General features: G+C 31.2%; 1 protein-coding gene across 1 annotated transcript; it reads left to right on the top strand.

Annotated features, from left to right (window-relative positions):
• Positions 1 to 23821: 23821 nt before the first annotated feature.
• LOC130445034 (protein Wnt-5b-like) lies at positions 23822 to 51853 on the top strand. Its single transcript, XM_056780510.1, has 7 exons — positions 23822 to 23967; positions 35607 to 35848; positions 43577 to 43757; positions 45046 to 45157; positions 45237 to 45339; positions 50565 to 50777; positions 50860 to 51853. Exons 1-7 carry the CDS (start codon positions 23873 to 23875, stop codon positions 51000 to 51002), a joined length of 1089 nt encoding a protein of 362 aa, XP_056636488.1. The 5' UTR covers positions 23822 to 23872; the 3' UTR covers positions 51003 to 51853.
• Positions 51854 to 54404: the final 2551 nt, after the last annotated feature.

Below are 54404 nucleotides of genomic sequence, written 5' to 3'. Positions count from 1 at the left end.
ACTGCAATTAAAGTAGTCAAAGATTGACAAAATTAGTTTTAGAAATGTCAATTTTTGATTAAAATTACATCGTAGCCATTTTTTGACAAAATCAGGCTGAAAATAGGCCGTTTTTGAAAAAATAATTTCGTGAAAGCACATTTTTCATAAAATTTGAACCAAAACATATTTTTTCCTACAAATAAATCTTAAAAAAACAATTTTATAGCAAAATAATCAACGCGGAAAAGTCAATGTTTAACCAATTTAAATTTAGACATTTTCGATCGAAATAAATACTGAAAAAGCGATTTTTCTATTAATTTTTACTACAAAATAACTTTTATGACAAAATTAAACTCAAACTGATTTCAGAATGGCTAAATTATTCTCAAAAACCCAAAAAAACAGTGTTTTTGACAAAATTCGACCGAGGAAAGTCTATTTCTTACAAAATCGGACACGAAAAAGATTTTTTTCACTAAATCAAGTTAGAAAAGCCTTTAAATAACCAAAACTGCAATTAAAGTAGTCAAGATTGACAAAATTAGTTTTAGAAATGTCAATTCTTGATTAAATTACATCGGAGCCATTTTTTTGACAAAATCATGCTGAAAATAGGCCGTTTTTGAAAAAAATAATTTCGTGAAAGCACATTTTTCATAAAATTTGAACCAAAACATATTTTTTCCTACAAATAAATCTTAAAAAAACAATTTTATAGCAAAATAATCAACGCGGAAAAGTCAATGTTTAACCAATTTAAATTTAGACAATTTTCGATCGAAATAAATACTGAAAAAGCGATTTTTCTATTAATTTTTACTACAAAAATAACTTTTATGACAAAATTAAACTCAAACTGATTTCAGAATGGCTAAATTATTCTCAAAAACCCAAAAAACAGTGTTTTTTGACAAAATTCGACCGAGGAAAGTCTATTTCTTACAAAATCGGACACGAAAAAGATTTTTTTCTCACTAAATGAGGTTTAGAAAAGCCTTTAAATAACCAAAACTGCAATTAAAGTAGTCAAAGATTGACAAAATTAGTTTTTAGAAATGTCAATTTTTTGATTAAATTACATCGTAGCCATTTTTGACAAAATCAGGCTGAAAATAGGCCGTTTTTGAAAAAAATAATTTCGTGAAAGCACATTTTTCATAAAATTTGAACCAAAACATATTTTTTCCTACAAATAAATCTTAAAAAAACAATTTTATAGCAAAATAATCAACGCGGAAAAGTCAATGTTTAACCAATTTAAATTTAGACAATTTTCGATCGACAATAATACTGAAAAAGCGATTTTTCTATTAATTTTTACTACAATAACTTTTATGACAAAATTAAACTCAAACTGATTTCAGAATGGCTAAATTATTCTCAAAAACCCAAAAAACAGTGTTTTTGACAAAATTCGACCGAGGAAAGTCTATTTCTTACAAAATCGGACACGAAAAAGATTTTTTTCACTAAATGAGGTTTAGAAAAGCCTTTAAATAACCAAAACTGCAATTAAAGTAGTCAAAGATTGACAAAATTAGTTTTAGAAATGTCAATTCTTGATTAAATTACATCGGAGCCATTTTTTGACAAAATCATGCTGAAAATAGGCCGTTTTTGAAAAAAATAATTTCGTGAAAGCACATTTTTCATAAAATTTGAACCAAAACATATTTTTTCCTACAAATAAATCTTAAAAAAACAATTTTATAGCAAAATAATCAACGCGGAAAAGTCAATGTTTAACCAATTTAAATTTAGACAATTTTCGATCGAAATAAATACTGAAAAAGCGATTTTTCTATTAATTTTTACTACAAAATAACTTTTATGACAAAATTAAACTCAAACTGATTTCAGAATGGCTAAATTATTCTCAAAAACCCAAAAAAACAGTGTTTTTGACAAAATTCGACCGAGGAAAGTCTATTTCTTACAAAATCGGACACGAAAAAGATTTTTTTCACTAAATGAGGTTTAGAAAAGCCTTTAAATAACCAAAACTGCAATTAAAGTAGTCAAAGATTGACAAAATTAGTTTTAGAAATGTCAATTTTTGATTAAATTACATCGTAGCCATTTTTTGACAAAATCAGGCTGAAAATAGGCCGTTTTTGAAAAAAATAATTTCGTGAAAGCACATTTTTCATAAAATTTGAACCAAAACATATTTTTTCCTACAAATAAATCTTAAAAAAACAATTTTATAGCAAAATAATCAACGCGGAAAAGTCAATGTTTAACCAATTTAAATTTAGACAATTTTCGATCGAAATAAATACTGAAAAAGCGATTTTTCTATTAATTTTTACTACAAAATAACTTTTATGACAAAATTAAACTCAAACTGATTTCAGAATGGCTAAATTATTCTCAAAAACCCAAAAAACAGTGTTTTTGACAAAATTCGACCGAGGAAAGTCTATTTCTTACAAAATCGGACACGAAAAAGATTTTTTTCACTAAATGAGGTTTAGAAAAGCCTTTAAATAACCAAAACTGCAATTAAAGTAGTCAAAGATTGACAAAATTAGTTTTAGAAATGTCAATTTTTGATTAAATTACATCGTAGCCATTTTTTGACAAAATCAGGCTGAAAATAGGCCGTTTTTGAAAAAAATAATTTCGTGAAAGCACATTTTTCATAAAATTTGAACCAAAACATATTTTTTCCTACAAATAAATCTTAAAAAAACAATTTTATAGCAAAATAATCAACGCGGAAAAGTCAATGTTTAACCAATTTAAATTTAGACAATTTTCGATCGAAATAAATACTGAAAAAGCGATTTTTCTATTAATTTTTACTACAAAATAACTTTTATGACAAAATTAAACTCAAACTGATTTCAGAATGGCTAAATTATTCTCAAAAACCCAAAAAACAGTGTTTTTGACAAAATTCGACCGAGGAAAGTCTATTTCTTACAAAATCGGACACGAAAAAGATTTTTTTCACTAAATGAGGTTTAGAAAAGCCTTTAAATAACCAAAACTGCAATTAAAGTAGTCAAAGATTGACAAAATTAGTTTTAGAAATGTCAATTCTTGATTAAATTACATCGGAGCCATTTTTTGACAAAATCATGCTGAAAATAGGCCGTTTTTGAAAAAAATAATTTCGGGAAAGCACATTTTTCATAAAATTTGAACCAAAACATATTTTTTCCCACAAATAAATTTTAAAAAAACAATTTTATAGCAAAATAATCAACGTGGAAAAGTCAATGTTTAACCAATTTAAATTTAGACAATTTTAGATCGAAATAAATACTGAAAAAACAATTTTTCTATCAAGTTTTATTACAAAATAACTTTTTTATGGCAAAATTAAACTCAAACTGATTTCAGAATGGCTAAATTATTCTCAAAAACCCAAAAAACAGTGTTTTTGACAAAATTCGACCGAGGAAAGTCTATTTCTTACAAAATCGGACACGAAAAAGATTTTTTTCACTAAATGAGGTTTAGAAAAGCCTTTAAATAACCAAAACTGCAATTAAAGTAGTCAAAGATTGACAAAATTAGTTTTAGAAATGTCAATTTTTGATTAAATTACATCGTAGCCATTTTTTGACAAAATCAGGCTGAAAATAGGCCGTTTTTGAAAAAAATAATTTCGTGAAAGCACATTTTTCATAAAATTTGAACCAAAACATATTTTTTCCTACAAATAAATCTTAAAAAAACAATTTTATAGCAAAATAATCAACGCGGAAAAGTCAATGTTTAACCAATTTAAATTTAGACAATTTTCGATCGAAATAAATACTGAAAAAGCGATTTTTCTATTAATTTTTACTACAAAATAACTTTTATGACAAAATTAAACTCAAACTGATTTCAGAATGGCTAAATTATTCTCAAAAACCCAAAAAACAGTGTTTTTGACAAAATTCGACCGAGGAAAGTCTATTTCTTACAAAATCGGACACGAAAAAGATTTTTTTCACTAAATGAGGTTTAGAAAAGCCTTTAAATAACCAAAACTGCAATTAAAGTAGTCAAAGATTGACAAAATTAGTTTTAGAAATGTCAATTCTTGATTAAATTACATCGGAGCCATTTTTTGACAAAATCATGCTGAAAATAGGCCGTTTTTGAAAAAAATAATTTCGGGAAAGCACATTTTTCATAAAATTTGAACCAAAACATATTTTTTCCCACAAATAAATTTTAAAAAAACAATTTTATAGCAAAATAATCAACGTGGAAAAGTCAATGTTTAACCAATTTAAATTTAGACAATTTTAGATCGAAATAAATACTGAAAAAACAATTTTTCTATCAAGTTTTATTACAAAATAACTTTTTTATGGCAAAATTAAACTCAAACTGATTTCAGAATGGCTAAATTATTCTCAAAAACCCAAAAAACAGTGTTTTTGACAAAATTCGACCGAGGAAAGTCTATTTCTTACAAAATCGGACACGAAAAAGATTTTTTTCACTAAATGAGGTTTAGAAAAGCCTTTAAATAACCAAAACTGCAATTAAAGTAGTCAAAGATTGACAAAATTAGTTTTAGAAATGTCAATTTTTGATTAAATTACATCGGAGCCATTTTTTGACAAAATCAGGCTGAAAATAGGCCGTTTTTGAAAAAAATAATTTCGTGAAAGCACATTTTTCATAAAATTTGAACCAAAACATATTTTTTCCTACAAATAAATCTTAAAAAAACAATTTTATAGCAAAATAATCAACGTGGAAAAGTCAATGTTTAACCAATTTAAATTTAGACAATTTTCGATCGAAATAAATACTGAAAAAGCGATTTTTCTATTAATTTTTACTACAAAATAACTTTTATGACAAAATTAAACTCAAACTGATTTCAGAAAGGCTAAATTACTCTCAAAAACCCAAAAAACAGTGTTTTTGACAAAATTCGACCGAGGAAAGTCTATTTCTTACAAAATCGGACACGAGAAAAATTTTTTTCACTAAATCAAGTTTAGAAAAGCCTTTAAATAACCAAAACTGCAATTAAAGTAGTCAAAGATTGACAAAATTAGTTTTAGAAATGTCAATTTTTGATTAAATTACATCGGAGCCATTTTTTGACAAAATCAGGCTGAAAATAGGCCGTTTTTGAAAAAAATAATTTCGTGAAAGCACATTTTTCATAAAATTTGAACCAAAACATATTTTTTCCTACAAATAAATCTTAAAAAAACAATTTTATAGCAAAATAATCAACGTGGAAAAGTCAATGTTTAACCAATTTAAATTTAGACAATTTTCGATCGAAATAAATACTGAAATAACGATTTTTCTATTAATTTTTACTACAAAATAACTTTTATGACAAAATTAAACTCAAACTGATTTCAGAATGGCTAAATTATTCTCAAAAACCCAAAAAACAGTGTTTTTGACAAAATTCGACCGAGGAAAGTCTATTTCTTACAAAATCGGACACGAAAAAGATTTTTTTCACTAAATGAGGTTTAGAAAAGCCTTTAAATAACCAAAACTGCAATTAAAGTAGTCAAAGATTGACAAAATTAGTTTTAGAAATGTCAATTCTTGATTAAATTACATCGGAGCCATTTTTTGACAAAATCATGCTGAAAATAGGCCGTTTTTGAAAAAAATAATTTCGGGAAAGCACATTTTTCATAAAATTTGAACCAAAACATATTTTTTCCCACAAATAAATCTTAAAAAAACAATTTTATAGCAAAATAATCAACGCGGAAAAGTCAATGTTTAACCAATTTAAATTTAGACAATTTTCGATCGAAATAAATACTGAAAAAGCGATTTTTCTATTAATTTTTACTACAAAATAACTTTTATGACAAAATTAAACTCAAACTGATTTCAGAATGGCTAAATTATTCTCAAAAACCCAAAAAACAGTGTTTTTGACAAAATTCGACCGAGGAAAGTCTATTTCTTACAAAATCGGACACGAAAAAGATTTTTTTCACTAAATGAGGTTTAGAAAAGCCTTTAAATAACCAAAACTGCAATTAAAGTAGTCAAAGATTGACAAAATTAGTTTTAGAAATGTCAATTTTTGATTAAATTACATCGTAGCCATTTTTTGACAAAATCAGGCTGAAAATAGGCCGTTTTTGAAAAAAATAATTTCGTGAAAGCACATTTTTCATAAAATTTGAACCAAAACATATTTTTTCCTACAAATAAATCTTAAAAAAACAATTTTATAGCAAAATAATCAACGCGGAAAAGTCAATGTTTAACCAATTTAAATTTAGACAATTTTCGATCGAAATAAATACTGAAAAAGCGATTTTTCTATTAATTTTTACTACAAAATAACTTTTATGACAAAATTAAACTCAAACTGATTTCAGAATGGCTAAATTATTCTCAAAAACCCAAAAAACAGTGTTTTTGACAAAATTCGACCGAGGAAAGTCTATTTCTTACAAAATCGGACACGAAAAAGATTTTTTTCACTAAATGAGGTTTAGAAAAGCCTTTAAATAACCAAAACTGCAATTAAAGTAGTCAAAGATTGACAAAATTAGTTTTAGAAATGTCAATTCTTGATTAAATTACATCGGAGCCATTTTTTGACAAAATCATGCTGAAAATAGGCCGTTTTTGAAAAAAATAATTTCGGGAAAGCACATTTTTCATAAAATTTGAACCAAAACATATTTTTTCCCACAAATAAATTTTAAAAAAACAATTTTATAGCAAAATAATCAACGTGGAAAAGTCAATGTTTAACCAATTTAAATTTAGACAATTTTAGATCGAAATAAATACTGAAAAAACAATTTTTCTATCAAGTTTTTTTACAAAATAACTTTTTTATGGCAAAATTAAACTCAAACTGATTTCAGAATGGCTAAATTATTCTCAAAAACCCAAAAAACAGTGTTTTTGACAAAATTCGACCGAGGAAAGTCTATTTCTTACAAAATCGGACACGAAAAAGATTTTTTTCACTAAATGAGGTTTAGAAAAGCCTTTAAATAACCAAAACTGCAATTAAAGTAGTCAAAGATTGACAAAATTAGTTTTAGAAATGTCAATTTTTGATTAAATTACATCGGAGCCATTTTTTGACAAAATCAGGCTGAAAATAGGCCGTTTTTGAAAAAAATAATTTCGTGAAAGCACATTTTTCATAAAATTTGAACCAAAACATATTTTTTCCTACAAATAAATCTTAAAAAAACAATTTTATAGCAAAATAATCAACGTGGAAAAGTCAATGTTTAACCAATTTAAATTTAGACAATTTTCGATCGAAATAAATACTGAAAAAGCGATTTTTCTATTAATTTTTACTACAAAATAACTTTTATGACAAAATTAAACTCAAACTGATTTCAGAAAGGCTAAATTACTCTCAAAAACCCAAAAAACAGTGTTTTTGACAAAATTCGACCGAGGAAAGTCTATTTCTTACAAAATCGGACACGAGAAAAATTTTTTTCACTAAATCAAGTTTAGAAAAGCCTTTAAATAACCAAAACTGCAATTAAAGTAGTCAAAGATTGACAAAATTAGTTTTAGAAATGTCAATTTTTGATTAAATTACATCGGAGCCATTTTTTGACAAAATCAGGCTGAAAATAGGCCGTTTTTGAAAAAAATAATTTCGTGAAAGCACATTTTTCATAAAATTTGAACCAAAACATATTTTTTCCTACAAATAAATCTTAAAAAAACAATTTTATAGCAAAATAATCAACGTGGAAAAGTCAATGTTTAACCAATTTAAATTTAGACAATTTTCGATCGAAATAAATACTGAAATAACGATTTTTCTATTAATTTTTACTACAAAATAACTTTTATGACAAAATTAAACTCAAACTGATTTCAGAAAGGCTAAATTACTCTCAAAAACCCAAAAAACAGTGTTTTTGACAAAATTCGACCGAGGAAAGTCTATTTCTTACAAAATCGGACACGAGAAAAATTTTTTTCACTAAATCAAGTTTAGAAAAGCCTTTAAATAACCTAAACTGCAATTAAAGTAGTCAAAGATTGACAAAATTAGTTTTAGAAATGTCAATTTTTGATTAAATTACATCGGAGCCATTTTTTGACAAAATCATGCTGAAAATAGGCCGTTTTTGAAAAAAATAATTTCGTGAAAGCACATTTTTCATAAAATTTGAACCAAAACATATTTTTTCCTACAAATAAATCTTAAAAAAACAATTTTATAGCAAAATAATCAACGTGGAAAAGTCAATGTTTAACCAATTTAAATTTAGACAATTTTAGATCGAAATAAATACTGAAAAAACAATTTTTCTATCAAGTTTTATTACAAAATAACTTTTTTATGGCAAAATTGAACTCAAACTGATTTCAGAATGGCTAAATTATTCTCAAAAACCCAAAAAAGAGTGTTTTTGACAAAATTCGACCGAGGAAAGCCTATTTCTTACAAAATCGGACACGAGAAAAATTTTTTTCACTAAATCAAGTTTAGAAAAGCCTTTAAATAACCTAAACTGCAATTAAAGTAGTCAAAGATTGACAAAATTAGTTTTAGAAATGTCAATTCTTGATTAAATTACATCGGAGCCATTTTTTGACAAAATCATGCTGAAAATAGGCCGTTTTTGAAAAAAATAATTTCGGGAAAGCACATTTTTCATAAAATTTGAACCAAAACATATTTTTTCCCACAAATAAATTTTAAAAAAACAATTTTATAGCAAAATAATCAACGTGGAAAAGTCAATGTTTAACCAATTTAAATTTAGACAATTTTAGATCGAAATAAATACTGAAAAAACAATTTTTCTATCAAGTTTTATTACAAAATAACTTTTTTATGGCAAAATTGAACTCAAACTGATTTCAGAATGGCTAAATTATTCTCAAAAACCCAAAAAAGAGTGTTTTTGACAAAATTCGACCGAGGAAAGCCTATTTCTTACAAAATCGGACACGAGAAAAATTTTTTTCACTAAATCAAGTTTAGAAAAGCCTTTAAATAACCAAAACTGCAATTAAAGTAGTCAAAGATTGACAAAATTAGTTTTAGAAATGTCAATTCTTGATTAAATTACATCGGAGCCATTTTTTGACAAAATCATGCTGAAAATAGGCCGTTTTTGAAAAAAATAATTTCGGGAAAGCACATTTTTCATAAAATTTGAACCAAAACATATTTTTTCCCACAAATAAATTTTAAAAAAACAATTTTATAGCAAAATAATCAACGTGGAAAAGTCAATGTTTAACCAATTTAAATTTAGACAATTTTAGATCGAAATAAATACTGAAAAAACAATTTTTCTATCAAGTTTTATTACAAAATAACTTTTTTATGGCAAAATTGAACTCAAACTGATTTCAGAATGGCTAAATTATTCTCAAAAACCCAAAAAAGAGTGTTTTTGACAAAATTCGACCGAGGAAAGCCTATTTCTTACAAAATCGGACACGAGAAAAATTTTTTTCACTAAATCAAGTTTAGAAAAGCCTTTAAATAACCAAAACTGCAATTAAAGTAGTCAAAGATTGACAAAATTAGTTTTAGAAATGTCAATTCTTGATTAAATTACATCGGAGCCATTTTTTGACAAAATCATGCTGAAAATAGGCCGTTTTTGATAAAATTAATTTCGGAAAAGCACATTTTTGACAAAATTTAAAGTGCGATTCTCAATTTTCAAAAATAACTCAAACAATCGCTTCCCAACCATCCCCAAATCTACTTCGTCATTTCGATTTTTGCTTCAAGGGGCTCCATATCTTTTAAACGATGAACACGTCTGCTTCAGTGCTGAAAATCTCAAAAAAATCACTGTTATAATTATCGGACACCATTTTTAGTACCCGTGAACAAAATTCAATACGAAAACAGGCGCGTACGTTACGAAAAAGTCACTGGGGTATAGATCCGGTCAATACGATCAATATACAACCAATTCCGAGTGAAATATTTTGTTTCGAGTGTTTTTTGGTTTCGAAAATGCGATTAAGGACTAGATTTCATCTATATGACGATGCAATAAGGTACGATTTATATTTCTTCAAGCGGAAAAATAAGAAACGCGTTTCGTGTGATGCAACGTTCAAAACTATGGGAATAAAAACCTTCAATACAAAGTACAGTTACGTAAAATAACATATTGACGAAGTGGACGCCTACTAGTATAAGTTTTAATGAACACATCATTCTTTATTAAAAGGTAATTAGCATTTTTATTGAAAATAATTCTTGTGGTGAAACTCCGAAGGCATCTACTTCATTAACGAACAATCTTGTGGATATTAATTAGACCGAAAAGAGAATCAATTTCTCAAAATATTCGACATCATTTTGTCATATAATATTCATATAATATAAATACGAGGGTCGCTTTAAAAGTTTTTACAATCGAACAATTCGTATTTGTGAATATTCGTTATTTAACTGCCTTTGAACTGTTGGATGTCTTGGATCCAGAAGAAATCGTTTCAAAATTGATTCACGATTCATGATAAATACAAAAAATAATAATTTTTACCTTATTTTTGGTTACAAAGTTGTAGGATACGAGAATTGTTACAGACCCCGACTTAAATGAACCCTGGGACGTAATCCACCGGTGGTTTATGCAGTCAAATGCCTTTTCATAGTCGAAGAATACTAATACTTGTTTACGAAAATGTCGAAGCGCATTAGGAGATGTGAAAACTTCAAATTTTGATTTGTAAATGATGAATCAAAAATATTCATATGAATTTTTCCACTTTTTCAAAAAAATTTGCCCAAATCAAGGTCGAAAACTTGTAACGCAATCTTCGTATTTTCAAAATGACCGATTTTACACAACCAGTGTTGCCAGATTTATTTTTAAATACTAACTAAAAGGATTTTTTAAAATTTTTCAATTAATTTTTTTTTGTATGCAATTTATTAAAAATATTTCGACTTTATTTGATGAAGTATTAAAAACTACGTTCACTCGACGTATATTTTTCGAAATTTGATAGTTGGAAGATTCTAAATTTTCAAAAAAATCCTGAAATTCACTTCGTCGTTTCGATTTACAACTTTGTGGAAAATGTCTTTAGTTTTTTCCATTAATTATCTTCTGGAGGATAGATGGGAGTTTTATGAAGGCACCAGATGGAAAATTCGAACGAACCCAATCTTCTTATCCCATTTTATATACCAGAACAAACATCTACTGTATCCTACCCAATAACAGAACATAATTACCTTCTAAATGATCTAAAAACTTGATTTTTTTTACCAGAAACAAATTTATCACCTCCTGGGTGGCTACTAGATGACCGTTTCCTTGAAACACCAAAAGGAAACTTCCACATCTTCCATCAACGTCCAACGAAGATCTTCCGGAAAACTATTTCACAGTTTTTCCTTCTGTACAAGTTTTCCGCGGTTTTCCTGTAACATGGAACTGTCCAAATGGAAAATGAGGACGTTTACCAACGAAATTACCATTTCGACGATGTCCTTTTGAGTTTTAGAATGTTTCAACCGGAGTTTTGTCTTGTTCTTCGCCATAAACTAGATACGGTTCGATATATAAAATTTGGTACGTCGGGACAACCTGTACAGATGCGAATAAGCTAAAGTTTCGTTTCAAGTGTCTGTATTATTGATTAAAATAATAATAAATTAATTTTATCTGCGCTTAAAACCTTCAATTTCTTTTGATACCTGGTAGTTAAATGAATAAGTTTATTGTCCTTTCGAGAAGGAATCTGTACGCTATGTAAATTTACTATACACAATTTCTTAATGTTCTTATTTACTTTTATGGCTTCCCGGACGTCGAAAGTTCCACGAAATCGTTCATAATATTGTTTAAAATATACCTTCAGGAAGAGACATTCCATAAGATTGATTCGGAAGGTGATTTAGAGACGCAGAACTGAATTAATATCTACCAATGAAGGAAAAACTCATGATTATAAACGCAGCGTATAATTGGTGGTCGAAAATAGAAGGAAAAATGCATTTGGCAGCACCCAGAGACTAATCTGGTTCACTATCTAAGGATTCCGGAGCTTATAAAACTGGAACCAAACGCTTCAAAGATACCACATTCAAACTGGGTCGATATAAAGCTTCTAAAAGCTCGAAATGTACCTCTCTGGTACACCTGGATCGAAACGGAAGCTTTCCTTACCTCTGAGAACATCACTCACCAAAACGTCTTCAATTGGCGGTCGAAAATAGAAGGAAAAATGCATTTGGCAGCACCCAGAGACTAATCTAGACAGTAGTAACGAAACCAGGAAATCTGGTTCACTATCTAAGGATTCCGAAGCTTATAAAGCTAGAACCAGACGCTTCAAAGATGCCACATTCAAACTGGGTCGATATAAAGCTTCTAAAAGCTCGAAATGCACTCTCTGGTACACCTCGATCAAAACGGAAGCTTTCCTTACCTCTGAGAACATCACTCACCAAAACGTCTTCAATTGGCGGTCGAAAATAGAAGGAAAAATGCATTTGGCAGCACCCAGAGACTAATCTAGACAGTAGTAACGAAACCAGGAAATCTGGTTCACTATCTAAGGATTCCGAAGCTTATAAAGCTAGAACCAGACGCTTCAAAGATGCCACATTCAAACTGGGTCGATATAAAGCTTCTAAAAGCTCGAAATGTACCTCTCTGGTACACCTGGATCAAAACGGAAGCTTTCCTTACCTCTGAGAACATCACTCACCAAAACGTCTTCAATTGGCGGTCGAAAATAGAAGGAAAAATGCATTTGGCAGCACCCAGAGACTAATCTAGACAGTATTAACGAAACCAGAAGATCTGGTTCACTATCTAAGGATTCCGGAGCTTATAAAGCTGGAACCAAACGCTTCAAAGATACCACATTCAAACTGGGTCAATATAAAGCTTCTAAAAGCTCGAAATGTACCTCTCTGGTACACCTGGATCGAAACGGAAGCTTTCCTTACCTCTGAGAACATCACTCACCAAAACGTCTTCAATTGGCGGTCGAAAATAGAAGGAAAAATGCATTTGGCAGCACCCAGAGACTAATCTAGACAGTAGTAACGAAACCAGGAAATCTGGTTCACTATCTAAGGATTCCGAAGCTTATAAAGCTAGAACCAGACGCTTCAAAGATGCCACATTCAAACTGGGTCGATATAAAGCTTCTAAAAGCTCGAAATGCACCTCTCTGGTACACCTGGATCGAAACGGAAGCTTTCCTTACCTCTGAGAACATCACTCATCAAAACGTCTTCAATTGGCGGTCGAAAATAGAAGGAAAAATGCATTTGGCAGCACCCAGAGACTAATCTAGACAGTAGTAACGAAACCAGGAAATCTGGTTCACTATCTAAGGATTCCGGAGCTTGTAAAACTGGAACCAAACGCTTCAAAGATACCACATTCAAACTGGGTCGATATAAAGCTTCTGAAAGCTCGAAATGTACCTCTCTGGTACACCTGGATCGAAACGGAAGCTTTCCTTACCTCTGAGAACATCACTCACCAAAACGTCTTCAATTGGCGGTCAAAAATAGAAGGAAAAATGCATTTGGCAGCACCCAGAGACTAATCTAGACAGTAGTAACGAAACCAGGAAATCTGGTTCACTATCTAAGGATTCCGGAGCTTGTAAAACTGGAACCAAACGCTTCAAAGATGCCACATTCAAACTGGGTCGATATAAAGCTTCTAAAAGCTCGAAATGTACCTCTCTGGTACACCTGGATCGAAACGGAAGCTTTCCTTACCTCTGAGAACATCACTCACCAAAACGTCTTCAATTGGCGGTCAAAAATAGAAGGAAAAATGCATTTGGCAGCACCCAGAGACTAATCTAGACAGTAGTAACGAAACCAGGAAATCTGGTTCACTATCTAAGGATTCCGGAGCTTGTAAAACTGGAACCAAACGCTTCAAAGATGCCACATTCAAACTGGGTCGATATAAAGCTTCTAAAAGCTCGAAATGTACCTCTCTGGTACACCTGGATCAAAACGGAAGCTCTCCATACCTCTGAGAACATCACTCACCAAAACGTCTTCAATTGGCGGTCGAAAATAGAAGGAAAAATGCATTTGGCAGCACCCAGAGACTAATCTAGACAGTAGTAACGAAACCAGAAGATCTGGTTCACTATCTAAGCATTCCGGAGCTTATAAAGCTGGAACCAAACGCTTCAAAGATACCACATTCAAACTGGGTCAATATAAAGCTTCTAAAAGCTCGAAATGTACCTCTCTGGTACACCTGGATCGAAACGGAAGCTTTCCTTACCTCTGAGAACATCACTCACCAAAACGTCTTCAATTGGCGGTCGAAAATAGAAGGAAAAATGCATTTGGCAGCACCCAGAGACTAATCTAGACAGTAGTAACGAAACCAGAAGATCTGGTTCACTATCTAAGGATTCCGGAGCTTATAAAGCTGGAACCAAACGCTTCAAAGATACCACATTCAAACTGGGTCAATATAAAGCTTCTAAAAGCTCGAAATGTACCTCTCTGGTACACCTGGATCAAAACGGAAGCTCTCCATACCTCTGAGAACATCACTCACCAAAACGTCTTCAATTGGCGGTCGAAAATAGAAGGAAAAATGCATTTGGCAGCACCCAGAGACTAATCTAGACAGTAGTAACGAAACCAGAAGATCTGGTTCACTATCTAAGCATTCCGGAGCTTATAAAGCTGGAACCAAACGCTTCAAAGATACCACATTCAAACTGGGTCAATATAAAGCTTCTAAAAGCTCGAAATGTACCTCTCTGGTACACCTGGATCGAAACGGAAGCTTTCCTTACCTCTGAGAACATCACTCACCAAAACGTCTTCAATTGGCGGTCGAAAATAGAAGGAAAAATGCATTTGGCAGCACCCAGAGACTAATCTAGACAGTAGTAACGAAACCAGAAGATCTGGTTCACTATCTAAGGATTCCGGAGCTTATAAAGCTGGAACCAAACGCTTCAAAGATACCACATTCAAACTGGGTCAATATAAAGCTTCTAAAAGCTCGAAATGTACCTCTCTGGTACACCTGGATCAAAACGGAAGTTCTCCATATCTCTGAGAACATCACTCATCAAAACGTCTTTAAGTGATGGTCGAAAATAGAAGGAAAAATGCATTTGGCGGCACCCAGAGACTAATCTAGACAATAGTAACGAAACCAGGAAATCTGGTTCACTATCTAAGGATTCCGGAGCTTGTAAAACTGGAACCAAACGCTTCAAAGATGCCACATTCAAACTGGGTCGATATAAAGCTTCTAAAAGCTCGAAATGTACCTCTCTGGTACACCTGGATCAAAACGGAAGTTCTCCATATCTCTGAGAACATCACTCATCAAAACGTCTTTAAGTGATGGTCGAAAATAGAAGGAAAAATGCATTTGGCGGCACCCAGAGACTAATCTAGACAGTAGTAACGAAACCAGAAGATCTGGTTCACTATCTAAGGATTCCGAAGCTTATAAAGCTAGAACCAAACGCTTCAAAGATACCACATTCAAACTGGGTCGATATAAAGCTTCTAAAAGCTCGAATTGCACTCTCTGGTACATCTGGATCAAAACGGAAGCTGTTGCCTTGAAGATCCTGAAAACTAATGTGGCTTCCAGACCACCAGGGTATACAAGGAAACGAAGAAGCAGACATCTTTGCCAAAAAAGGGCAACGATTCCATAACGAACTGAACGAATGTCTAAAGAATCCGATGGAGAAATACTCCTAAGACAATCCAAAAGATTATATCAAAATCCAGATGACAAAGATGATGACCATGCTTGGTAAAAGGCTTAAGGTCCCGTGGAGGAGTTGAACCAACATCTAGGGAAGTGGTACCACAAGAAATAACCTCCTTTGGAATGGTTTCCAATCTAGACGCGTTTCAAAAGATAAAATTTGTGTTGGTATTGATGCATGTTATGTCAGTGTACCAAATTTGGTATTTTTGAATTGCGGGGTTGTAAAATAATAAAGTAACGTCATATTTCGAACTAGTACGTCTCTGTTTTATGTTTTATTTCTTATTTTGGACACTCTGTATATAATATTCATTTAACCGACGTTTTGGACGATAGTTTTTATTCTAATTATTAATGTTGATGATTCTTTATTAAAAATTACGTTAAAACCGAGATTTCGTATTAGTTTTCACCGTTGCTTTTCACTGTATTTATTTTAATGCGCATTGCGCGCGTGTTTTAACCTCAATTTAGTCGTAAAACGTGCACTACAATGTGTTTAATGGACTATTACTTACTAAGGATATTTACCGATATGCCGCATTCGTTGTTTGGTTTTTTTCAGACGTTTTTCTAGTCCAAGGAATATGTACTTTTCGAATCAGCAGTACTACGAGCTGTTATAAATATATTGCGCAAAAACCAGCATTTGAAGACGCCACGTCGTTTGCTTCTTCGTTAATAACAGTAAAATATTGAATAGCACAGTTTCAACGAGACTGTACGGCCTAGGAAGATCAGCAACTCAGCGGTCGATCAAATGAGGTGACGATTCCAGAAATGTTGAAAAAAATCCATAAAATGGAACTGGAGGATTGTGGACTGAAGTGTAAGCTTCAGGAAAGGTTGTGGTTACGGTTTTTTACGATGTTTTTGGGATAATTTCCAAAGACTAACTTGAAAAAACGAAAACTATTAATAGTGCATTCAATTAAGCTCAAAATGGTGTGAAACCTCCGAATTTTTTAATGTAGTTTTAATTTTCCTGAAAATTCATCTTATTCTCCAAATTTGCGCGGTCGCAAGGTGTGTAAATTGTTTTTAAAAGGGGAAAATCACCCCTTATCGAAAAATATCGATATTATAGTTTTTCCTTCTTTTTTTCAAATCAAATGTTTTTCTTTTATGCAGTATAAATATCTTAACTTATTGTATTATAAGAAATTTGTATATTTTGAATAATCAACCCTTAAAAATCTTTAAAAACTACCCTTCTGATGAAAATAATATAAAAATATAGTTTTTTAACGATTTAAAACGTTGAAATTTCATTTTTACCGTGAAAAATTCATAAAATTTGATTGTTTATCAATTTTTATTATTCAACCCTTAAAAACTACCCATTTTAAGAGAAAGAAATAAAAATAAATCTAATTACTGCCAATTAGATTTTGCTTTCTTTTTGTTATTAAAGTTTCTTGTCTCTAATTGAAGTAATTTTTAATTTTCTATATCCTATCAACCTTTAAGAGCCACCCCTTTGATAAAAAGTGAAAAAAATATTTTTTTAATGATTGTCAATGTTTTGAATTTGATTTCTTTCGGTATTCAAGTTTATTTTCCAAATACGAAGTGATTTTTCATTCTCTACACCCTGACACCCCTTAAGAACCACCCCTTTACCAAGATTATAAGTATATCACCTCTTGGTACTATCAAATGTACCTACAGGTAACTTACCATCAACAGAAAAACTCCGTGCGCCAAAATTTAAAACTTTTCCATATTCAATAATTCACAAAAAATATTTCAAATTTTTATTTTTTATGTAACTCCATTAATTTTGAAGCTATCACACTATAGTAAAAACCATTTTAAAGGTAATTTTCAGGGCTATAAGTCTATGTATGTTTGAAGGACTTGGCTCCCTCCACATTTTATTAATAAAGGGTCAAAGGGCTGTGGATAAGCAATTCTCGTACTACAGTGACAGATTAATTTGGTTATAACCTCGTCAATTTTTATGCTACAAAAAAATAAAAAAAATTAAAATAATCGTCATAAAAAATGCTTTAATTTGACTGTTTATTTATTTTTGTATCTCTCATAGTTATGGAGAAAAAAATTAACAAAAAAAAATTTTTGGAAAATCAAAAAAAAAATCTTATTTAATACTCATTTTTTTTTCAAAATTATGCATTTCTAGTCAGCCTAACTTTTATATGTGATGAATAACATCCAAATAAAGTATTTGGTGCAAGGATTAAGTTTAATTTTAATTTTAAATAAAATGGCATTAGTTTTAGTGGAATTTTTTTTCAGCTCTAACTATTTTACATCATATCTCCCTGAAATTTCAGTCGAAACGACTTTTTTCAGTAGTCATTCGAAAGGTCTTTTTAAGCTCTTCAAAAAGTATTCTATGACTTTTTTTCGAAAAATGAACCATTTTCCCGTTATTTGAGGTTAAATACTCAATTACGTAAAACAAAACTATTAAAATATCTATAACTTGCTTTAGGTAGAATATTACGATCTTGAAATATAGCCCAATCTCTTAGTTTTTTTATGAGCTTTATTTTTGTCCATTACACTTTTTTCGATAAAATGCATAATTACAGAATTATACGTAAAAAACTATTTAAAAACGCGGTTTTTTTAACGTACTTTTCAATTGCGAATAACTCAAAAACTATTGATCTGACGAAAAAACTTTATACGACATTTTTTACTTTAAATTTTCTGATATTTCGATTTCTGGGGTTATTTTTGGTGAAAAATTTTCCACTCCCGCACTTCGGCACCATTTAGATTTCGCTTTTCGGATACACACCAATCATCTGTCAAAATTTCAAATAAATCGGTGCCGCATTAAAAAATTCGTAGAGGTTTTTGAATTTCGGAATATTGATTGTGTAACCCTAAGCCCCCGACTGGAGATTCTCCCTCAGGAAGTGGTATCCGGCCTCAGTTAAAGTATATAAAAACTGGTAATCAAATGGGGCGAACAATTAATATTAAAAAATTATAAATTTACAAAATAGCACAACGAACAAATTAAAACCAACTCAGACTTGTCTATATATTGAAGATAAGACTTGGATTTATCTATGGAATGGAATCCTGGATGGTTGCAGCCCCCACGTGGATTCTCAGTTGATAGAATTGAGGTTAAGTTTGCAGTTTGGTGGTTGTTGTAAAAACTCCCAACCTAGCAGCTGTAGAAAAACGAATATAAAAAATAAAATCACCACAAATTTATTAAAATTCACTTTTAAATGAAGGTTTTATTGAATTTCTCGAATGTACCGGGTGATCGATACCAAATTAATTGGAATATCATCTGAACAGTTCAGTTTAAATTTCATTATAACGTTCATTTTGAATTTGAAATTCTGTACTACTTTTTACGATTGTTTTACTAACATTTAACGATATAAAAAACTACCAAAGGGAAAGTTGAAGATATACAAAGAAAACGTGGATTCTCTTCTTCGTTTCCTATTACACGTTGAACGAGCGGTTGGCATTTATAAATTATTATTACCATGCCTAAACACCGTGTAACATGGAAATATAAATTTAGTGATTAGACAGACAAATTTGACGTAACCATTTTTAATAAGGTACATTAAATAATAGTTTTCCGTTGTCTTGGAATTTTGTACTGAAAAACATGATGTTTCATGAAATAGAAAAGATTTATGTTTGTTAAATATATTTTTTTAATGAATAGAATCATCGAATTATGACAATACTGTTTTGAATACGTCAAATCTGTCATTTATATTGTAAAGTTTGATTTTTTAATGAATAGAATCATCGAATTATGACAATACTGTTTTGAATATGTCAAATCTGTCATTTATATTGTAAAGTTTGATTTTTTAATGAATAGAATCATCGAATTATGACAATACTATTTTGAATATGTCAAATCTGTCATTCATATAATAAAGTTTGATTTTTTAATGAATAGAATCAACGAATTATGACAATACTATTTTGAATACGTCAAATCTGTCATTCATATAATAAAGTTTGATTTTTTAATGAATAGAATCATCGAATTATGACAATACTGTTTTGAATACGTCAAATCTGTCATTTATATCATAAAGTTTGATTTTTTAATGAATAGAATCATCGAATTATGACAATACTGTTTTGAATACGTCAAATCTGTCATTTATATCATAAAGTTTGATTTTTTAATGAATAGAATCATCGAATTATGACAATACTATTTTGAATACGTCAAATCTGTCATTCATATAATAAAGTTTGATTTTTTAATGAATAGAATCATCGAATTATGACAATACTATTTTGAATATGTCAAATCTGTCATTCATATAATAAAGTTTGATTTTTTAATGAATAGAATCATCGAATTATGACAATACTGTTTTGAATATGTCAAATCTGTCATTTATATTGTAAAGTTTGATTTTTTAATGAATAGAATCATCGAATTATGACAATACTATTTTGAATATGTCAAATCTGTCATTCATATAATAAAGTTTGATTTTTTAATGAATAGAATCAACGAATTATGACAATACTATTTTGAATACGTCAAATCTGTCATTCATATAATAAAGTTTGATTTTTTAATGAATAGAATCATCGAATTATGACAATACTGTTTTGAATACGTCAAATCTGTCATTTATATCATAAAGTTTGATTTTTTAATGAATAGAATCATCGAATTATGACAATACTGTTTTGAATACGTCAAATCTGTCATTTATATCATAAAGTTTGATTTTTTAATGAATAGAATCATCGAATTATGACAATACTATTTTGAATACGTCAAATCTGTCATTCATATAATAAAGTTTGATTTTTTAATGAATAGAATCATCGAATTATGACAATACTATTTTGAATATGTCAAATCTGTCATTCATATAATAAAGTTTGATTTTTTAATGAATAGAATCATCGAATTATGACAATACTGTTTTGAATATGTCAAATCTGTCATTTATATTGTAAAGTTTGATTTTTTAATGAATAGAATCATCGAATTATGACAATACTATTTTGAATATGTCAAATCTGTCATTCATATAATAAAGTTTGATTTTTTAATGAATAGAATCAACGAATTATGACAATACTATTTTGAATACGTCAAATCTGTCATTCATATAATAAAGTTTGATTTTTTAATGAATAGAATCATCGAATTATGACAATACTGTTTTGAATACGTCAAATCTGTCATTTATATCATAAAGTTTGATTTTTTAATGAATAGAATCATCGAATTATGACAATACTGTTTTGAATACGTCAAATCTGTCATTTATATCATAAAGTTTGATTTTTTAATGAATAGAATCATCGAATTATGACAATACTATTTTGAATACGTCAAATCTGTCATTCATATAATAAAGTTTGATTTTTTAATGAATAGAATCATCGAATTATGACAATACTATTTTGAATATGTCAAATCTGTCATTCATATAATAAAGTTTGATTTTTTAATGAATAGAATCATCGAATTATGACAATACTGTTTTGAATACGTCAAATCTGTCATTTATATCATAAAGTTTGATTTTTTAATGAATAGAATCATCGAATTATGACAATACTATTTTGAATACGTCAAATCTGTCATTCATATAATAAAGTTTGATTTTTTAATGAATAGAATCATCGAATTATGACAATACTATTTTGAATATGTCAAATCTGTCATTCATATAATAAAGTTTGATTTTTTAATGAATAGAATCATCGAATTATGACAATACTATTTTGAATACGTCAAATCTGTCATTCATATAATAAAGTTTGATTTTTTAATGAATAGAATCATCGAATTATGACAATACTATTTTGAATATGTCAAATCTGTCATTCATATAATAAAGTTTGATTTTTTAATGAATAGAATCATCGAATTATGACAATACTATTTTGAATACGTCAAATCTGTCATTCATATAATAAAGTTTGATTTTTTAATGAATAGAATCATCGAATTATGACAATACTATTTTGAATATGTCAAATCTGTCATTCATATAATAAAGTTTGATTTTTTAATGAATAGAATCATCGAATTATGACAATACTGTTTTGAATACGTCAAATCTGTCATTTATATCATAAAGTTTGATTTTTTAATGAATAGAATCATCGAATTATGACAATACTATTTTGAATACGTCAAATCTGTCATTCATATAATAAAGTTTGATTTTTTAATGAATAGAATCATCGAATTATGACAATACTATTTTGAATATGTCAAATCTGTCATTCATATAATAAAGTTTGATTTTTTAATGAATAGAATCATCGAATTATGACAATACTATTTTGAATACGTCAAATCTGTCATTCATATAATAAAGTTTGATTTTTTAATGAATAGAATCATCGAATTATGACAATACTATTTTGAATATGTCAAATCTGTCATTCATATAATAAAGTTTGATTTTTTAATGAATAGAATCATCGAATTATGACAATACTATTTTGAATACGTCAAATCTGTCATTCATATAATAAAGTTTGATTTTTTAATGAATAGAATCATCGAATTATGACAATACTGTTTTGAATACGTCAAATCTGTCATTTATATCATAAAGTTTGATTTTTTAATGAATAGAATCATCGAATTATGACAATACTGTTTTGAATATGTCAAATCTGTCATTCATATAATAAAGTTTGATTTTTTAATGAATAGAATCATCGAATTATGACAATACTGTTTTGAATATGTCAAATCTGTCATTCATATAATAAAGTTTGATTTTTTAATGAATAGAATCATCGAATTATGACAATACTGTTTTGAATATGTCAAATCTGTCATTCATATAATAAAGTTTGATTTTTTAATGAATAGAATCATCGAATTATGACAATACTGTTTTGAATATGTCAAATCTGTCATTCATATAATAAAGTTTGATTTTTTAATGAATAGAATCATCGAATTATGACAATACTATTTTGAATACGTCAAATCTGTCATTCATATAATAAAGTTTGATTTTTTAATGAATAGAATCATCGAATTATGACAATACTGTTTTGAATATGTCAAATCTGTCATTCATATAATAAAGTTTGATTTTTTAATGAATAGAATCATCGAATTATGACAATACTGTTTTGAATATGTCAAATCTCTCATTCATATAATAAAGTTTGATTTTTTAATGAATAGAATCATCGAATTATGACAATACTGTTTTGAATACGTCAAATCTGTCATTTATATCATAAAGTTTGATTTTTTAATGAATAGAATCATCGAATTATGACAATACTGTTTTGAATATGTCAAATCTGTCATTTATATCATAAAGTTTGATTTTTTAATGAATAGAATCATCGAATTATGACAATACTATTTTGAATACGTCAAATCTGTCATTTATATAATAAAGTTTGATTTTTTAATGAATAGAATCATCGAATTATGACAACATTGTTTTGAATACGTCAAATCTGTCATTTCCATCATCAAAGCTTGACATATGACACTAGCAGACGGAAAATCAGGGAAACCAACAGCAGAAAATAAATAAATCTTCACCACGACAAAACAGTTGAAACAAAAATATGTTTGAACAGTCAAAACAACTACTACCCCAAATCCAGTAGACAAAAACCCTAACGGAAGCTTTGTAGATACTTTCTTTAAAAATTCCATTCTTCTATCTTACGAAACAATATTACTAGAGTGAAAGCAATAAAAATAAGGTCGATTTATATGAAATAAAACATTTTTTCAAAATAAATTCATGAGTGAAACTTGAGTTTATCACTTTAGACCTCAAGCCAAAGAAAAATCAAAACAATGGGCTGAAAACAAAACATGATTTCGAACAGAATCACCAAGTTGATAGAAAAAAAAACAGCAGGGAAGGTTTTATACAAAGTTTATGATTCAATCGTGGTCGTTATTTAATTATAACACTTATACGAGGTGATAATATGTTTTCACTAACTCAAATTTGTATTAAATTCTACCACGAAGCAATAAATTAGGATTCTATCGGTCAAAAAGTGAAAAAACTGATTTTTCGTCAGGTAATTCATATCGTCAGTCAATTTAACGTTTTTTCCAAACGAATTTTCCATCAAAAAGTATCCGAAATTGATATTATTGATCAAGAAAAACCATAAAATTTATTGATACAATTTTTATTTGTTTCAGAATGTCGCAATTAAAAGGCAGTTCGAAATTGGAAATTCGGAATCGCGCCCTAGCAATGTCCACCCTGATGTTTTCTTTATTTATTATCAATATTATTCTAACTAATTCGAGTACTGCTGCTAAAAGACAGTCGACGAATGGTACTTGGTTGTAAGTATTTTTCCAATAATATTCTAGACGGAATCACATTGAAACAACCATCGGTACACTGCAACAACTTTCCTTGATTTTTCCAAGGCTTTCGATCGTGTTAATCACAATATTTTAATCAAAAAATTGCACTACTACTTTAGGGAAACGCCTCTCGCGAGGTTTAAGTCATAATTTACCAACAGAGGTCAGCTTCTGAGGTTTGATACAACGATGTCTTCTTTCAAGCCACTAGGATGTTGATTGCGCTCCAAAGCTCAGTACTAGGCTTTATTTGGTACCTCCTGTTCATCAATGACGTTACCTATCTAGACACAACGATAATATTTGGTTACTTAATCGTCATTTAATCATGCTGCGATTCTAATAACCTGGACACCTTTTGGATCTTTTCTCTTTGTCGTTTAAATCACTCTCCGGTCTAGAAAAACTTTTTGGTGCGCGATTATAATGAAAAACTACATTCTGGTGGTTCTGTTTTCCTCAAATTTCCATTAAAGACCATCATCCTGCGCTCCAATGCAGTAGGGAATGACTCTTCATCATCCTCTGCAGGTATGGTGCAAAAAACCCCTTGTTCGAATAGAAAAAACACCCATGACGCTTCTCTATCCTTTTAGGGACTACCTCAATTAATCGAAAATAAATTTTGGCGAAAATTTTGGGGGTTAATCTTACCCAAACGACACTTGATGTGATTTTATGAATTTTTCCAATATTTTTATTGTCGTATGTATTAAAATCTAATTAGTTTGAGTAAAACTGACTTTCTCTAACGATTTGTTTGAGAAAAATATCATTTCTTTCCCTTAAATTTATTATTAGACTCCTGGTGAGATTCTCCGGATGGTGGTCACCTCCTGGTGATTTATTCTTGTTATTCAATGTTTCATTGCACCTACGTGCATTATTAAAATTATATGATGTTTATCGATGTGAATAAACATGAATTTCGATATTTGTATTTATCAATTGGTTGTAATACGATATAGTACAAGAGAAAGTTAGGTTAAGTTGCTTTGTCAACCATCTTGTTTCTTTATAGACGTAATCATCTATTTTGTTAATATGATAACAAGGTTTTTAATCCTGCTGTATGATCATACATCAAAACTCAGTAGATTAATCAAGATTTCCATCAAAAGAAAGTTGGAAGACATCTTCAGAAGGAGATTTCGAGAGTTGACGACCTTCTCTAGCTTCCAGGTGACGAACTAAACCAGTTGGAAGACAAACAGAAGAAATAACCATTAGAGACACTCTTGGTTTATGAATATTGGTTGGATCTCGACCAGAGACAGTTGTAGAAGACTAATTCAAGCTTTAACTGAAGACCAAGCTTCTCTTCAGCAGGATCATTCTTATTTTAATCCTGCTGTATGATCATAGATCAAAACTCAGTAGATTAATCAAGATTTCGATCAAAACAAAGTTGGAAGACATCTTCAGAAGGAGATTTCGAGAGTTGACGACCTTTTCTAGCTTCCAGGTGACGAACTAAACCAGTTGGAAGACAAACAGAAGAAATAACCATTAGAGACACTCTTGGTTTATGAATATTGGTTGGATCTCGACCAGAGACAGTTGTAGAAGACTAATTCAAGCTTTAACTGAAGACCAAGCTTCTCTTCAGCAGGATCATTCTTATTTTAATCCTGCTGTATGATCATAGATCAAAACTCAGTAGATTTATCAAGATTTCCATCAAAAGAAAGTTGGAGGACATCTTCAGAAGGATATTTCGAGATTTGACGACCTTCTCCAGCTTCCAGGTGACGAACTAAACCAGTTGGAAGACAAACAGAAGAAATAACCATTAGAGACACTCTTGGTTTATGAATATTGGTTGGATCTCGACCAGAGACAGTTGTAGAAGACTAATTCAAGCTTTAACTGAAGACCAAGCTTCTCTTCAGCAGGATCATTCTTATTTTAATCCTGCTGTATGATCATAGATCAAAACTCAGTAGATTAATCAAGATTTCGATCAAAACAAAGTTGGAAGACATCTTCAGAAGGAGATTTCGAGAGTTGACGACCTTTTCTAGCTTCCAGGTGACGAACTAAACCAGTTGGAAGACAAACAGAAGAAATAACCATTAGAGACACTCTTGGTTTATGAATATTGGTTGGATCTCGACCAGAGACAGTTGTAGAAGACTAATTCAAGCTTTAACTGAAGACCAAGCTTCTCTTCAGCAGGATCATTCTTATTTTAATCCTGCTGTATGATCATAGATCAAAACTCAGTAGATTTATCAAGATTTCCATCAAAAGAAAGTTGGAGGACATCTTCAGAAGGATATTTCGAGATTTGACGACCTTCTCCAGCTTCCAGGTGACGAACTAAACCAGTTGGAAGACAAACAGAAGAAATAACCATTAGAGACACTCTTGGTTTATGAATATTGGTTGGATCTCGACCAGAGACAGGTGTAGAAGACTAATTCAAGCTTGAACTGAAGACCAAGCTTCTCTTCAGCAGGATCATTCTTATTTTAATCCTGCTGTATGATCTTAAATCAAAACTCTGTAGATTTATCAAGATTTCCATCAAAAGAAAGTTGGAAGACATCTTCAGAAGGATATTTCGAGATTTGACGACCTTCTCCAGCTTCCAGGTGACGAACTAAACCAGTTGGAAGACAAACAGAAGAAATAACCATTAGAGACACTCTTAGTTTATGAATTTTGGTTGGATCTCGACCAGAGACAGCTGTAGAAGACTAATGCAAGCTTGAACTGAAGACCAAGCTTCTCTTCAGCAGGATCATTCTTATTTTAATCCTGCTGTAGGATCATAGATCAAAACTCAGTAGATTTATCAAGATTTCCATCAAAAGAAAGTTGGAAGACATCTTCAGAAGGATATTTCGAGATTTGACGACCTTCTCCAGCTTCCAGGTGACGAACTAAACCAGTTGGAAGACAAACAGAAGAAATAACCATTAGAGACACTCTTAGTTTATGAATTTTGGTTGGATCTCGACCAGAGACAGCTGTAGAAGACTAATTCAAGCTTTAACTGAAGACCAAGCTTCTCTTCAGCAGGATCATTCTTATTTTAATCCTGCTGTATGATCTTAAATCAAAACTCTGTAGATTTATCAAGATTTCCATCAAAAGAAAGTTGGAAGACATCTTCAGAAGGAGATTTCGAGAGTTGACGACCTTCTCCAGCTTCCAGGTGACGAACTAAACCAGTTGGAAGACAAACAGAAGAAATAACCATTAGAGACACTCTTGGTTTATGAATATTGGTTGGATCTCGACCAGAGACAGCTGTAGAAGACTAATGCAAGCTTGAACTGAAGACCAAGCTTCTCTTCAGCAGGATCATTCTTATTTTAATCCTGCTGTATGATCTTAAATCAAAACTCTGTAGATTTATCAAGATTTCGATCAAAAGAAAGTTGGAAGACATCTTCAGAAGGAGATTTCGAGAGTTGACGACCTTCTCTATCTTCCAGGTGACGAACTAAACCAGTTGGAAGACAAACAGAAGAAATAACCATTAGAGACACTCTTGGTTTATGAATATTGGTTGGATCTCGACCAGAGACAGTTGTAGAAGACTAATTCAAGCTTGAACTGAAGACCAAGCTTCTCTTCAGCAGGATCATTCTTATTTTAATCCTGCTGTAGGATCATACATCAAAACTCAGTAGATTTATCAAGATTTCCATCAAAAGAAAGTTGGAAGACATCTTCAGAAGGAGATTTCGAGAGTTGACGACCTTTTCTAGCTTCCAGGTGACGAACTAAACCAGTTGGAAGACAAATAAAAGAAATAACCATTAGAGACACTCTTAGTTTATGAATTTTGGTTGGATCTCGACCAGAGACAGTTGTAGAAGACTAATTCAAGCTTTAACTGAAGACCAAGCTTCTTTTCAACAGGATCATTCTTATTTTAATCACGTCGATGATAACCTCAATCTTTTACTTCATGATTCATTGAATCGTATCGTTCAACTGATACAGCTTATTTCGTATCGTATTTATCGAATCAAAAGCGTCTTTTTGAAAGGTTAATTAAATGTGAAAGAACGTCGGGGGCAGTCGACCGACGAAAACCAACGAAAAAAGATCCGCGCGCAAGATATATTTTCACGCTAAATACGATAAGTAGATGAGGAAGTAAGTTTCGACGGTCTCTTTAGTACACGCTCCATAAAATCGCACATTTTCAACGACTAACCAGATGAAATTACAACCAGGAATTAAAAACTTTCAATCGACTGCACGATTTCAAAACTTGATAACTATAAATAATTTCTCGCCGTTACAGGGCGTTGCAATTTAAAAATAAATAATAATATTGATTATTTATATGGTGAAATTGAAGTTTATACCACAAAAATATACGAGGGAGGTTCCAGAAGTACCAGGACTGACCTAGAGATGGCGGTAGCTACCACTGTATTAGAAAGTCGTAGGACCGGCAGAAATTTCGAAAAAAATCCACAAATTACAAAATTCTACCTAATAAATTCAATAATATACTATTTTATGCAACCTAGCACGACTATTAAAGATAAATATTATAAAACATCGAGTAAACTACGACGATTAACACAAATCGTCGGTGGGATGTTATTTTACAACCCCCGTACAAGTTATTTTGTTATATTATGATTTGTTGTAGCATCTAAAATTGTCGGCACGCATAACCAACGCGCTTTTATATCATTTTTATTCGTTTTTTTCTAAATACTACAAATCAAAGTTGCTATAAACGTAAAACAATCGATATCACCAGATTCTCCGGATTAAGAAGAAAGTTAAACAGTATTTTACCAAATACGGTTCGTACTTGACGATTAAACTTGTGTATCATTCAATTCAGTCGACATTAGATTAATTAAATCGGCTCCGAATGACTTTTTAAGCGCTTAGGATGTACACGTGATTCGCGACGTGCAAACGCCGTTTTCAAACACATTTCTAAGTAAATCAGATGAGATTTATATACCGGGAGTGTATATATAGTATAAGTAGTAGCGGGAATTCTTGAAAACGGGCTCTGTTGCCGACGCGCCGCGTTCTATAACTTTCAAGCTGAACGGTACGGTCGGATTGGCACAACTGCTTGTATTACAACTGCTAAAATGAGTTTTTTGTCATGAGGAGTTAAAAAAAAATTGATTCTTCGCAAAATCGTACATTTCATACGGAAACTAACATTATTTTTGGAGTTTTCAGACAAAAATACTGTCGATATAAGTATATTTTCAACTAGAAAAAGTGTTGAAAAAAAAATTTGACATTCTCGTATAAAAAGTTCAATATCTCGAAAACTATTTGAGATATCGATTCATTTTTGACATGAGTCGATTAAGAAAACGTGTGTCTAATTGAATTTATACGTTAGAATCCTTCAGTTGCATATTTGTGAGAAATATACAGGGTTGAGTTTGTAATTGACATGTTTGTATAAAAACTTCCATATCTCGAAAACCATTTGAGATATCGATTCATTTTTGACATGAGTCGATTAAGAAAACGTGTGTCTAATTGAATTTATACGTTAGAATCCTTCAGTTGCATATTTGTGAGAAATATACAGGGTTGAGTTTGTAATTGACATGTTTGTATAAAAACTTCCATATCTCGAAAACCATTTGAGATATCGATTCATTTTTGACATGAATCGATTAAGAAAACGTGTGTCTAATTGAATTTATACGTTAGAATCCTTCAGTTGCATATTTGTGAGAAATATACAGGGTTGAGTTTGTAATTGACATGTTTGTATAAAAACTTCCATATCTCGAAAACCATTTGAGATATCGATTCATTTTTGACATGAATCGATTAAGAAAACGTGTGTCTAATTGAATTTATACGTTAGAATCCTTCAGTTGCATATTTGTGAGAAATATACAGGGTTGAGTTTGTAATTGACATGTTTGTATAAAAACTTCCATATCTCGAAAACCATTTGAGATATCGATTCATTTTTGACATGAATCGATTAAGAAAACGTGTGTCTAATTGAATTTATACGTTAGAATCCTTCAGTTGCATATTTGTGAGAAATATACAGGGTTGAGTTTGTAATTGACATGTTTGTATAAAAACTTCCATATCTCGAAAACCATTTGAGATATCGATTCATTTTTGACATGAATCGATTAAGAAAACGTGTGTCTAATTGAATTTATACGTTAGAATCCTTCAGTTGCATATTTGTGAGAAATATACAGGGTTGAGTTTGTAATTGACATGTTTGTATAAAAACTTCCATATCTCGAAAACCATTTGAGATATCGATTCATTTTTGACATGAGTCGATTAAGAAAACGTGTGTCTAATTGAATTTATACGTTAGAATCCTTCAGTTGCATATTTGTGAGAAATATACAGGGTTGAGTTTGTAATTGACATGTTTGTATAAAAACTTCCATATCTCGAAAACCATTTGAGATATCGATTCATTTTTGACATGAATCGATTAAGAAAACGTGTGTCTAATTGAATTTATACGTTAGAATCCTTCAGTTGCATATTTGTGAGAAATATACAGGGTTGAGTTTGTAATTGACATGTTTGTATAAAAACTTCCATATCTCGAAAACCATTTGAGATATCGATTCATTTTTGACATGAATCGATTAAGAAAACGTGTGTCTAATTGAATTTATACGTTAGAATCCTTCAGTTGCATATTTGTGAGAAATATACAGGGTTGAGTTTGTAATTGACATGTTTGTATAAAAACTTCCATATCTCGAAAACCATTTGAGATATCGATTCATTTTTGACATGAATCGATTAAGAAAACGTGTGTCTAATTGAATTTATACGTTAGAATCCTTCAGTTGCATATTTGTGAGAAATATACAGGGTTGAGTTTGTAATTGACATGTTTGTATAAAAACTTCCATATCTCGAAAACCATTTGAGATATCGATTCATTTTTGACATGAATCGATTAAGAAAACGTGTGTCTAATTGAATTTATACGTTAGAATCCTTCAGTTGCATATTTGTGAGAAATATACAGGGTTGAGTTTGTAATTGACATGTTTGTATAAAAACTTCCATATCTCGAAAACCATTTGAGATATCGATTCATTTTTGACATGAGTCGATTAAGAAAACGTGTGTCTAATTGAATTTATACGTTAGAATCCTTCAGTTGCATATTTGTGAGAAATATACAGGGTTGAGTTTGTAATTGACATGTTTGTATAAAAACTTCCATATCTCGAAAACCATTTGAGATATCGATTCATTTTTGACATGAATCGATTAAGAAAACGTGCCAAATACCTCTACAAAGCGATTTTTACATACGAGGACTACAAAAAAGATATCAGCTGCTGAGAAAAAATTATAGATTTCATGATACTATCCTGACTTGATACCCGCGGACTTATCTCTGGTTTTTCCGAATTAATTGGTAAATTTCGCTGACATATGACATTTCCTCACAGTTTCAACAACATTTACAAAATTGTGTTAACTACAATTGAAGAACAATCATTTATATGTATCTTCAGTTGTGTTTCTTCTCTAATACCATTTAACTTTTTACACACACCTCGTATATATATATTTTTCATGTTTAACACTTTTCTAACATCTAGATTTCGATCTACCGTCTTTTTTGATTATTTTCTATTTCTTCTTAACGGTTTTTTCTTTATTTTCCTTTTGTTTGTCGTAATATATTATCCTTCAAATTTTCACGGGATTCTACAGTGATTTTTCGTGGTTTTTCTTCAATATTTCCACCGTTATTTCTATTCACGTGATTCTACAGTGATTTTTCGTGGTTTTCTTCAATATTTCCACCGTTATTTCTATTCACGTGATTCTACAGTAATTTTTCGTGGTTTTTCTTCAATATTTCCACCGTTATTTCTATTCACGTGATTCTACAGTGATTTTTCGTGGTTTTTCTTCAATATTTTCACCGTTATTTCTATTCACGTGATTCTACAGTGATTTTTCGTGGTTTTTCTTCAATATTTCCACCGTTATTTCTATTCACGTGATTCTACAGTGATTTTTCGTGGTAATTCTTCAATATTTCCACCGTTATTTCTATTCACGTGATTCTACAGTGATTTTTCGTGGTTTTTCTTCAATATTTCCACCGTTATTTCTATTCACGTGATTCTACAGTGATTTTTCGTGGTAATTCTTCAATATTTCCACCGTTATTTCTATTCACGTGATTCTACAGTGATTTTTCGTGGTAATTCTTCAATATTTCCACCGTTATTTCTATTCACGTGATTCTACAGTGATTTTTCGTGGTAATTCTTCAATATTTCCACCGTTATTTCTATTCACGTGATTCTACAGTGATTTTTCGTGGTAATTCTTCAATATTTCCACCGTTATTTCTATTCACGTGATTCTACAGTGATTTTTCGTGGTAATTCTTCAATATTTCCACCGTTATTTCTATTCACGTGATTCTACAGTGATTTTTCGTGGTAATTCTTCAATATTTCCACCGTTATTTCTATTCACGTGATTCTACAGTGATTTTTCGTGGTTTTTCTTCAATATTTCCACCGTTATTTCTATTCACGTGATTCTACAGTGATTTTTCGTGGTTTTTCTTCAATATTTCCACCGTTATTTCTATTCACGTGATTCTACAGTGATTTTTCGTGGTAATTCTTCAATATTTCCACCGTTATTTCTATTCACGTGATTCTACAGTGATTTTTCGTGGTTTTTCTTCAATATTTCCACCGTTATTTCTATTCACGTGATTCTACAGTGATTTTTCGTGGTAATTCTTCAATATTTCCACCGTTATTTCTATTCACGTGATTCTACAGTGATTTTTCGTGGTTTTTCTTCAATATTTCCACCGTTATTTCTATTCACGTGATTCTACAGTGATTTTTCGTGGTTTTTCTTCAATATTTCCACCGTTATTTCTATTCACGTGATTCTACAGTGATTTTTCGTGGTTTTTCTTCAATATTTCCACCGTTATTTCTATTCACGTGATTCTACAGTGATTTTTCGTGGTTTTTCTTCAATATTTCCACCGTTATTTCTATTCACGTGATTCTACAGTGATTTTTCGTGGTTTTTCTTCAATATTTCCACCGTTATTTCTATTCACGTGATTCTACAGTGATTTTTCGTGGTAATTCTTCAATATTTCCACCGTTATTTCTATTCACGTGATTCTACAGTGATTTTTCGTGGTAATTCTTCAATATTTCCACCGTTATTTCTATTCACGTGATTCTACAGTGATTTTTCGTGGTAATTCTTCAATATTTCCACCGTTATTTCTATTCACGTGATTCTACAGTGATTTTTCGTGGTAATTCTTCAATATTTCCACCGTTATTTCTATTCACGTGATTCTACAGTGATTTTTCGTGGTAATTCTTCAATATTTCCACCGTTATTTCTATTCACGTGATTCTACAGTGATTTTTCGTGGTTTTTCTTCAATATTTCCACCGTTATTTCTATTCACGTGATTCTACAGTGATTTTTCGTGGTAATTCTTCAATATTTCCACCGTTATTTCTATTCACGTGATTCTACAGTGATTTTTCGTGGTTTTTCTTCAATATTTCCACCGTTATTTCTATTCACGTGATTCTACAGTGATTTTTCGTGGTTTTTCTTCAATATTTCCACCGTTATTTCTATTCACGTGATTCTACAGTGATTTTTCGTGGTTTTTCTTCAATATTTCCACCGTTATTTCTATTCACGTGATTCTACAGTGATTTTTCGTGGTTTTTCTTCAATATTTCCACCGTTATTTCTATTCACGTGATTCTACAGTGATTTTTCGTGGTAATTCTTCAATATTTCCACCGTTATTTCTATTCACGTGATTCTACAGTGATTTTTCGTGGTTTTTCTTCAATATTTCCACCGTTATTTCTATTCACGTGATTCTACAGTGATTTTTCGTGGTAATTCTTCAATATTTCCACCGTTATTTCTATTCACGTGATTCTACAGTGATTTTTCGTGGTAATTCTTCAATATTTCCACCGTTATTTCTATTCACGTGATTCTACAGTGATTTTTCGTGGTAATTCTTCAATATTTCCACCGTTATTTCTATTCACGTGATTCTACAGTGATTTTTCGTGGTAATTCTTCAATATTTCCACCGTTATTTCTATTCACGTGATTCTACAGTGATTTTTCGTGGTTTTTCTTCAATATTTCCACCGTTATTTCCATTCACGTGATTCTACAGTGATTTTTCGTGGTTTTTCTTCAATATTTCCACCGTTATTTCTATTTACGTGATTCTACAGTGATTGTTCGTGGTAATTCTTCAATATTTCCACCGTTATTTCTATTCACGTGATTCTACAGTGATTTTTCGTGGTTTTTCTTCAATATTTCCACCGTTATTTCTATTTACGTGATTCTACAGTGATTGTTCGTGGTAATTCTTCAATATTTCCACCGTTATTTCTATTCACGTGATTCTACAGTGATTTTTCGTGGTAATTCTTCAATATTCCACCGTTATTTCTATTCACGTGATTCTACAGTGATTTTTCGTGGTAATTCTTCAATATTTCCACCGTTATTTCTATTCACGTGATTCTACAGTGATTTTTCGTGGTAATTCTTCAATATTTCCACCGTTATTTCTATTCACGTGATTCTACAGTGATTTTTCGTGGTAATTCTTCAATATTTCCACCGTTATTTCTATTCACGTGATTCTACAGTGATTTTTCGTGGTAATTCTTCAATATTTCCACCGTTATTTCTATTCACGTGATTCTACAGTGATTTTTCGTGGTAATTCTTCAATATTTCCACCGTTATTTCTATTCACGTGATTCTACAGTGATTTTTCGTGGTTTTTCTTCAATATTTCCACCGTTATTTCTATTCACGTGATTCTACAGTGATTTTTCGTGGTTTTTCTTCAATATTTCCACCGTTATTTCCATTCACGTGATTCTACAGTGATTTTTCGTGGTTTTTCTTCAATATTTCCACCGTTATTTCTATTTACGTGATTCTACAGTGATTGTTCGTGGTAATTCTTCAATATTTCCACCGTTATTTCTATTCACGTGATTCTACAGTGATTTTTCGTGGTAATTCTTCAATATTCCACCGTTATTTCTATTCACGTGATTCTACAGTGATTTTTCGTGGTAATTCTTCAATATTTCCACCGTTATTTCTATTCACGTGATTCTACAGTGATTTTTCGTGGTAATTCTTCAATATTTCCACCGTTATTTCTATTCACGTGATTCTACAGTGATTTTTCGTGGTAATTCTTCAATATTTCCACCGTTATTTCTATTCACGTGATTCTACAGTGATTTTTCGTGGTAATTCTTCAATATTTCCACCGTTATTTCTATTCACGTGATTCTACAGTGATTTTTCGTGGTAATTCTTCAATATTTCCACCGTTATTTCTATTCACGTGATTCTACAGTGATTTTTCGTGGTAATTCTTCAATATTTCCACCGTTATTTCTATTCACGTGATTCTACAGTGATTTTTCGTGGTAATTCTTCAATATTTCCACCGTTATTTCTATTCACGTGATTTTTCGTGGTTTTTCTTCAATATTTCCACCGTTATTTCTATTTTACATTGTTCGTTGATGGATATAAAGAGGAAAAAAAAATATTTATCATTCCAGACGTATGGGTATGATTTTCGACGACATGATGCAAAACGATGAAGGTTTACCGTCTTGCCGAGCACTTCCCGGACTCAGTCCGGGTCAAAGGAGACTGTGCCAATTGTATATAGATCACATGAATGCCGTCGCTGTCGGAGCTAAACACACTTTGACGGAATGCAAACACCAATTCCACAATAGGAGATGGAACTGTACAATTTCCGATGACGTTACTGTATTCGGACCGATGATAACCGTGGGTAAGTTCAGATATGAAAAAAAATTGAATTTTGGTGTTAATCATAGTCTAGTTGTTAAGCTAAACACGATTAATCCTTCCCCTAGATATTCGAATCTATGAAATATGACGTTGACGATATTACTGATGTTTTACTTAAGAATATTAATGAAAAAAGAAATAATACAATCAACAAAGTGCTATAGAGGTTGAATTAAACTTGAGGTGGGTCAAATGACTGGAAAAATATGTACTACATCGACCAGAATGTGCTATTGAACTCCTGAGAGAATAAGATCAGGTCTAATTTCTAAATAAACAAACCCTCGAAAGAGTTTTTTCTTTTTTAAACCATCGTGGTTGTTCGAAGACTGTCCTAGCTTTATAAGGAAACCAGATCCTTGCAAAGGCAACCTGGAACGATTTACAAATGTCTTATTGTATTAACAACGTTAATAAATCGTCTTTCAACCCTCAAATTATTTACCGGAAAAAATATGTAGAAGGTGGTCCAAAGTTCTTTGTTTTTCGCCAATAACGGTCGAAATATGGCAGTTAGGGGGTTATTTTTGGGCTTAAAATGAAGATCAGTTCATTATCTACAAAAATAGTCCTGACGACTTTTCTCGAAAATTTGTTCATTTTCGAGATAACAAACCTCAAACGCATCCGGTATTTGGATCTCGCTCCGCGCGTTCTCGTAAAAGCAGGTGGACAAATTGTCCAATAACTCGTGTAAAAATTAATATTTTTTCATGATTTAAAATTCATTAGAAAGAAGAAATCCGTAGCTATCACGACATACTGGCCGTTTTTTCGAAAAATTTGTTTTTAATATTGAAAACACTGCTCAAAGTTCACTTTCATCGATATTTTTTGGCTATTATCAAATTCACTCATGTTTTTATTAATATTAGTTATTCAGTTGAATCTTTTTGGATTTTGGGGCTTTGAAAGGTGTAAAATGAATATCAGTTCATTATCTACAAAAATAGTCCTGACGACTTTTCTCGAAAACTTGTTCATTTTCGAGATAACAAACCTCAAACGCATCCGGTACTTGGATCTAGCTCCACGTGTTTTCGTAAAAGCAGGTGGACAAATTGTCCAATAACTCGTGTAAAAATTAATATTTTTTCATGATTTAAAATTCATTAGAAAGAGGAAATCCGTAGCTATCACGATATACTGACCGTTTTTCCGAAAAATTTGTTTTTAATATTGAAAACACTGCTCAAAGTTCACTTTCATCGATATTTTTTGGCTATTATCAAATTCACTCATGTTTTTATTAATATTAGTTATTCAGTTGAATCTTTTTGGATTTTGGGGCTTTGAAAGGTGTAAAATGAATATCAGTTCATTATCTACAAAAATAGTCCTGACGACTTTTCTCGAAAACTTGTTCATTTTCGAGATAACAAACCTCAAACGCATCCGGTACTTGGATCTAGCTCCACGTGTTTTCGTAAAAGCAGGTGGACAAATTGTCCAATAACTCGTGTAAAAATTAATATTTTTTCATGATTTAAAATTCATTAGAAAGAGGAAATCCGTAGCTATCACGACATACTAACCGTTTTTCCGAAGAATTTGTTTTTTATATTGAAAACCCTGCTCAAAGTTCACTTTCCTAGATATTTTTCGACTATTATCCAATATCGACGAAAGTGAACTTTGAGCAATGTTTTCAATATTAAAAACAAATTTTTCGAAAAAACGGTCAGTATGTCGTGATAGCTACGGATTTCCTCTTTCAAATGAATTTCAAATCATGAAAAAATATTAATTTTTACACGAGTTATTGAACAATTTGTCCACCTGCTTCAACGAGAACGCCCCTAATACGGGATGCGTTCGAAGTTTGTTATCTCGAAAATGAACAAATTTTCGAGAAAAGTCCCCAGGACTATTTTTGTAAATAATGAACTGATCTTCATTTTAAGCCCAAAAATAACCCCCTAACTGACATATTTCGGCAGTTATTAGCGAAAAACGAAGAACTTTGGGCCACCTTCTACATATTTTTTCCGGTAAATAATTTTTTTTTTATTTTATTTGCTTTATGCTTCAATTTCATTTTAATCACTTCGAAACATATCAATTTATATTTCAAACAGTATATTTTTCTTTTGATTGATTAATTTAACTTGAAATCGAACGAATATATTTAATATTGTGTCACAATATATACATTATCAATTGCCTTTGTCGGCAAAACGCAAAACAAAGAACCCCCCTCTAATAATTTGCATAATGACCCGTAACCAATCATTCAGAGGGTTGCGTTTATTTATTCGTTGCCTTGATACGATCAACTCGCTCCCCAGAACGTAAATTTTCAATTTATCGAAAAATATTTTGTTTGATCACAGAAAAAACTTCCTAAATCTAAATAATATACATCGAATGAATCAAAAATTTCGCAGGTGACGCTAGCCATTGATTCTGGCTTTTTTCCGCCATTTTCTTCTTTAAATCTTCATTTGATTGAGTCAAAACAACCATCATGCTGTAGATATGGCTGCAGTTTAGAGAATTGTTTGAACCAAACGTCTCCCAAGTCCAACAACTCATCTAGCTGCGAGAAAAAACATTTTTACGTACTGGTCCAATTAACTGCTACTATTTCCGTTCAAAAACCAGATAATTGGTGTCAGTTCTGTATAAGAAAATGGCGTGCTCAGCGACGACATAGAAAAAAATCGTAGACGCGTTCCTCAGAGATATATAATGCGCGTTCCTCAAAGTATTATAAAGCGCGTTCTTCAAAGGATTATTAAGCGCGTTCTTCAGAGATTTATAAAGCGCGTTCCTCAAAGGATTATAAAGCGCGTTCTTCAAAGGATTATTAAGCGCGTTCTTCAGAGATTTATAAAGCGCGTTCTTCAAAGGATTATAAAGCGCGTTCTTCAAAGGATTATTAAGCGCGTTCTTCAGAGATTTATAAAGCGCGTTCCTCAGAGATATATCAAGCGCGTTCCTCAAAGTATTATAAAGCGCGTTCTTCAAAGGATTATTAAGCGCGTTCTTCAGAGATTTATAAAACGCGTTCTTCAAAGGATTATAAAGCGCGTTCTTCAAAGGATTATTAAGCGCGTTCTTCAGAGATTTATAAAGCGCGTTCTTCAAAGGATTATAAAGCGCGTTCTTCAAAGGATTATTAAGCGCGTTCTTCAGAGATTTATAAAGCGCGTTCCTCAGAGATATATCAAGCGCGTTCCTCAAAGTATTATAAAGCGCGTTCTTCAAAGGATTATTAAGCGCGTTCTTCAGAGATTTATAAAACGCGTTCTTCAAAGGATTATAAAGCGCGTTCTTCAAAGGATTATTAAGCGCGTTCTTCAGAGATTTATAAAGCGCGTTCTTCAAAGGATTATAAAGCGCGTTCTTCAAAGGATTATTAAGCGCGTTCTTCAGAGATTTATAAAGCGCGTTCCTCAGAGATATATCAAGCGCGTTCCTCAAAGTATTATAAAGCGCGTTCTTCAAAGGATTATTAAGCGCGTTCTTCAGAGATTTATAAAACGCGTTCTTCAAAGGATTATAAAGCGCGTTCTTCAAAGGATTATTAAGCGCGTTCTTCAGAGATTTATAAAGCGCGTTCTTCAAAGGATTATAAAGCGCGTTCTTCAAAGGATTATTAAGCGCGTTCTTCAGAGATTTATAAAGCGCGTTCCTCAGAGATATATCAAGCGCGTTCCTCAAAGTATTATAAAGCGCGTTCTTCAAAGGATTATTAAGCGCGTTCTTCAGAGATTTATAAAGCGCGTTCCTCAGAGATTTATAAAGCGCGTTCCTCAAAGTATTATAAAGCGCGTTCTTCAGAGATTTATAAAGCGCGTTCTTCAAAGGATTATAAAGCGCGTTCTTCAAAGGATTATTAAGCGCGTTCTTCAGAGATTTATAAAGCGCGTTCCTCAAAGTATTATAAAGCGCGTTCTTCAGAGATTTATAAAGCGCGTTCTTCAAAGGATTATAAAGCGCGTTCTTCAAAGGATTATTAAGCGCGTTCTTCAGAGATTTATAAAGCGCGTTTTTCAAAGGATTATAAAGCGCGTTCTTCAAAGGATTATAAAGCGCGTTCCTCAAAGTATTATAAAGCGCGTTCTTCAAAGGATTATTAAGCGCGTTCTTTAGAGATTTATAAAGCGCGTTCCTCAGAGATTTATAAAGCGCGTTCCTCAAAGTATTATAAAGCGCGTTCTTCAAAGGATTATTAAGCGCGTTCCTCAATGTATTATAAAGCGCGTTCTTCAAAGGATTATTAAGCGCGTTCCTCAATGTATTATAAAGCGCGTTCTTCAGAGATTTATAAAGCGCGTTCCTCAGAGATTTATAAAGCGCGTTCCTCAAAGTATTATAAAGTGCGTTATTCAGAGATTTATAAAGCGCGTTCTTCAGAGATTTATAAAGCGCGTTCCTCAAAGTATTATAAAGTGCGTTATTCAGAGATTTATTAAGCGCGTTCCTCAAAGGATTATAAAGCGCGTTCCTCAAAGTATTATAAAGCGCGTTCTTCAAAGGATTATAAAGCGCATTCCTCAAAGTATTATATAGCGAGTTCCTCAAAGGATTATAAAGCGCGTTCCTCAAAGTATTATAAAGCGCGTTCCTCAAAGGATTATAAAGCGCGTTCCTCAAAGTATTATAAAGCGCGTTCTTCAAAGAATTATAAAGCGCATTCCTCAAAGTATTATATAGCGAGTTCCTCAAAGGATTATAAAGCGCGTTCCTCAAAGTATTATAAAGCGCGTTCTTCAAAGGATTATTAAGCGCGTTCCTCAATGTATTATAAAGCGCGTTCTTCAGAGATTTATAAAGCGCGTTCTTCAGAGATTTATAAAGCGCGTTCCTCAAAGTATTATAAAGTGCGTTATTCAGAGATTTATTAAGCGCGTTCCTCAAAGGATTATAAAGCGCGTTCTTCAAAGGATTATAAAGCGCATTCCTCAAAGTATTATATAGCGAGTTCCTCAAAGGATTATAAAGCGCGTTCCTCAAAGTATTATTAAGCGCGTTCCTCAATGTATTATAAAGCGCGTTCTTCAGAGATTTATAAAGCGCGTTCTTCAATGGATTATAAAGCGCGTTCCTCAAAGTATTATAAAGCGCGTTCTTCAAAGGATTATAAAGCGCGTTCCTCAAAGTATTATAAAGCGCGTTCTTCAAAGGATTATAAAGCGCGTTCCTCAAAGTATTATAAAGCGCGTTCTTCAAAGTATTATGAAGCGCGTTCTTCAAAGGATTATAAAGCGCGTTCCTCAAAGTATTATAAAGCGCGTTCTTCAAAGGATTATAAAGCGCGTTCCTCAAAGTATTATAAAGCGCGTTCTTCAAAGGATTATAAAGCGCGTTCCTCAAAGTATTATAAAGCGCGTTCTTCAAAGGATTATAAAGCGCGTTCCTCAAAGTATTATAAAGCGCGTTCTTCAAAGGATTATAAAGCGCTTTCTTCAGAGATTTATAGAGTGCGTTCCTTCGATAATGTAGTCACGATTGACATTTCCCGCTCAATAGAGGAAAATGTAGATGTTTATGGAGAATTTTCCTTGTAGAAAAATCGGAAAATCTACTAGTAGACGTAAATTTGCGCGCAAAACTCCGAGGGGAAGTTCTCGACGTTCATAAATGATCTAATCAGCCGAAGTATTAGATTTATTAGTTTCGCCGTACTCGCATTTGGATTTAAATTGATTTTCCCGTTTGGAACGTGTCTAAATTTAAGCGTTTCCGAAATAAATCGACAAACTTAAGCTCCTTTCGTGCTCTGGTCTAAAGTCTTCAAGTGTCCATTGAGGAATCGTGTTGATACATCCAGCAGATCTTCTCTGGAAAGAAAAACGCGTTTCGATTCCTGTAGATTGTTCCAGGAATTCGTCTTCTTTTCTATTGGGTTCGTCTCTTCCTACTTTAGAGTGTCTGTCAGCTTTTTCTGGAGATGGTTGTGGACAGGATGAGCTGGAGCACCTTCTATAATCAATAAACGTCGCTAAACGATGTATTTGTCAAATTTTAGACGTTAATTATAGCCGTACAGGACCGATTTTACGCTATATGTCGTGGACGAGTTCGTAACAATATTGAAATAACTGTTCAGTACATTTTTTTTCACTCTCCCCCATTTCCTTCACGTGGTTAAATACTCTAAAGTTTGTACTATTAGATACACGTACAAGTAAAAAAAAAACGATAAATGTCATTATTTTTCTCCCTAAATACATTTTTTCTTTTTTTTTTGTATATAAATTCGATTCTCGAACGTACAAACTCCGGTTCTATTCGAGACTATTTTATAATTTCTATTAGGACAACCTGTACGTAAGATTTTTTCATTCTAAAAGTAATAATGTCGATTTTTTCAATAAAAAACGTGAGACAACAGCCGCTTTTCGAAAGTAGGTCACTTTTTACCACAAGTACGATCTTTTCTTTGTTATATTTATTACAATAAGTTTCACGATTTAAATGTCTACAAAATAACAATATAAATAAATATTCATGAGTTACGAATATATATCTATGGATTTTAAAGGATGTACATCATTTTTATTTACATTTTACTCGCGAGGAATTATTAGAAAATTGATTTAAAAGCTGAGTACACTTTGTATATTCTTGAAAGTTTTTTAATATTTACTTATCTGTTCAATCGTGCGACACAACCGACACAATATTTGTTCTATGCATTTTTCGTAACTTAATTATTTGAAAGTCTTTAAATCGATTATTTTTATGAAACAGTTATAACCTAGAAACGCTCTATTCGACTCAAAAAAATCGATATAGATAATGACAGATGTCATATTCGATGGAAATGACATTTGTCAATGAAAACAATAATTTTTGTTCTGTCATTTTCAAAATTCCGTCGTTAAAGACTTTAAATTTGCTTTATAAACAAAAAGTAACCACTATTGAACATCATATATATCAAAAAAATAAATTTTCTTCACGTTCTGCGTGTTTGTAACCATAGGAAAAACCCCATAGGATAGAGAATTCAACATTTCGCACCGTATTTCTAGTCGTACATTTTCTTGTTGAGATAAATCCTATTTGGACGCTAAATTAGCACTTCAAACTTCATGGACGTTAATTTAATAAAGTTTGACAACCGTTAAGGGTAATAAAAAATGTAAATTACACAGTAATCAATCAATATCCGGAATACAAATCCATTGTCTGCTCTGATTCACGTTCACTGATTCATGAAATGAGTTTCCAATCGCTTTCAGCGCATCTGATCTTCACGTAAGGCGTATCAAAATGTTTTTTTTTTTTTTTTCACGTCGAATCTTATTCTTATAAGTACAGTAAAATTTAGTTTTCCAAAAATGTTCCGAAACTTTTTTCTGTGTGTAATTTTAGGTATTCGAGATTATGTGTAACTAAAAACCGTTGTTATCTCGTTTTCTATCGGTTTTACGAGACACTCCTTATAAAAATTGCTTTTTAATTGTGTCTTTATACTCCCAAGTATAAAATACATTTTGATTTAACTTTTTTTTCGATAAAAATAATGATATTAAATGTCATTCTCAATCCCGTAATCTGAATACTATTTATAACGTCTGGCAACGTTGCTCAACCTTGTACTCTAATTTCAACGTAATGTAAATAAACACAAAAACTGTTAATTTTGTAATATTTTCAAATATAACTTTTTATATGCCTCTATTTTATTGTTTTTTGATTCTACTGTAAATATTTCCATTCATGTTATTTGTTATTTTTCTAATTATTTCAGCTAGTAGAGAAACCGCTTTTGCGCATGCTTTGGCATCAGCTGGTGTAGTCCATGCAGTATCAAGAGCATGTCGAGACGGTCAATTGTCATCTTGTGGTTGTTCTAGAATGAACCGCCCCAAAGATTTAAAAAAAGATTGGGTATGGGGTGGATGCGGAGATAACTTAGAATACGGTTATAAGTGAGTTTTGCCTCTATATATATATTGATAGGGGTATGACATATGTTCTCGTATATGACGCCATTTTTTGTCCATTTTGTTTCACGTTTCACGAGATATTTCAAGAAAATTGTACGTAAAAATAAAAAAATCCATAAAAAAGTCGTATGGAATAATAAATATTCACATCTATCAGAACTATCAGAAATTGTCCCTTAAAAACAAAAAACTAATTACAATAAAATAAGAAAAGATATAAGAATTTAACAAAATTGAAGTTGACGTTGCATTAAAAAAATAAAAACATCATATTAAAAGTCCTTACATAGAAAGAATTTCGATAATAAAATCAAGAAATTTTAATTAAAATAATAAAATACGTAGCGCTATCTATTAAACGATAGCGGTAGTAATTACTTATCTCTTTATTCTAACAGGATTACAAGTTTTGTTTTTAATGGAACAAATGGCTAAATATTGAATTTAGTTTAATACTAAATTAATTTTAAAAATATTTGGGTTATATAATAAAGAAACTTTTAATTAAAATAATATAGACACGTAGCGTCATCTATTAAATGTTAGGGAAATACATTTTTCTTCATCCTAGCAAAATGACAGGCTCCAATAACCCCACTTTTTGTGTTTATAATGAGTGATATCAAATTGCTAATTAATAACAAAATAATAAACATAAGTAAGTAAAATATTTAGTAGAATTGATTGTATTTAGGACGAATTTAAATAATTGACTGTAAAACAAAGTTTATTTTTTATAATTCATACTATATAGGGTTTGGCACTACATTAAAAAGTAAAACATATGAAAAGACGAGATTAATTATAAATTAATTTACTTCTATTTATACCTAGTACAGGCTTAGTTTAATTAGAAACTGTTGCTTCATATTTCATTATTTTTCCAAAAGTAATTAACTACAAAACTTAACCTATAGTTTGAAAAGATTATTCATTCTGTAATAACAGCTTCAATAAATTGTTCGATCTCATTTATCTGCTTATTGCATTAAATCATCCCGATATTGTGTCATATTCACTTTAATATAATAAATCACGGTATATTTGAAAATCTCTTAGTATTACAGATTTTATACGGTTAAGCGCCCCCTATAATAAATGTCATGTCCACCCTAGACTATACGTCATATTATTACCGAAACAAATCGCTAAACTTGAATCACAGAAGGCTGGTTAAATCTCAGTCGGTCAGTGGCGTAGTTGATTACTTCGAACAAAATTCTTGGAACAAAAAATAAACGTTTATACGAGGGCTATTCTATATGTTTAGGTTCACGCAAAGTTTTGTGGACGTAAGGGAAAAGGAAAGGAAATATAAAAGAGGGACTAGAGAACAAGGAAGAATCCTTATGAATTTACATAATAACGAGGCGGGACGCAGGGTAAATATAAAAACAACGAATTTAATCACGTACAACGTCATTTGTACGAAGAAAAAATATAATTCGAATTTATTTTCAGGCAGTTATAAAGAAATCGAAAGTAACTTGTAAATGTCACGGCGTATCTGGCTCCTGTTCTCTAATAACTTGTTGGCAACAACTAGCGACCTTCAGAGAAATCGGTAAGTGCAAATTCCGATATTTAATTTTTTTATTTTTCAAATTTATTATCCGCTCATCTCAAAATACTCATCATCGTAAAGGTACAACTGGTTTGGTTCTGAACTTGCATATATTTATATATTAACCTTATTTAAATGAGAATTTCGTCTACAGGGCCGGCTTCAGTTAACAAATTCTAAATAAAAAAAAACGAATTTAGCTGCCAAATAACTTTTCCACGTCCATAAAGGAAACTTATCTCGATCTAAATCACCCTCTGATATAAACCTTGAGCCGATCCTGTTCAATTATTTTAGTCGATGCTAAAAATTGGCGGATGCGTCTTGTACGTGCCGGTTGATTCTTCGTATTGTTTTGTAGGCTGTTTACATTATGTATACACCAGATTTAGATCCCAGTGATTTTTTCCCGTTTCCCAACCTCAAAGTTTCACTTACAAGACAGATTTGTACTTCAAATTGACTGCAAGTCCATTGTATACACCAGATTCAGATCCTAGCGATTTTTTCTCGTTTCCCAGCCTCAAAGTTTCACTTACAAGACAAATTTTCACTTCAAATTGGTTGCAAATCCATCGTATATATCAGATTTAACTCCCAGTGATGTTTTCCCGGTTTCCTAACCCCAAAGTTTCACTTACAATACAGATTTGTACTTTAAATTGACTGCAAGTCCATTGTATACACCAGATTTAACTCCCAGCGATTTTTTCTCGTTTCCCAGCCTCAAAGTTTCACTTACAAGACAAATTTTCACTTCAAATTGGTTGCAAATCCATCGTATATATCAGATTTAACTCCCAGTGATGTTTTCCCGGTTTTCTAACCTCAAAGTTTCACTTACAAGACAGATTTGTACTTCAAATTGACTGCAAGTCCATTGTATACACCAGATTCAGATCCTAGCGATTTTTTCTCGTTTCCCAGCCTCAAAGTTTCACTTACAAGACAAATTTTCACTTCAAATTGGTTGCAAATCCATCGTATATATCAGATTTAACTCCCAGTGATGTTTTCCCGGTTTCCTAACCCCAAAGTTTCACTTACAAGACAGATTTGTACTTCAAATTGACTGCAAGTCCATTGTATACACCAGATTTAACTCCCAGCGATTTTTTCTCGTTTCCCAGCCTCAAAGTTTCACTTACAAGAGAGATTTTCACTTCAAATTGGTTGCAAATCCATCGTATATATCAGATTTAACTCCCAGTGATGTTTTCCCGGTTTCCCAACCTCAAATTTTCACTTACAATACAGATTTGTACTTAAAATTGACTGCAAGTCCATTGTATACACCAGATTTAACTCCCAGCGATTTTTTCTCGTTTCCCAGCCTCAAAGTTTCACTTACAAGACAAATTTTCACTTCAAATTGGTTGCAAATCCATCGTATATATCAGATTTAACTCCCAGTGATGTTTTCCCGGTTTTCTAACCTCAAAGTTTCACTTACAAGACAGATTTGTACTTCAAATTGACTGCAAGTCCATTGTATACACCAGATTTAACTCCCAGCGATTTTTTTCCCGTTTCCCAACCTCAAAGTTTCACTTACAAGACAAATTTTCACTTCAAATTGGTTGCAAATCCATCGTATATATCAGATTTAACTCCCAGTGATGTTTTCCCGGTTTCCTAACCCCAAAGTTTCACTTACAATACAGATTTGTACTTCAAATTGACTGCAAGTCCATTGTATACACCAGATTTAACTCCCAGCGATTTTTTCTCGTTTCCCAGCCTCAAAGTTTCACTTACAAGAGAGATTTTCACTTCAAATTGGTTGCAAATCCATCGTATATATCAGATTTAACTCCCAGTGATGTTTTCCCGGTTTTCTAACCTCAAAGTTTCACTTACAAGACAGATTTGTACTTCAAATTGACTGCAAGTCCATTGTATACACCAGATTTAACTCCCAGCGATTTTTTCTCGTTTCCCAGCCTCAAAGTTTCACTTACAAGAGAGATTTTCACTTCAAATTGGTTGCAAATCCATCGTATATATCAGATTTAACTCCCAGTGATGTTTTCCCGGTTTTCTAACCTCAAAGTTTCACTTACAAGACAGATTTGTATTTCAAATTGACTGCAAGTCCATTGTATACACCAGATTTAACTCCCAGCGATTTTTTCTCGTTTCCCAGCCTCAAAGTTTCACTTACAAGAGAGATTTTCACTTCAAATTGGTTGCAAATCCATCGTATATATCAGATTTAACTCCCAGTGATGTTTTCCCGGTTTTCTAACCTCAAAGTTTCACTTACAAGACAGATTTGTACTTCAAATTGACTGCAAGTCCATTGTATACACCAGATTTAACTCCCAGCGATTTTTTTCCCGTTTCCCAACCTCAAAGTTTCACTTACAAGACAAATTTTCACTTCAAATTGGTTGCAAATCCATCGTATATATCATATTTAACTCCCAGTGATGTTTTCCCGGTTTTCTAACCTCAAAGTTTCACTTACAAGACAGATTTGTACTTCAAATTGACTGCAAGTCCATTGTATACACCAGATTTACATCCCAGCGATTTTTTCCCGTTTCCTAACCTCAATAGACGAGGACGTCATCACATACGTAAACACTTATTTTGAGAAAAAGGGCTCAAATACAACTTGGAAAGATTGGAAAGTGTTTATAATCAAAAATAGATTAAATAGAAAAATAAAAATGGTAAAAAGTCTAATTTCATTGTGAAGCGCAAAACTTTTCGTATAATCCTCGTATATTCGTACAGATAACGTTTAACAATAAATACTTTTTTCCAATACCGTATAAAACGACTAATAAAAAAGATAGTTAATTCGACACAGATTAATTAATACACTATACAATATATTTTGCGTAATTAATTTCGAAAACAAATTTACTATTATAGTAATAATTATTTTCATTTAAATACTGTCTAGTCGAAAATCGAATGTCACTGTTTAAAGTCGACCGAATAAATTTTAACTAGAGATGGGACAGTGTCGTTCACTTGAGTAGGTTTGGTCCGTTGGATCGATAAAATGTTTGTAGACAATAATTTGTTTAGGCCTCACACGAAGTTCCCGTATTTTGCATGTTAACAAGACTCAGTATTGTGACATGGTAATTTAATGACGATTGTTGATATTGACACCGACGACAAACAACGGAAAACTAAGAATTCATTTTTTATAATACTTTCAACTAATCTCTTATTACAGATTTGAAGGAAACTTTTTAATGAAGAATATCGTGCGGAAAGGCTTTATAATAATACAATTGCTATTTATACTGCGAGTCAAACTGTTTAGCATTGAATAGATATGAATTTTTAAGGTTAAAATAAACAAAATGGCGGTTATAGGGTGTGTTTGAATTTACGTTTGCTAATAATTTAGTAAAACCAATTGTCTTGTAATAATATTCATAAAATACTGATTTGTTATGTAAATTATTAGGAAAAGTCGTTTCAGAATATCGAAATAACCCAGTTTTTTGCTTTACTTTGAAAAATTTTCACGTGAACATACATACGAGGATGATTGCAAAAGTACTGACCCGTTGAATCGTCAAGCTTCTCAAAACGGCCATTTTGTGTCATAATTCATAAATCATAGAGGGGTGAAAAATGATTGTCTCGTTAACGATTTCTCACTGTCATATTTTTTAATTGTACACTTTTCTTTTGTAAATTTTATTAGCCATTAGTAATTACAAGTCACAATACCTTCAGCCGACAAACGCGCTTTCGACTTTAAGAAAAAAATAAACATTCAACTCTATCGTAAAATAGACTGTTTATGACTGAAGCTCGCGTCGTTAGCTGTAAAACTATTCATACGAAAGAAAATTCTTATCTAACGACAAGGTGTACCGTTCAAAAATTTTCATATTAGAGTTGTAATAAAATAAAAACTTTCAGGTCTATAACACTAAATAAACGGTATCTAAATGGTACTTTAATGGATTTTTATTAAACACTTAAAGGTGATAGCTCATTCCGTTCAATAAGCGCCCTCTATGTACGGAATTTTATAACAATCAACAATAATATAAGAAATACAATTATACGTACTGTTATTATTATAATACTAATATTCGATTTTTTTCCAAATTTATATCGTTTCTAAACCAAATAAAATTAAAATACCCTTTTTAAAAATATCATATTTTATCTATCAACGCCATCTATGAAACTTATTAAAAACTAATATATATCATTTTATTTTTTTGACAGATTTAATGTTTAGACAAATATTCATTTTAACACTCTGTATATACCCGAAGAAACTACTTTATGTTCCGACTGCACACAATATTATAACACATTCAAGAAGTTGTTGATTGCATGCCTTAAAAGGGTTGCTGTTACAATGTTAACACTTTGTTCATCGTGTAAATAAATGTACTTATGATTTGCAGCTTCCCACTCAAATGCATTTTAGTTCAATGTTAAGAATAGTTGAGACTCTTTTGAAATTCAAATATCGTCGCTTTGTATCAGAAATATAGTCAATTAATCACCCATTGTGTAAGACGTGTAGAAATTTCTTACTTATTTAGTGCTATAGAAGAAAACTTCATAAATGGGAAGATTATTGATATGTAAGTCAATGAAAGATGGCGCGCGAGTAATACGACAATATTAAATTTTCTATGATATGGTTATATTATTAACAAATATTTATATTTTTCAGTTTTTTTTCTAAATAATTAATAAACACACCTTTATTGAATTAAAAACTCAACTATTTTCGTATTATAACGAATCTATATTCATAGAACATACCAAGATGGCGCTTGTAAAATTACTACATCGTTTATGATTGTTGCAATCATTAATGACTTTATTATTGAAATTAATAAAAATAATCATGATGTTGACCTTAATTATTAACAATTTTGCTTCTTTCTGAAATCAACTATCTGTCATATATTTCCCAAAACTCGTCAACCATATCTTGTTTCCCAACCAGTATGTAATATTGCTATAGATAACTCAGTAAAAGATAGATGGCGATAGTAGAACAAAAACAATATATTGTAAATTATATTAATACGGTTTTTAATAATTAATTAAAAATAAACAGATACGTGTAATTTTTTTCTTTTTTTCCTTTTTACCATATATTTAAAAAAAAACTGTTGATGAATTTATCCTATATTACTAAAGATATTATTTGAAAAGTAAACCTATAGATGGCGTCGTTAATACAACAACGTAACCTAAATGTAATTTCATATGTTAAGGTGATTATTTAAAAGATAAATATGACGGAGCAACAGAAGTGAGAGTAAATCGTAGAGGACGTCTTCAATTGCGAGACCCTCAAGTTACCATTCCTACGTCGTACGATCTAGTGTATTTAGAAGATTCTCCCAATTATTGCATCAAAGATGAAGTTACTGGATCTTTGGGTACTCAAGGTCGAGTTTGTAACAGGACATCGCCTGATATAGACGGTAGGGTATTTACTTTTTTACATTCGTTTTTCTTTCTAAACTTAATTTGTAATTGGTAGTATTAAAAACTTTTTTGTTTCAGGTTGTAACCTGATGTGTTGTGGTCGTGGTTATAATACTATCAAAAGTGTGATTAAAGAAAGATGTCAATGTAAATTCGAGTGGTGTTGTAAAGTGCAGTGTAGAACTTGTGTGCGATCTACGGAAATACATACTTGCAAATGAAATTTGTTAAATTTTATGGATATTTGTTTCCTATATTAATTAATTCAACTGTGAGTATACATTTCAGTTTTTTTATTCTCTTTCCCATATATAAATGAAAACAAAATGGAATAATTATCAGTGGCGTGCTAAATAATTTTGAGTTTATTCGACCCTCAGTAAGGGTCGAAATGTCAAACATAAATTATTTATACAATTTAATGTACGTTTTTTGTCGAGTGAGTTGTATTTTTTTGTAAATTTTTAAGTAAAACATCGTTTAAATTATTGGATTTTAGTGTTTTGGAGAAATAAAATCGAATTAAGCTTGTAATTTGGTTATTATTTTTCTATTTTTGGTTAGAAAAATTGATATTTCTAGTATTTTTTTTCGTTTTGTGTATTTTTTCGGCTAAATTCAAAATTTCAATAATTTTTTGACGTACTTGGATGAAATTTTAGATTAGGTTCTGAGTGCTTGATAAGTTTGGTATTTTCAATACTTTTCTTATTTCATTTATTTTCTAACGCACTTTGACAAAATGTTTAAAAACCAAAATTTCGACACTTTCGTTTTTATTTATAACTAAAAATGAAAAAAACTACTAAAAATATATATTTTTCGGTTTTTTACTACCAAAAATCTTGTGGTCTCATTTCCAAACATCTACCCATAATTTAATTCATTTAAGAGTCACCCTCATTTTTCTATAGAATGGCGGATGTACAGGGGATATTTCATTTATTTGTATATCTATCGTAAGATGTAATTTAAATTAGATTAAGATAAATTTGTACAACTAGTACTTAAGACTGTATCATTTTTTATTTATTTGTTGAAATTCGTAATATACTTGTTTATATTTCAAACAGTTTTTTATTATTAATAATCATAACCTCAATCCTTCAGCTACTCGAATTTTCCACATAGATTAAATATCAAATATAGAGAGGGATCTTGTTGAAATCAACAATTGCTGAGAGAGAAATAGAGGCATTTATCTTATCTATGGTTTTTTACATTCAAAAGATATGCACTATCTGTAACTATAATAGTCTCAATTGTCCAAACTGTTAATGACTATAGTTTTCTTCTTTTTAAACTAAATAGAAAACTGTAATCTCATTCCAGTACTAACTCTTCGGATTATTTCCATTATTTCGAAATTGTTTGGAAACTAGCGGAAATAAAACACCCCTAGAACTTCTAGATTTAACGAATATTTTATTTGAAACTCAAAACTTCATTAATTTTTGATAAAATATAGCGTAAATTCACAGCCGCCATCTATAATGTTCAGTTTAACTAAGAATTATAATTAAAAGGCATGAACAATTCATAGAAATGTGATATTTTCAAATTTGAGAAATACTGTAGTTACAATTTGGATAAAATATGGCGTAAAACAACAACCCCCATCTATGAAATTCTATATTATTATAAATAAATATGAAATTTGAAGCAATAAACAATTTATTAAATGGATTTTCTCCAAATTCAGCAATAATATTATAAATATCATGATTGGATAGAATATGGCGTGAAGCTACAACCGCCATCTATGACACCGTGTTAGAACTGATTGCCAGCAATTGAATGTTATTACAGGTTATTATAATTAAATTATTGGAATATTATACAATCAATATATTGCAATAACAAATTTTGACTAAATTATTCGCAAAATGAATAATGATAAAATATCTCCACTAATATTGTATTTAGATATAAAAAGTTATAAAACTTTCAGATAAAAAATGACGTAACACTACAACTGCCATCTATGACACTTTTGTAAAACTGATTACATTAACATCTGTAACTATATTATTTCCAATCAATAGATAGGAAATAACAAATTATCAAATGAATTTTTTCAGTAAACAATAAGGAAGTATGTTATAATGTTTGAGCTTAACACTTTACTTCAATTTAGAAACTTTAATCAACTTTGATGTAGGCGTCATCTATGAGAATAGTTTCAAACTAATTTCTAAGGTATCTGTGGTTAGCTAATAATTATTAGAGTTTTTAACATTCAAAAAGTGGCAAATAAGATATTATTTGACTAATTATTGTAGAAGCAAATAAAATCTAGTATCCAACAGAGTTAAAACTGGAAAAATACTGTATAACTAATTAAAAATTTTGGTTAGTTTGGATAGAAAATGGCGGCAAGCTACAATCGCCATCTGTGACATTTTCTTGAAACCGATTTCTCTCTGCGATTACAGGTAATTTTTATAACATCCAGTTAATAGCGACAAGGAATCGAATTAATTGATTTTGCAATAAATAAAAATAAAATACTTGGTGTATCTCATTTGAAAATTTTATTCTTTGGATAAAATATGGTGTCGAACTATTACCGCCATCTATTAGTCAGAACCCTTTTCTACAAATTGAAATAAATACTTTATTACAGATTCCTATATTACAAATAAATAATTAGAATCTATTATAACCAATAGATGGCGGTAATGAAATAATTCAATAAATATTTTATTTTCAAATCGTTTCAACAGCTACTCAGAGTTTGAAAGGTGTGTAAAATTTTAATACAAATCAAAAACATGTAGAATTTTGTATTTGATTGGAAATCTTGTTGTAGCTTCAGACTATTTAAGTATACGGTGTGAAATAAAAGTTATTTATGTTACGTATGTTTACTAGATAAAATTTTTTTTAATATAATCATGAAATTTCACAAAAAAACCCTCGTAAACACAGTTTATTGATTTCAAATCGAAATGAAATCCGTTCTAACGTAAATGGAAATTTCTTTATGTTATTGCCGAGGGTGTTTAATAAAAAAATCTGCATAAAAAAATTACAATCCCAAATTGATATCCCGTTCTGCAGTGCAGTCGCCATATTGGAGTGTCGTTAAACACAAATTTCCAATATCGGCCCCTCACTTACAAATAGTAATAAAGTAAAAAACCAATAAAGGTCAATTTTGTATATCGGAGACTTCCCGTTAAGTTTTTACGAAAAGAAATATGACATCGAGGATTAGAACTGGATATTTCGGGATTAATGTCACTCGAGTGAAAAATATCGTTCGACGATATTACAAAAGTTTTATCGTGATTTGTATCGCGTCGATTTGGTTCGATTAAGAAAAATTATCAACAAAACTCGATTGTAACGAACAAACAAAGTTAGTTTCGTCGAAAATACTCGGTTAAAACCAGTTTCGGAGATGCGAAAACAGCCAGAAGTCAAAGAGAGCCGAATCAGGCGAATGATGCGGTTAAAACGTCAGTCCATACTTCATCTAAATACCCAGTAGTATGTTGACCGGTGTAAGCAACGTCGTAATCCCCTAAAACTTCAGTATAAACCTAGTCTGCCCATCCAAACCCTTCCTCAAACGCCCCACGTTATTATAAGGTCTTATGTAAACTCGTGCAGGCACA

This window comes from Diorhabda sublineata, chromosome 6 (assembly GCF_026230105.1).
Source record: "Diorhabda sublineata isolate icDioSubl1.1 chromosome 6, icDioSubl1.1, whole genome shotgun sequence".
Classification (NCBI taxonomy): domain Eukaryota; kingdom Metazoa; phylum Arthropoda; class Insecta; order Coleoptera; family Chrysomelidae; genus Diorhabda; species Diorhabda sublineata.
Note: the sequence above shows the minus strand (reverse complement) of the source record. Positions and strands in the feature narration are given on the sequence as shown.

Excerpts from the sequence above, each read along its gene's own strand:
- LOC130445034 (XM_056780510.1), top strand. The coding sequence starts at position 23,873 with ATGTCCACCCTGATGTTTTCTTTATTTATTATCAATATTATTCTAACT. Across the intron at positions 45,158-45,236 it reads ATAACGAGGCGGGACGCAGG|GCAGTTATAAAGAAATCGAA; the intron begins GTAAATATAAAA and ends ATTTATTTTCAG. Across the intron at positions 50,778-50,859 it reads GACATCGCCTGATATAGACG|GTTGTAACCTGATGTGTTGT; the intron begins GTAGGGTATTTA and ends TTTTTGTTTCAG.